Source organism: Ictalurus punctatus, chromosome 12 (genome assembly GCF_001660625.3).
Source record: "Ictalurus punctatus breed USDA103 chromosome 12, Coco_2.0, whole genome shotgun sequence".
Classification (NCBI taxonomy): domain Eukaryota; kingdom Metazoa; phylum Chordata; class Actinopteri; order Siluriformes; family Ictaluridae; genus Ictalurus; species Ictalurus punctatus.
Window position 1 is genome coordinate 32,334,328 of NC_030427.2, and position 66,883 is coordinate 32,401,210.

General features: G+C 39.0%; 4 protein-coding genes across 12 annotated transcripts in view; 2 read left to right on the forward strand and 2 right to left on the reverse strand.

Annotated features, from left to right (window-relative positions):
- Window positions 1-5,890: 5,890 nt before the first annotated feature.
- LOC124628718 (zinc finger protein interacting with ribonucleoprotein K) lies at window positions 5,891-15,710 on the reverse strand. Of its 3 annotated transcripts, none has more exons than XM_047158926.2 (3): window positions 15,395-15,704; window positions 15,210-15,304; window positions 5,891-9,805 (listed from the first exon to the last, which is right to left on the reverse strand). In XM_047158926.2, exons 2-3 carry the CDS (start codon window positions 15,276-15,278, stop codon window positions 9,119-9,121), a joined length of 756 nt encoding a protein of 251 aa, XP_047014882.1. In that variant the 5' UTR covers window positions 15,279-15,304; window positions 15,395-15,704; the 3' UTR covers window positions 5,891-9,118. The 3 variants fall into 3 exon arrangements, with proteins under 3 accessions (XP_047014882.1, XP_047014883.1, XP_053539951.1); XM_047158927.2 differs by lacking the exon at window positions 15,395-15,704 and adding an exon at window positions 11,340-11,389; XM_053683976.1 differs by lacking the exon at window positions 15,210-15,304 and having other exon boundaries at window positions 15,395-15,710.
- Window positions 15,711-31,060: 15,350 nt separating this feature from the next.
- Window positions 31,061-40,393, forward strand: LOC108273020 (zinc finger protein 135). The gene is made up of 3 exons (XM_053683961.1): window positions 31,061-31,169; window positions 31,296-31,354; window positions 38,138-40,393. The coding sequence occupies exon 3, from the start codon at window positions 38,138-38,140 to the stop codon at window positions 39,158-39,160; it is 1,023 nt and encodes a 340-aa protein (XP_053539936.1). The 5' UTR covers window positions 31,061-31,169; window positions 31,296-31,354; the 3' UTR covers window positions 39,161-40,393.
- A 7,697-nt stretch (window positions 40,394-48,090) lies between these two features.
- Window positions 48,091-66,883, reverse strand: part of LOC108273012 (zinc finger protein 135) — a 47,779-nt gene continuing 28,986 nt past the window's right edge. For 2 of the 7 annotated variants that reach the window (XM_053683951.1, XM_053683947.1), the window contains one exon: window positions 48,091-50,419. In XM_053683951.1, the coding sequence (XP_053539926.1) occupies window positions 49,293-50,419 (1,127 nt within the window). In that variant the 3' untranslated portion in view covers window positions 48,091-49,292. Of the gene's footprint in view, window positions 50,475-51,630; window positions 52,096-52,185; window positions 52,458-52,564; window positions 52,577-66,883 lie in introns of those variants that run through there. The other 5 variants (XM_053683952.1, XM_053683949.1, XM_017481968.3 and 2 more) reach the window with 5 other exon arrangements.
- On the forward strand, window positions 53,919-64,224 carry LOC108272476 (zinc finger protein 239). The gene is made up of 3 exons (XM_017480897.3): window positions 53,919-54,046; window positions 54,137-54,231; window positions 63,066-64,224. The coding sequence occupies exons 2-3, from the start codon at window positions 54,163-54,165 to the stop codon at window positions 64,167-64,169; spliced, it is 1,173 nt and encodes a 390-aa protein (XP_017336386.2). The 5' UTR covers window positions 53,919-54,046; window positions 54,137-54,162; the 3' UTR covers window positions 64,170-64,224.

Below are 66,883 nucleotides of genomic sequence, written 5' to 3' on the forward strand. Positions count from 1 at the left end.
GCAGTCACGGGCCATGTTTAGAGTTCGTTCACGCTGGATTATCCGCTCCCAGTTCCTCGTCATAGTTCATGTTTCTCGTTTAGTTTATCGACCCTGTTTTCCGTGACCACGACCTTGATTCATGTTTAACCCTGTGTATGCCTGTTTGCCGATCGCCTGACCTTCACCTGTTTTGGATTACGTTTTTGGATCACGTTTTGGATTTCTCTGCCTGTCTCTCTTTTAAAATAAACAACTGTTCATACTGCACTTGCATCCGTCCTATCTCCGCTCCGTCACGATACGTGACATAACAGCTGTAACACCCTGAATTTTAGGGATGCAGATGTAGCTGCTAAATTAATAATATACAGATCAACAAATATATAATACGCTACAAAAGTTAAGTATTTTAGTACATCTCAGTTTTAACTATTCATAATTATATTTAAAGTAACAGAACATTCTCAATACTTGTGTCTTCAAGACAGGAGTTTGTGCTTTCTGGTTTCTCATTATCATGATAAGCAGCATTATTATGTCTCATTCATTTCAAGAGGGAAAACAAGTGAGGATGGTCAGGGAACAGCTGTTATTTACAGCTGCTATAACGTAATTGATAACAGGAACTCACTCCAGTGTCAGGAAACTTAGTTTCTACCAAGCGTTAACACTCCTTCCATAAATTTTAAATAAATGTTATTAGGCTTAGATTATGTGGAGCTTTTGCCAGTTAAATCCCTGTAAATGAGCTGTTATAGGAATAATAACATAATAGAATGTCTGAAATATTCAGATCTGTGATGTTATAGGAACATATATATATATATATATATATATATATATATATACACACACACATACATACATACATACATACATATATATATATATATATATATATATATACACACACATACATACATACATATATATATATATATATATATATATATATATATATATATATATATATATATATATATATATATATAAACCTTATTTTTCTGGATCAAGTGAGAGAACTAGAGTGGGTGGCTCAACCTGTCAGCCATGTGTTTAAGTGCAAATGTCTGTTTCCATAGAAAAGAGATTTGTTAGGCTTTGAAATAAACATTTACTATGACATTTGTTCAGTGTTTCGGTAAGGACTCAAAAGTGTGGGACAGATGCATTCAGATGAAAAACAAAAAAATATATAAATGATCAGTAAACAAAAAAAAAAGAACTTTAAGATGGTGTACAGTAATATTTATATGAAACCATATTTATTTCATGAATACTATATAATTTCACATATCTCAACATTGAGCCCACAGTAGTGGGACATGGACAAAAATAGTGTTTGGACCTATAAATGTTTCATAATTTTTTTTATATTAAAATCACACTAATCAATATTATATTTATTCAATAATATTTTTATGCCAAGGTGTGTAATGACACTGTGTTTATATTTATCAAGCATTATATGACAAATTTGAACATAAACCACTGCTGAGACTTAAAAATGCCTGTAGGTGCAGAAACACCCATAAAAAATTCGTTCAAAATGAATGATCCATCACTAACAGCTATCCTAATATACCAACTCACCTGTCACCAACTGGCGTGTATCCGGAGAGGTATAATCTCTCTTTTATTTATTTAATAGTTATGGTTTACTAAATTACTGGTATGTGTTTATTCACACAGCGGTTAGCATAATGTTAGCTTCATTACTAGCAAAAATAGCTAATTTTATTATTTACCAAAAAAAAATCTTACCTTTTTTTCTGTGTTTAAAAACTAAAAGAGAAATCAGATACATGACTAAACTTTACCTTTATATACCTTCCCTTGTCCTGAACCATTTTTTTTTTAGACGAATTACATTCATAGTGAGGAGCTTTTCTTTAAGTTCAGATCTTTCTTTTTATATGCTTTACATTGAAGGGGCACTGGCACCCTGTCCAGGGTGTACCTCGCCATGTGCCCGATGCTTCCTGGGATAGGCTCGAGGTTCCCCGTGACCTTGAAAAGGAGTAAGCGGTAGAAGATGGATGGATGGATGTACATTGAAGAAGCACATGGTCCACTGTCTCTGCTCCTCTTGTCGTGTATTATAGACTATCCTCTCTGTATTAAATTGCTGTTGAATACTGTATAGTTGCCTTCCTTTGAGCACTCAGTCCCGTTTCTTTTGCTCTTCGTTTTAAATATATGCTTTTATATTTGCTTTTATTGTTTACCTTTGTTTTAGATGTAAAGTGTAAAAATGTGATACAGTAAATTATCCTTCTGTGTTACAAGAGTGGATAAATACAGTCATTGGACATGCGTTAAGGAATCTCACTACCCACAGTAAGTACAAAATTATTAAATTAGTTTATTAACCCCAAAAATGCAAATAGAAAGTCTATAAGAGAAGAATTAGATGAAAGGACAGTTCACTGTTTATGATGGTTTCACATGCATGTATATCCTAACGTCTTGACTATTGCAATGCTCTCCTTATTGGTTTACCTGCTAATTCCATTGCTAGGTTGCAATATATTCAAAATTCTAGACTTCTTACAAATACCAAGCGCTCAGCTCACATTACTCCAATCCTGTCTGAACTGCATTGGCTAATGATTTTGTTATCTTTACATGTTATCATAAATTTTGCCTTGCCATTGCTGTCTGTTCTTCACAAAAACCTTGTTTCTTTTAAACTTTGTAGATACTGTTTTTTTTAATAGACTGTACGCATGCTGGTCTGCTAACCCGTTTTTTATTTCATCATTAACTCTCTTATCAGTTCAAACTCCATACAACCCAGGGTCTGACGGCGCATAATATATATTCTTCATCAATCTTTCAGTCATTTTGGAGTGTTAAGACAAGAATAATCAAACTCAAGTATAGATTAAGATCTTTATCTCAGAACACATGATGTGAGCAAGGTTTATATTTTTATGTATTAGATTTTCAATCAGGCATACAAAGATTTTAGCGACATCAACATTTTCCTTTCTGAGCAATTTTTACATACACATATATGGCTACATAGGTTAACATGCATACTACAGGAGTAGTTTTGCTTTCAAAGGGTTCAGCAAACATGAAAGGCAAAGAATCCCAATTTTTAGTAAAATCTTGCATGTGGTTCATGAACATTTCTAGGCAATAAACATCTATATCAACAGGAAGATGATTAGTAAAAATACTTTGATCATTGACTCTCAGTTCAGCAACTTTTGGAGAGCAGAGGTAAACTCATCCATCCATCCATCCATCCATCCTCAACCGCTTATCCGTAGTCGGGTTGCGGGGGCAGCAGCTCCAGCAGGGGACCCCAAACTTCCCTTTCCCGAGCCACATTAACCAGCTCTGACTGGGGGATCCCGAGGCGTTCCCAGACCAGTGTGAAGATATAATCTCTCCACCTAGTCCTGAGTCTACCCCGAGGTCTCCTCCCAGATGGACATGCCTGGAACACCTCCCTAGGGGGGCGCCCCGGGGGCATCCTTACTAGGTGCTTGAACCACCTCTACTGGCACCTTTCAACGCAAAGGAGCAGCGGCTCTACTCTGAGTTCCTCTCGGATAGCCGAGCTTTTCACCCTATCTCTAAGGGAGAAGCCAGCCACCCTCCTGAGAAAACCCATTTCAGCTGCTTGTACCCTTGATCTAGTTCTTTCGGTCACTACCCAGCCTTAATGACCATAGGTGAGGGTAGGAACGAAAATTGCCCGGCTCAATCGAGAGCTTTGCCTTCCGGCTCAGCTCTCTTTTCATCACAACGGTGCGGTAAAGCGATTGCAATACCGCTCCCCCTGCTACGATTCTCTGGCCAATCTCCCGCTCCAATGTCCCGTCACTCGTGAACAAGTCCCCGAGGTACTTGAACTCCTTCAGTTGGGTTAAGTACTCATTCCCCACCCGGAGTAGGCACTCCATCGGTTTCCTGCTGAGAACCATGGCCTCAGATTTAGAGGTGCTAATCCTCATCCCAGCCACTTCACACTCAACTGCGAACCGATCCAGTGAGTGCTGAAGGTCGCAGACCGATGATGCCATCAGAACCACATCATCTGCAAAAAGCAGCGATGGGATCATCAGGCCACCAAACCGCAACCCCTCCCCACCATGACTACGCCTTTATATCCTGTCCATGAAAATCACAAACAGGATTGGTGACAAAGCGCAGCCCTGGCGGAGACCAACTCCCACCTGGAATGAGTCCGACTTTTTGCCGAGAATCCAGACACAGTTCTTGCTTAGGGTGTACAACTATTGGATAGCCCTAAGAAGGGAACCCCTCACTCCATACTCCCACAGTAAACTCCTGGGGACCCAGTCATACGCCTTCTCCAGATCCACAAAACACTTGTAGACCGGATGGACATACTCCCAGGCCCCCTCCAAGATCCTTGCGAGAGTAAAGAGCTGGTCCGTTGTTTGAGGTAAACTCAGTCTTCAGGCTTTTCTTGCAGTCAGAATAGACATTTCCCATGTATGTGGCTGGTCAGCGGGTTCCAGAGACGAGTGAAAGGTTCAGTAGTCCACAATGTCTTCATACACCTGGTCACTGCAAATTTCTTTTGTTTTGTCTTCGACGTCCTTCAGAACAATTTTGATGTGAGGCTCATCTCACCATTCGCACATGATGGCTTCAGAGATAACTTGAATTTTTTTCCAGGGATGGACTGTGTTTGATAGCACACAATTTCAGACCTCCAGCCAACTTGTATTTCAACCACGTGTGTTGGAGTTGACACGGTGATCAATTATTCAGCCGTGGCAGTTTCAGATCTTGATCAATAATTCTATCCAACAGTTCTCCCGACACTACACAGATGATGGCTAGCATGGAAATGGTTATGCACCTGTCAATTTCCTCATTTGTTGACAGTTAAATTTCTTTTTCCAAGTATTCAAATCCTGAACTGGTTACATCGTTATCTATAGTAGCAACTGAGCTGTAAAAATTGGGTCTGAATTTATGAGCCTAATGTTTGCTGATGCTCAGAAGGCTTTTAACTCCATATGTAGGCAAACTCTTTTTTTAATACATTATGTTGAAGGAGTCTATGGAGAAGGTGGGGTTTCTGTCTTGAAAGAATAATAACATGATCTCAGAAGAGATCTATTCTTACTTTTATATCTGCTGTTTCTTTATTTTTCTCCCTAATTGTTGGAATAATTTGTTTATTTGTTTAAAGTTGCCAGCTGTAACAGTCCTATCATTTAGGTATATATGTTTTTAACAAATACAGATTGTGGGAAAACTCCTATGACCATTAACATTTGACCTACACCTGCCAAGTAAGTGAGAAGCTTTTATTTCTTTTAAGTGTAATCAAGTTGCTTTCCTCCTGTTCATGTAAAGCACGAACTTTCAGTTGTGCAGTATCAAGCCACTTTTTGGGATATCCCCATGACTTGAAGCAAGATGAGGCCTTGCACACTTCTGCATCTAGTGGTGTAGGGCTAAAATATTAAGGGTTAATTGCTTAGCACACTGCTCTCCTATAACCAAAGACAGAAATAGGTTCAGCCGAAGGTTGAATGCTTGTTTTAATTTATTATTTAAATATCGGACTCCATTTAATTAATTATCTGACTCAAAAAAATAATCTAGTTAGTGCTGGAAGTATATCTGTGTCCTGATTATATTTAGTCTACAACAGTTTCATGCTAAGATTTCATTATAAAGAGACGTTCCTATGTCAGAGGTTTTTATATAGCCTATACTAAACAATTATTTTTGTTAGCTCAGAGGTTTATATCGATGTGCAAGCCTGGGCCTTCCCTATTTACTTGTCAGAGGTCGATTTTAACATGTCGAACATAACGTTAGCTTAACTTAGGAAACTATTTCTAATAACCGTATACATACAGTCATGCCGTTTTTCTTACGGAAGAACTACTAAATATTTAAAAGGTAGAAATAACAAATGAATTTATTACACAAAATCATAAGACAAATGCATAGAATAGAGACAAATGTAACTTACAGAAATGTTGATCTGCATCACGGACATAGGATACGTGATGTTAATAGTATTAATGGCACAAAAGGCAAGCCCCTTCCTTGATGTTACCAGCCACTCTCTATGTTACAAGCCCCTTTTTCTGTTATACCCCTGAGCCTCTTTGAAATGTATAGTGAAAAAGATACCAAATGGGAATGAACCAATGTTCAAAAGGACAAAAGTCCGCCATGCAAACCAGGGGTGTATGTGTGTGGAGACAGAGCACATATTACAACATATATTGTAAATGTTGTTTCCTAAACCTATATGATATTTATATCACCACATCGTTCACCATGACATATGGATAAAAATTATACCTAAATTAAACATGCCCTGAGGAATATTGTAATTAAACACAGTTCAGATGAACAGTTTTGTTTGTACTTGCAAGAGTACATATGTGATCTATATTATCATTTGTTCATTGTTATATATAAGCAAAACCACATTATGCACTGGAATCATTGAACATACATTTATTTATTTATTCATTTAGCAAATGCTTTTATCCAAAGCGACTTACAAATGAGGAAATACAAGCAAAGCGATATATCAAGCGGAGAACAGTACAAGTAGTGCTACCATACAAGATCTTTTAATTGAGTTCTAGAAAAGCAAAGTGTGCAGAGTAGAGGTGTAAGAGCCAGAGTAAGGTTTGTTTTTATTAAAAGGATAATGTGGGTTGGCATTTTAGGGGTTAGTTAAGTGACATTTTGTTGAGCCAAGGCATAGAAAGCCTGCAGGTTACCGCTGAACTATCATAGCACACAAGTGCATAGAATATACCAGTGCCATTAGAAGACAGGATGACATCTCCAATTTATTCTCAATTTAAGTTTGCCAAACACTCTTTGTCCGGCATGACGTTACTAGGCATTGAGAGGATTTTACCTCATAGAAGAGGCGGAGATAGAGATAAGAAAGTGTTGCAAAGGGAGGCCTTTTGGATCTTTGAACTTAGGTCTTTATTCCCTTATGGCATGAATGAAGAATTAGAACATTCATGCTTTTTGTAAAAAAAAACAACTTGTTTTAGTTGCATATCTATAATATTCTGTGCCACATGTATTAACTGTTATACTCTCTTGGATTTCTACTTTTGCTAAGTGAATCCAGCTGATTACCAATTTGTGACAATCTACTAAGAAAAGAGTCAGTTTGTTGCAATGTGAGCACTGAAGAAAGCAATGTGCTGAAACGTCTGCTCATGTTGGGCTGGCTTTTAATTCACATGCACATTGTGAACTATGCGATTTATAAAATAAAGAATTTTGCTCAACTTATTTAGTCTGGACTGAGTTCAGTGTTTGGTCAGCAATTTTTTTGCTTGTTTGTAATGATTCTCTTGGCTCTATGCACCTGAAGATAAAGTTGTTGCGTTTTTTTTTTTTTAGCCATTTGGAGCGCAAACAATTTTTTTCTAGTTCCCATACAGAATCTCTCCAGATGCTTCAAATTTCGAGGTCCATGCTGGTGGACTCTCCTCTTCAATCCACCCCACAGGTTTTCTATGGGGTTCAGGTCAGGGGTCTGGGATGGCCATGACAGGACCTTGATTTTGTGGTCAGTAAACCATTTTGGTGTTGATTTTGATGGATGTTTTGGATCATTGTCCTGCTGGAAGATCCAACCACAGCCTATTTATATATTTGATAGTCTAGGATGCCATGTACTCTAACAAAATGTCCAGGTCCTCTGGCAGAAAAACAGCCCCCAAAAGATTAAAGATCCACCACCATATTTAACCATCGACATGAGGTACTTTTTCCACATGGCTACCTCTATGTGTGCGCCAAAATCACCTCTTTTTTCACAGCCTTCTGTGCTCATATTTACCAAGGGTGCCTATATTAGTGGAGGGCACTGTAATTACATACACACACACACACACACACACACACACACACACACACACACACACACACACACACACACACACACACACACACTTGCCTATCAAAATAAGGTTTGATGGCTTATGCCCAGCATAACAATTAATTAAATAAATACAGACATGCACACACAATTATTTATGACAGGTTTATATCTAGGGCTGTCTCGGACTGTGTTATATATTTCATTTCTTGCCTTGTGTTTTTTCAAAGTCAGAGATAATAACATTCCCAAACTTAACCTTCCTTCTTATCCATTTCCTCTCCCGTCTCTTTTCTGTCCTCTCTACATAAGCAAGGCCTTTCCACTCTGTAGAATAGACTGGTGTAGACATGGATATTCCTCTTGGTGATCTAAAGACATTGAAAGTGCACAGTAAACAGATTATGTGAAGATCAATCCAGTAAAAAACATTAAAAACCTTTGGTCTGAATTAAACCTAAGAATGTGACAATGATGTGAGGAAGTGTGTCAGATTTATTCTGAGATATCTGAAATGTTGTCTGTTCTACTAGAATCTTTTTGGTGGACTTTTGCTCAGCATTCAGTATAATAGCATCATTACAGGTATATTAATGGATAAACTGATAGTAATGTAATTTGACTAATCAACTCAAAATATTCCACAGGTAAACTTTATTCAAGATGGAAAAACATGAAGGATGATGATATGATGAGCTTACCTGTGAGTGTCAAAGCAAAACATCTGAAGATTTATAAATATATCATCAGATTTTTTAAAAGAAATTACACAACTATGAGAAAACCTGTTTATGATTTGCATTATGGAGAATTTTTGGTGATTAATAAGAAAAGTATAAATCTGATACAATATTAAACAAGAAATTTACCAAAGTGAAGGGGTATCAAACCCAGACCTCTGGTAACTCAATGCTCAACTCACTGTATATCCACAATTGTGATCGTGATCCTGTGGTAAAAATTCTAAGACTTGCAGGACATACAAACATCATCTTACTTCTTAAAGGAACATATATACACAACAATAATCCATTCATTGATCTTACAGTGTAACCGTGTTCTCCTGGTCAGTGTTGCAGTAAATCTGAACACTTTATCAGGAACACTGGGCTCAAGGCATCATGGATTGGATGCCATTCCATCAGAGGATGTTCAAAAGAAATATACGGGAGTGGTGGTCAGGCATCCCCATACTTTTGGCCATACAGGGTATTTTGCTGTAGTTAAATGGATGCTGCAAAAACAGAGCATTTGACAAATTCACAGATCAAGATCTGATGACTTTACGTTAGAGCACTTGTGTGTCCTTAATGAACTTGAATGAGTATAGCTCCGTCCACATTGTCCGCAGAGGTACGGCTTCTGTCCCGTATGACTCTGCTGGTGGCTGTAGAGGGCACTCTGGTCACGAAAACCTTTTTCACACTGCGAACAGTGATATGGCTTTACTCCTGTGTGAATGCCCTGGTGTCGTTGGAGATGACTCTGACGAGTAAAACTCTTCTCACACTGTCCACAGTGATACGGCCTTACACCTGTGTGAATGTGTTTGTGTCGTAGGAGAGTACTCCGACAAGTAAAACTCTTCTCACACTGTCCACAGTGATACGGCCTTACACCTGTGTGAAGGCGCTCATGTTGTCGGAGATGACTCTGATAAGTAAAACTCTTCTCACACTGTCCACAGTGATAGGGCCTCTCTCCAGTGTGAATGCGCTGGTGTTGTCGGAGAGCACTCTGACGAGTAAAACTATTTCCACACTGGGAGCAGTAATATGGCTTCTCTCCTGTGTGGATGCGCTTGTGTCGCTGGAGATGACCCTGGCATGTAAAACTATTTCCACACTGTCCACAGTAATATGGCCTCTCTCCTGTGTGGATACGCTCGTGATATTTTAGATTATGACTTCCAGTGAAACTCTTCCCACAATCTGAGCAGTGGCACATCTGGAAAACAAAATTATTCAAGATACTTAATTAATTTTAGATTTTGTCCCCATGTGGTTATGGAATAATTGCTGGAAATTTTACTAAAACAAAAACCACTGAACATTTTTATGAGCAAAGATGATCAAGACAGTTGACCTAACTTACACATCATTTCTCATAGTGTAGTCAGGTATAAAATTTTTGGACAGTGGTGATTTTTTGTAATTTTGCCTCTGTACACCGCTGCAATGTATTAAAATGAAGCAATCAATAAGTGATTTAAGTGTAGAATTTCAGCATTAATTCAAAATGTTTAACAAAAATATTGTAACTCTTCAGGAATCACAGGAATCATAGTCCCTCAATTTTCACAGGCTCAAAATTGGAAAAACGAACAAATCATAAATAAGTATTATTTTTAATACTTGGCTGTAAATCCTTGCCTGAAATCTGGAACCCATGGACATCAAATGCTGAGTTTCCTCCCCTGAAAAGCTTTGCCAGGCCTTTACTGCAGCCACCTTCAGTTGATGGTTGTTTGTGGGTCTTTCTACCTTCAGTTTTGTCTTCAATAAGTCAAAGGATCGCTCAATTGGGTTGCTTTCGCAGTACGGGTCATTATCCACCTGTACTGTGAAGAGCTGTCATAGCTGTTTTGCTGCATTTGACTGAATCTGGGCAGAAAGTATAGCTCTATACACTTAGAATTCATCCTGCTACTTCCATCAGCAGTAACATCATTATACACCAGTGACTCAGTTCCACTGGCAGCCGTACATGCCCATGCCATAACATCAGGCTTGACAATTCTAATCTGGCCTTTCTGTTCTCGAATGTTACCAGTGGTTTGCATCTTGAGGTAAAACATCTGTATTTACATTCCTGAAGACGTTTCTTGATTGGAGACTTTGAAAATTATATGCCTACCTCCTCCAGATTGTTCTTGACTTGGCTAGATGTTGTGAAGATGTTTTTCTTCAACAAGGAATGAATTTTGTAACCATCCACTTTAGTTATCTTCTGTGACCTTCCAGGCCTTTCAGTGTTGCTGAGCTTGCCAGTGCATTCCTTCTTTTTAAGAATGCACCAAATTGTTGATTTGGCCACTCCTAAGGTTTCTGCTCTCTGTCTGATAAGTCTGATTTGTTTTTTCAGCCTCATGATGGCCTCAATCACTTGCATTAAAAACCTCTTTTGACCAGATATTAAGAGTTCCCATAAACAGCTACCAAAAGCAAATTCAACACTTAGAAACAGGCCACATCTGGCCATGAAACTGTTTCAGTCAATTGTCTAGTTACTTTTGAGCTTGTGAAATTCGGAAGAACTGTGTAAAAAATGGCTGTAATTCCCAAACGGTTAATGCAATATTTTTGTTAAACCCCTCGAATTAAACCTGAAAGTCCACATTTCAATCACATTTTGATTGCTTCATTTCAAATTGTAGTAGTGTACAGAGGCAAAAATCACAAAATCTGTATCACTGTCCAAATACTTTTGGACCTGACTGTACATGTTTATAAAATTCAGAAACTAGCCATACAAAGCTGACCTTGCTCTTGGCATCAACATTTTTCTAAGCTGAAGGTCTTTTGTTTTTGTCTGTGGAAGTATAACAGACTGGAATAAGTGTTACACATTTCCATCTAATGAAGTTTAGTTAGTTAGGTAACAGTTAGCACACTTGTCTTTTGATTTGTTAACCTGCTCAATGTTTCAGAATTTACAAAACAAAGATCAGTTCCTTTATGTATAATTGATCACAAATCAGTTCCTTTATTAATAATTTGAAGACCACATAAAGTGTGAGCCCTGACCTGAAGTGTTCTGCTTGTTGTATCCCTTGCAAAACAAACAAAAAATACCCCCCCAAACACCCTACACGAATCCTGCTGGATTTTAATTTTTCTGCATTATGTTTGCTGTAGGGATGCACCGAAATGAAAATTCTTGGCCGAAGCCAAATATAACGAAAAACTTGGCCGAAAGCGTTTTTTTTTTTGCGTTTTTCCCATTTATTTTGCCATTTTTTTCATCATTGCATAAATTAAATAGTCAAAATGTGCTTTTTACTATTTTGTCTTGCTTTTCAAAGAAAAAAATCTATTACAAAAACTACAATTTCAAAATATTTATTTAAACTGAACATTTTTTTTTTCATTCCAGCAGGCATAGGCTACCAACAAGGCACAATATAACTTTAAATAAATAAATGAGTAAAATAAAAATATTTTTATGTGGTCATCTTTGAGCCCCCCCTTGAATAGCCAATGTTAGGCCTATAACTGACTGCTGAAAGAATGTAACACTCTGTAGCCTACAACAAAAAAGTGCATTGACAAGAGTGCAGAAAATGGTTCTATTGGGTTCTATACGGCTAATTATATTGGGGATATATACCACTCGAGTCCCTGTACACCTCGTGGAGTATTATAGTAGATATAGTAGAGTTAGACACATTGTTAATGTTATGTTCCTTGATAGATTTAGGTAGTTTAAACTATAGATTAGTTCATTTAGTCCCCGCTGGTTTTCGGCTCCCAGACCATAGTACAAGTTCATGTTTCTTGTTTTGTGTTTTGACTCTGTTTTCTGTGACCGTGACTTTGATTCCTGCTTTCTCCATTTATGCCTGTTTGCCACTCACCCGAAACCTTTGCCTGTCTTGACTACGTTTTTTGGATTACGATTTGGATTTGTCTGCCTGCCCTTAAATAAATACGTCTTTACCTGCTTCCGTACTGTACTCCCTTACGTCTTGCGATGTGACAGAATACTCCAGAACAGAAACAAAAAAGTAAACATCCAAAGAGCACGTAGCTCGTGCATGCACGCGCCCCCTCATCGAGGTCGTGACATTCGCGCGTCTCACTCTGGTTGCTAGGCTATTTGGTCACGTCATCAAACACGCCATTGTTCTGTCAAATTTATTCCGCATTTTCACTTATTATAGCAAAAAAGCATTTTCGGTGTTCGGCCGAATAATTTCGGTTGCCGAACATTCAGTGCATCCCCTATTTGCTGGTATCCTGCAGGAATGCTAAAATCCAGCAGGACACACTGTTGCAGGAAATTCCTATAGGTTTTAAAGTGGAGCCTTCAGTTCAATAGAAACATGCAGGAATGTCCAACACACTTGCTGCACAACGGGAAAACACCCTGCAGAACTGCTGCACACCTCCTCATTTTACAGTTTACATAAGTTATTACATGACAATTTCAATAAATAAAATTCTTCATTTGTGAAAATACAATGTTTTTGTTGTGAAATTATTTAAAATGGTCCTGCAGGAAGAGAGAGTGTGTGTGTTTTAAATAGACCTTCAGGACATAATTCCTAGAGGGTATAATTCCTGCATATATATTATATTATATTATATTATATTATATTATATTATATTTTATTTATATATTATATATATATAAAATATATTTATATAAATATATATAAATATATATTATATATATATACACACATTATATGTTATATATATATATATATATATATATATATATATTATATATAATATATATATATATATATATATATATTATATATAATATATATATATATATATATATATATATATATATATATATATATATATATTATATATAATTAATACATGATAGTGTCATTTGGATGGGGGTTAGGGATGTAAGTGTGTGAGGGGCCACAGAGAATTGGCTTTTTTAATCTGCTGGCTCACACATTATTCTTTTGTTTTTGTCTATGGAAGTAAAATGGACGGGAATAAATGGCAACCATTAAGCAGCACTCTTTTCTGGCTCATCATTATGAAGAGAAAAGACCTGAAAATATGGATATTACCCAAAAAGTGGCAGAAAGTTTACAGCACTGTGGCTCTGGAGCTCTCAGAGAATAGACTACAAACTTCTGTTCATCACAGTGAAATGTTGTTGTATCACCTCACACTGTCATGGATTATTATTCAGAAACCTACATCTAACACACTAGAATTGTATTACAATAATTTTATAGATGTTTCTGAAACAACACTGGCACCAAACTTTTGAACAATATTGAGCATTACTCTGCTATGATTGCATACTTATTTAATTATTATTTTTTGACCCAGAAGACTGATGACGTCATGACGTCACGACGTGATTACGTTATTACGCCAGCATTACGATGATGATCCAAGCGTGAATGTGTATACTAGTAGAAGTGAACTAAAAATACCAAAGCGAAAAGCTAATCGTGTTCCAGCTAAAGTTACACCTACAGTGAACACAGGTACATCTAAAACAGTGAGAAAAAAAAAGAAAACATACACAGTTACACAGGCGAAAGCGAGGATTCTAGATAGTGACAGCAGTGAAAGTTCAGGCGATGTTGAAACCGAAACCGAAACTGATAGAGACGCAAACTCTCCTGATTCAGACCCTGATCCGTCTTCATCTTCAGCATCAGCCAGTGCGACTGACACTGCAGGGGTCTGGAGTCATAACGGAACCATTTCTGTGCATTCATGAAAACACCACCTGCTGCTCTGATTATCACCGGAAACTTGACTTTTGGCGCTAAAATACATTCTTTAATGTATTATTTACTTGAATTTATTCAAAAGCATTGACCACGCTCATGCCCCTATGGTACTTCTAAATGAGTAATTTTTTTTTCGTAATTTCTCTAGTTAAGAATTGTGCTCTAAGTTTAGTAAAAACACTGAACTGCTTCATTTTCAAAGTAATATTACACAAATACATTATTATAAGTTGTTTCACGGCCTAAACATGTTAAAATTAAAATGTTGATTTTGGCCCAGGAACTCAGGGTTGGCGCGCTGTTTCTCTGGGGAATATAGGGTTATGGGCCATAATACTGTGGGAACTTAGGGGTAAGAGGGTTAAAAACAATGTAAGGACGGAGGACCAAGCCTTAGAGTTAATGGTGGTGCACGGCCAAGGTCTTAGTAAATAACAAAAGAGGAAAAACCCCACCTGATGAGATGAGTGTTTTAGAATTGTATAAAAGCATGTATAGAGGATAAGTAATTGAGTTGATCTGCAGACCAGCGCGGTTATGTTGTTTGAATAATAAAGACTATCTTTTCACATCAAGACCCCGAGACTCTTAGAGCTTTTTGCTGAAGAAGATTCCACAACACTATCTAACAAATGTTACACATTTCCATCTAATGAATTTTATTTATCTAGAGAACAGTTAGCAGACTTGTCTTTTGGTTTGCTAATCTGCTAATTGTTTCAGAATTTACAAGAGAAACATGCAGTGAATTCAGTTCGTTTATTAATAATCTGAAGACCACATAAAGTGTGAGTCCTGACCTGAAGTCTTCTGCTTGTTTTATATAGTGTTGTAATGGTTACTTAATTATAAATAAGTTCTCAGAGTTTAAAAGCTAAAAGAGAAAGCAGACACATGACTAAACTTTACCTTTGAGCCAGTAGCAGCAGGAGTCCGTGGAGATTTTCCTAACGACCGGCGTCTGGACTCTGATTTCATTATAAGAGGTGTAAAGATTCAGGACCCTAACAGAAAAATACAGAGATTCAGGACTCCAGAATCTCCACTAACCTGTTAACCGAGCAGCTCAGGTGGTAAGTTTCAGATGAACTCACCTTTAGTGATGTTACGTAGAGTATCAGAGATCCGAAGCGCGTGCGGAGAAGGAAGCGCTCTTTCACATCAACTTCCGCAAACAAGCGTGCGTTAATTTCCTGTACTGACGTCATCGATGACGACTTAAGCGTTCGATTCAGCCTCTTCTATATTATGGTGCTTCTCAACCAGCTCCCTAGATCAGTAGTTCAGGACACTGATCAGGGAGTCGGCCATTTTAAGGTCTGTCTCAATCGCAATATTATCCCAGTGCACTGGAACATTCGCTCCCTAAAAAATCCCACAATACACCGCAAAAACCAGGGAGCATCGATGTTCACTATGTTCCCTTACAGGAAATGACGTCATGTTTTCTGAAGCATCACAGCTCGAAAAAAGAAAAAAAAAAACAGGGAGACGAGCTCTCAACCAACTTTCGGCTACAAATGTATTTTACGCGCTTTAAATAATAATAATAATATATATATATATATATATATATATATATATATATATATATATATATATATATATATTATTGTAATTCAAGAAAAACACTAAGTTAACAAATGTCTTTAGGAAACAGAGCACATGAACAGTATAACAAAAAATAAGTGATAAAAATTAAAAAGTAAACTTATTTATTTATTTACAGCATTTGTCAGACGACTTTATCCAGAGTGACACACAATAATCTCTGAGCAGTTGAAGGTTAAGGGCCTTGCTCAATGGTCCAGCAGTGGCAGCTTTGCGGTGCTGGGATTTGAACTCATGACCTTCCAATCAGAAGTCCAATGGTCTTAACCATTTCCCTCACTGAGTTACCACTTCCCTAAAAAATGATAATGAATCTTTTATTAGTCACATATACATTAGAGCCAGTGAAATTCTTCTTTCACATATCCCAGAATGTTAGGAAGCTGGTGTCAGAGCGCAGGGCCAGCCATGATACAGTGCGCTGGGAGGACAGAGGGTTAAGGGCATTGCTCAAGCGTCCAGCAGTGGCAGCTTGGCAGTGCTGGCCTGACCTTCCAGTCAGTAACCCAGAGCCTTAACCATCAAGCCAAGATGCTCAGTGCCTTGACTCTTAAAACAGCCTTTGGAGTGAAGTTATCTCCTGTTGACGCAGGCAAAAGAGAGAAATAGAAGAAAGTGATCTTTCATCAGTGATTACTGACTAATGATTATATGTTATGAACACGATAAACGACATATCTATAGGATGACTGCTAGATTGATCACTTACACAATCAGATGACAATCAACACTGAAATAATACAGAGGGGAGAATATATAGCCTACAATAACATGTACAAATGAATAAATATGAAATAAGAAGCCATAATAAAATAAGAATTTTCATTCTTGAAGTAATTCATTATAATTTTACCTGAATTAAAAAAAATTCCCTGGTGTATATACTGGCGTAAATGCTGTATATACGGTGGAGAGAGAGAGAGAGAGAGAGAGAGAGAGAGAGAGAGAGAAAGGGGGGGGGGGTGCGGAGGCGGAGCGCAAAGGGGCGGGGAGAGAGCGCGCGCGAGAGAGAGCCTTTGAGAAAATGCTCGACTTCAAATGACGTCACACACATTTAACGGTATTGATTTAACTGAGGAGTACAATAAACCATAACTGGCAGTAAAAAAGAAGGAAAACATTGTTGGTGTAAATACTAGATTGGGTAAATCTACTGGAAAAGGCAGTCAGTTATATGACAATTTAATGGGTTTAATATGAAAGCGGAAGTTTTTGAGGAAAACGAACACTTCCCTCAGATTGTCCTGTTAGCCATAGCCTATCATTCGATTTTATTAGTCACTTTCTTCATATATTTAGCTATATTTATGATATTGGTGACGGTTTATGTGTTAAAAGTAACTTATAAAAGAAATGTGTTAAAAATGTGTAAAGTAGAAAGTATTTACCTCAGGAAAACTCACAGCTGTGTGGAGATCCTCTCATCAGGGACGACTGTTATGCGCGCGCTGGACACAAACCTCAGTCTATATGTCCGCTGCCAGGCTGTAGCGCGAGCTGTGCACGCGAGCAACGATTTACATTTTGTGAGGTGTAAACAAAGTTTATATACTTTAATTAAAAAATCATTTAAAAATTACATTTATATAGGATTACATTTATACAGCGCTATGAGTAATACAAGTTGTGTACATAATGAACAGAAGTGCAGTCATCCAGTGAATTATAAGGCAATGATTACAACTTACTTGTGTATATAGTTGTTGGTATATAAACCCATCCATATACTGACTGCAGAGATGCAGTCCGCAGTAGCATATATACACTTCAAGAAATCTGTCTTCTTCATTTACACTAGCACTACTGCTTTTGCATAAACAGTAAAGTACTGCAAATTCACATATACAGTAAGTTACTGTAAACTACATAAAAATACCCATAATGCAGTGCATCTTACAGTAGTTAACCGTAACTAATATATATGGTATTTTACTGGGCTTTTTTGCAGTAAGTAACTCCAAAATTACAGCAAAGTCTAACAGTGCAGATGAGGATGGGTTCTCTTTTGAATCTGGTTCCTCTGAAGGTTTCTTCTTCATATCGTCTCAGGGCGTTTTAACTTGCCTCTGGCTGCTCATTAGGGATAAATTTATCAATTTAACATTTAGATCTGGAAGTATATATTTGCATAAAGCTGCTTTGTGAAAATGTCCATTGTTAAATAAATGGACTGAATTACATATAAAACTAAACTGAATTGAATTGCAGGATCCCCTGGATGCAAATGTAAGTAGCTTGTTATCTTTGTTGTAGCTCTCAAATAATTACTCACATTACCAATTTAAATTTTATTTTACCTTCTATATACTGTTTGTTTGAATCTAACAACTTGTAAGTGTTTAATGTTGTTTTTTTTGTTTAGTTTTTTTAATCAACTAGCTTATCTACAATCTTGCTGGACATACTATGTCAGAAATGCATTTGATTAAGCTAACAAATTTATATGGCATACAATCCAAGAAGAAAAGTTTCAAAAATGTATCTTTTCAGTTTCCTAGGGTTTCTGCAACTGTGGAGAACCTTAAAGGTTCCTTTTGGAAAAGGTTCTAATTGGAACCCTCTCTTAAATGTGCATTGACAACCCATTAGAGTTCCTTATTGAACCTGTTTTTCACTTCCTTACCATATTATTATGATTATTATTAACAACAACAATTACTCATTAATCCCATTTCACAACAAAGACACAACACCATGGTTGTCCATAAAATGTTCAATACATAAAAAAAGCACAATACACCAATGAACATATAGAGACTGACCTAAAACAAAGGAATATTGTCTTTCATGAAAAAACAATCAATTTCTTTAAACATGTAACAGAATGTAACTGAATATTTATAACATTTAGAAAATAAGAATGTTTAGAACAAGATAGCCCCTTCCACAAAAAAGTATTGGAATAGCAAGGCTAATTCTGTTGTTTTCACTATACAGTACAGAAATTTTGGTTTGACATGAAAAGATTTTCAGAATTTCAACTTTTATCTTCTCATATTTGCATCTATGATGTGTTAAACAGCTTAGAATATGGGACGTTTTAATTGAACCCACCAATTTTTCTCCAATTGATCAAAAATATTGGGACATATGACTGCTTGGTGTTTCTTGCTGCCCAGCTATACCCTGTAAAATTGAATGTTTAAAGAATTATTAGTCGCAAACCACTCATCAGCAGAAAGAATCAGAAGGCCAGACTGGAATTCACAAAGAAATACAGTGATGGGCCACAAAAGTTCTGGAACCAAAATTAACCATCGATCCATCCATCCATCATGATCACAACACTGTTTATTTTAGAAACACAAACAGATATTGTTCACTGCATTTGGAACATTTCAGTTGGTTTGGTTCTTTAAAAAATAAAAAACGGAACATTTTTATTTCATTTGGAACACTGTACCTGTTTGCCATCAAAAAATACACACAAAAATGAATGATTTTGTACTCTGAATTGTTCAATATAACAATGATTTTGTTAGCCAAGGAATTATTTTAGTGAAAATCGATGAGAAACAGACAATTATTAGCAAGTGAGTCATTGGAACATCAAGTGATTATCCTGAGAGCAGGTTGTGTGTGTATATTTATATACACTGACTGGGACTCTGACTGTTGTCTGTGCATATACACCGAACACCAGTTCAGAGTACTCGGCCTTCGTGGAGACCCTGCATGGAGTCCTATATGGGGCACCAGTAGGGGACTCCATAGTTCTGCTGGGAGACTTCAACGGGCACGTGGGCAATGATGGAGATACCTGGAGAGGCGTGATTGGGAGGAACGGCCTCCCTGATCTAAACCCGAGCGGGTGTTTGTTTTTGGACTTCTGTGCTAGTCATGGACTGTCTATAACGAATACCATGTTTGAACATAAGAAAGCTCATAAGTGTACGTGGTACCAGAGCACCCTATGCCGAAGGTCAATGATCGATTTTGTAATTGTATCATCTGATCTGAGGCCGCATATTCTGGACACTCGGGTGAAGAGAGGGGCAGAGCTGTCAACTGAACACCATCTGGTGGTGAGTTGCATCAAGGGGTGGGGAAAGACTCTAGACAGACTTGGAAAGCCCAAACGGGTAGTGCGGGTGTACTGGGAACGTATGGAGGAGGCACCTGTCCGCAAGATCTTCAACTCACACCTCCGGCGGAGTTTTTCTGGCACCTCTGTGGAGGCTGGGGGCATTGAACCTGAGTGGGCAATGTTCAAAGCCTCCATTGCTGAAGCTGCGGCAGAGAGCTATGGTCTCAAGGTCTTAGGTGCCTCAAGGGGCGGTAATCCTTGAACATCACGGTGGACACTGGTGGTCAGGGAAGCCGTCCGACTGTAGAAGGAGGCCTTCCAGGATGTGTTATAAGACTGGGTCCCCAGGGGTTTACTGTGGGAGGTGCTGAGGGAGTATGGGGTGAGGGATCGGTGGATAGTGGATCGGTTCGTAGCTGAGTGTGAAGTGGCTGGGATGAGGATTAGCACCTCTAAATCTGAGGCCATGGTTCTCAGCAGGAAACCGATGGAGTGCCTACTCCAGGTGGGGAATGAGTACTTAACCTAAGTGAAGGAGCTCAAGTACCTCGCGGTCTTGTTCACGAGTGAGGGGACATTGGAGCGGGAGATTGGCCGGAGAATCGGAGCAACGGAAGCGATATTGCAATCACTTTACCGCACCATTGTTACGAAAAGAGAGCTGAGCCGGAAGGCAAAGCTCTCGATCTACCGGACAATCTTCGTTCCTAACCTCACCTATGGTCATGAAGGCTGGGTAGTGACCGAAAGAACTAGATTGCGGGTACAAGTGGCCAAAATGGGTTTTCTCCGGCGGGTGGTTGGCCTCTCCCTTAGAGATAGGGTGAGAAGCTTGGTTATCCGAGAGGAACTCAGAGTAGAGCCGCTGCTCCTTTGCGTTGAAAGGAGCCAGTTGAGGTGGTTCGGGCACCTGGTAAGGATGCCCCCGGGCGCCTCCCTAGGGAGGTGTTCCAGGCATGTCCATCTGGGAGGAGACCTCGGGGAAGACCTAGAACCAGGTGGAGAGATTATATCTTCACACTGGCCTGGGAACGCCTCGGGATTCCCCATTCAGAGCTGGTTAATGTGGCTCGGGAAAGGGAAGTTTGGGGTCCCCTGCTGGAGCTGCTGCCCCCGCAACCTGATAACGGATAAGCGGTTGAGGATGGATGGATGGATGGATGGATGGATATATCTTGATAACATTCCAATCTTTAATTAGTTTAATTAAATAATCAGTAATGTGGTAGGCATAAGGTAGATTCCATCATGAAATACAATACAATGACAACTGATGTGTTTATTACCTTATATACCTGCTGTATGATATTTCATACACACATTTTCAACCTGATTTTACTATAAATAAGGCACAAAATGTTAAATAATTATACGTTGCTTCAATACTGTAAAAATTCATATTGAAATATTACTAACAATATAAATTCTTGCTGTAACTTTCATAATTAGCAAACAATCCCCTGCCAAAAACTTCTGAGTTGCTACATGAAAGCAGACATATGGCCTTCAAAAGCCTGCTACTTCCGGCAGTGCACGGATAATCCACCAGAAGGCAGAAGACGTGTCAGAATCCATACAACAGATGTTTTCAGCAAAGTACTGATCATGTTGACAACATAGAGGAGTGTGGAGAAAGAAAGGATCTGCTCATAATCCAAAACATAGAAGCTTAACAGTCAAGCATGGTGGAGGTAGTCTCAAGGCTTGAAGTTGCATGGCTGCTTCTGGAATGGGCTCACTAATCTTTATTGATGATGTAACTCATGATGAGAGCAGCAGAATGAATTCAGAAGTTTATAAAAACAATCTCATCCAATATAACTGGGACTTCATCATGCAGCAAGACAATGATCCAAAACACACTACCAACTCAACAAAGGACTTCATTAGGAGGGGAAAAAAATGGAAGATTTTAGAATGGCCAAATCAATCACCAGACCTTAAACCAGTTGAGGAGCATTTCGCCTCCTGACGATGGAAACTGAAGGGTGAAACCCCCAGAAAGATACAACAACTGAAAAAGGCTGCAGTAAAAGCCAAGAAAAGCATGATAAAAGAAGAATTCAACAGTTTGGTGATGTCAGTGGGTCACCAGCTTGATGCAGTGGGACATGCAAGGGACATTCAACCAAAGATTAAGTATTATTTACTTTAAGACCATCTGTACCTATACTTTTGCTCACCTAAATATTGGGTGGTTTACCACCAAAGTTGCCATATGTTAAGATGTTTAACACATCTAGATGTGAATTTCAGGAAATTAAATGCATACGTTTCAGTGGAAGTCAGGGTATTTCCCATCTTGGTGTATTCAATGCTTGGAAAACATAAAATCGTGAATTCTGCTAGGCCCAGAGAGTAAGCAATAACAGTCCCATTCAACAGAATACTACAGTCCATGACAAATGATATAATATTGTTTTATGCCAGAAAGTCTCTTTACCTCCCTTTAAAAAATGAAAATGAATAGCATGCATGTAAATTTGACAAATTCAAGTATCAAGAGCTGATGGCTTTATGTTAGAGCACTTGTGTCTCCTTAATGAACTTGAATGAGTATAGCCCCGTCCACAGTGTCCGCAGATGTACGGCTTCTGTCCTGTATGACTCTGCTGATGGCTGTAGAGAGCACTCTGGTAACAAAAACTTTTCTCACACTGTGAGCAGTGATACGGCCTCTGTCCTGTGTGAATGCGTTCGTGTTGTTTGAGATGACTCTCTTGACTAAAACTCTTCCCACACTGTGAGCAGTAATATGGCTTCACTCCTGTGTGAATGCACTTGTGTTTTTGGAGAGAACTCTGACAAGTAAAACTCTTCCCACACTGTGAGCAGTGATACGGCTTCTCTCCCGTGTGAATGCGCTCATGTTGTTGGAGAAAACTCTGGTAAGTAAAATTCTCCCCATAATCTGAGCAGTGGTACATCTGGAAAGCAAAATTGTTATGCTTAAATATGAAAGAGCGCTTCCTTCTTTGCATGCGCTTCGGATCTCTGATACTCTGCATAACATCACTAAAGGTGAGTTCATTTGAAACTTACCACCTGAGCTGCTCGGTTAACAGGTTAGTGGAGATTCTCGAGATTCTGGAGTCATGAATCTCTGTATTTTTCTTCCAGTGTCCTGATTCTTTACACCTCTTATAATGAAATCAGAGTGCAGACGCCGCTCTTTAGGAAAATCTCCACTGCTATTACTGGCTCAAAGGTAAAGTTTAGTCATGTGTCTGATTTCTCTTTTAGTTTTTTAAACTCTGAGAACTTATTTATAATTAAGTAACCTTTACAACACTATATACAACAAGCAGAAGACTTCAGGTCAGGACTCACACTTTATGTGGTCTTCAGATTATTAATAAAGGAACTGATTTCATTGCATGTTTCTGTTGTAAATTCTGAAACAATTAGCAGATTATCAAACCAAAAGACAAGCCTGCTAACTGTTAGCTAGATAAATAAAGTTCATTAGATGGAATGGATAGACTAAAGGACATTAGATGGACACTTTCTCCACTTATTAGATTGGGTTGTGGACTCTTCAGGTTTTATTCAGAAGACTTTGTTTTTTTGGGGGTGGAACAGAAGATTTATGCACATGTTCAAAACTATTTTATAGTTTTGTAGAAATTCACAAAAATATAAATTATCACTCAAAAGTTTGGTGTCAGTGTTTTGTTTCAGAAACATCAATATGGTATAAAACTATTCTAGTGTTATAGATGTAGGTTTCTGAATAATAATCCACGACAGTGTTAGCTTTCTGACACTTTTGGGTAATATCCATATTTTCAGGTCTTTTCTCTTCATAATGATGAGCCAGAAAAGAGTGCTGCTTAATTGGTGCCATTAATTCCAGTTCATTTTACTTCCACAGACAAGAACAAAAGAATAATGTGTGAGCCAGCAGATTAAAAAAGCCAATTCTCTGTGGCCCCTCACACACTTACAGCCCTTACCCCCAGCCAAATTACAATATCATGTAGGGATGATATCATTATAAAGTTCCTCCAATTTATTCAAATTTACACAATGTCAAGCAAACGCTAATATTAGAGGAGCTTGCAGTTGTTTAAAATTACAGCAGATTTGGCCAAGATCCATCATGTGACGTCATCACAACGTGCATTCAGTCAAACCCCTCTTCGATTCATGTGTGCCGAACATGAGTAAAGCTAAAAGGTTTCATTTACCAACAAACATCCCTGCGAAAGACCATGCTACACAATTTCACCAATTATCCAGTTATCCACAAAAGAAGCACAAAAAACTCTGCAGGTTGCAAATTTTGAAAAAAGCCTCAGCAAAATCAAGCATTTTTGGCTGCAACAGTTACAAAAAAACTATTACTGCTCACAGTGTGGGAAGAGTTATTCTCGTCAGCATTATCTTCAACAACATGAGCGCATTCATACAGGACTGATGCCGTACATCTGCGGACAATGTGGACGGAGCTATATTCATTTAAGTTCAGTAAGGGCACACAAGTGCTCTAACATAAAGCCATCAGATCTTGACATGTGAGTTTGTCAAATTAAGATGTTTTTCACTTTCATTTTTTAATGGGAGGTAAAGTGACATTCTGGCATAAAACTATATTATAATATTTATCATGGAATTTAATATTCTGTTGCATGTGACGTTCTTTCTGGGTTTTAGCAGAATTCATGATTTTATGTTTTTGTTTTCCTGTTTTCCCCCCAACACTACGATGCCAAATATGGAATACACAGTGGGAATGCCCACTTTAATCAACCAATCCAGACCTCTGAGTGAGACACATGATCCTGACATCTCCCTCTAACACAACCAAAAGACAGAGGCATTGTATTATGCATAAAGCAACACTTTTCATTTTAATTGATTTTTAAATGCAAGCTAGAATTTGTTTTCTAAAATGTCGTGTTGTGCATACTATCGAACTGGACACATTTTCAAGCCAACAGAAGGTGGTTGTGTTTACAGGCAGTTTGAAGAGAATTCTGGTGCAAGTTGCTTTGTTTTTGCAGCACCCGTTTAACTACAGCGAACTACACTATATGGCCAAAAGTATGGGGATGCCTGACCACCACACCCATATATGTCTTTTGAACATCCTCTGATGGAACTGCGTCCAATCCATGATGCCTTGAGCACAGTGTTCCTGGTATAGTTTTTCAGATTTACTGCAACCCTGACCAGGAGAACACAGTTACACTGTAAGATCAATGAATGGATTTTTGCTGAAAATATGTTCCTTTAAGAAGTAAGATGATGTTTGTATGACCTGCTAGTCTTAGAATTTTTTAATACAGGATCACTATCACAATCGTGGTTATACAGTGACTGGAGCATTGAGAGAGCACATTACCAAGGGTCTGGGTTTGATGACATCTTCACGTTGATAAATCTCATGTTTAATATTGCATCAGATTTATACTTTTCTTATTAATCAACAAATTCTCCATAATGCAAAAAAATAAACAGGTTTTCTCATAATTATGTAATTTCCTTAGAAAATCTGAAATTTTACTTTTATACATCTTCAGATGTTTTGCTTTGACACTCACAGGTAAGCTCATCATATTAATCATCCTTCATGTTTCTCCAATTTGAATAAAGTTTACCTGTGGAATATTTTGAGTTGATTAGTCAAATTACATTACTACCACTTTACCCATTAATAGATCTGTAATGATGCTATTATACTGAATGCTGGGCAAAAGTCCACCAAAAGGATTCTAGTAGAACAGACTAAACATTTCAGATATCTCAGAATAAATCTGACACACTTCCTCACAGCATTGTCACATTCTTAGGTTTAATACAGACCAAAGGTTTTTAATGTTTTTTACTGGACTGATGTTCACATAATCTGTTTACTGTGCACTTTCAGTGTCTTTAGATCACCAAGAGGAATATCCATGTCTACACTAGTCTATTCTACAGAGTGGAAAGGCCTTGCTTATGTAGAGAGGACAGAAAAGAGAAGGGAATGTTATCATCTCTGACCATGACATGTTTGGTCACAAAGACCCACTGTACAAAAAAACACAAGGAATAAAACATTCTACAGACCCACTGTACAAAAAAACACGCAGGGAATAAAACATTCAGCATACCCAAGAGTCCTGTTCAGAAACCACTCTAAATAAAAACTTATGAAGAATGTCATATATGTATATAATGGTGGGTCTAAGTCATCAAACCTTATTTTGACAGGTGTATGTTAGGAGTAGGAGTTTTCCCACACCCAATATAGGTAAATGATTGGACCCCCCCCCCCCCCCCCCACACACACACACACACATACATGCGTCTATATACCCCCCGTGATTCCTGCCAAAAATCTCCCCCATACCCCCCTCCCCCTCACAAAAAGAGAGAGACACACAGAAAATATACTCTTCAGAATCATCAACCTTAATTGTTTGTCAGGTGTAGGCCAAACTATATGTCAATTATAGGACCGTTCCCACACACAAGTACAGTGCCCTCCACTAAAATTTGCACCCTTGGTAGATATGAGCAAAGAAGGCTGTGAAAAAAAGAGGTGGTTTTGGCACACATAGAGGTAGCCATGTGGAAATGTACCTCATGCCGATGGTTAAATATGGTAGTGGCTCTTTAATGTTTTGGGGCTGTTTTTCTGCCAGAGGACCTGGACATTTTGTTAGGATAAATGGAAACATGGACTCTATCAAATATCAACAGCCGAGTTGATAAAACTGACAGGTGCATAACCATCACCGTGCTAGCCATCATCCGTGTAGTGTCGTGAGAACTGTTGCATAGAAGTATTGATCAAGATCTGAAATACAGCTGCCCCGGCTGCGTGATTGATCACAGAGTCAATTCCAACACACGTGGTTGAAATACACGTTGGTTAGAGATGTTCATGAACAACGTGTGAGATTTTACTGAAAACTGGGATACTTTGTTCGCAATTAATTTTTATCTTTCATGTTTGCTGAACCCTTTGAATGCAAACATTCTCCTGTATTATGCATCTTAACCTGTGTAACCGATTTGTGTGTTTTAAAATTGTTCAGAAAGGAAAATGTTGGTCGCTAAAATCTTTGAATACTTTATTGAAAATTTTATGCATGTAAATGTAAACCTTGCTCACGTCTTGTTCTGAGATAAAGTTCTTGATCTATAACTGACTTTGATCATTCTTGTCTTTGTAAGGCTGGTGACAAGATGTCTGAACCTAGAGAGACCTGCTCTCTGAGGAAAAAGGACTCTCACAGGAATTAACACTCAATCTTTCTCCCACAGAATTAACATCGTCACCTGAGAGAACACATCATGCTGAGTGGAGACTGGAAGATCCTCACTACATTGTTTCCTTCTTCCTCTCTTCAAACCCTTCTCTTTCTCTGTATTGAGATCACCTTAAACACACAAGGTCTATATGCATTACATAACATGTTTTAATGTGAAGTTGTTGACTATACAGGTTTTCTGTATTATACAAAAGGTCTCAGTGCGTCTGGAAAATATGTTGTCATTCCCTCAACAGCAGCTCAAATAAAAATAATACATGCCGTTAAAGGCATTCCCTCCTAGGGTCCCTCACTCAAATTACCTCCTGTATGTAAATAAGGTACATCCTTCCACAGACATCAAAGTATAATCACAAACAACACCATTTGGTGGACCACAGAGCATCTGGGTATTTAGAGGAGAGCTGGCCAAAGATTCGGGGAATCTGTAGACAGATCTCCCACACGATCACTGTGTGTAGTTTTCTATACTCGGTATGCAAGTTCTGACTTTCTTATGTTGTATTATTATGTTTTGAATTTGATTGTAATGTAAGGTTGAATGTAATTATTCTTATTCTTATTGATTCTTATTATTATTGATAGTAGTATTGGATTTGGATGTATTCATACCTAGTTAAATAAATTCTTAGACTTGATTATATTCTGTGTCACAATTTCCCCTTCTCCGTTGTTGACAGTAGTGACATTTGGACACGTGTGTTTGTTTATTTATGTTTCTGTCATGTCTCCTCCCTGTTCTGTCATTGGCTGGGATTTTCACTTGTGTCTGAATCGCCCTCAGCTGTGAGCATTTATGACACTGATCATGTCCACATACTGTATATACCACGCGCCTCCCAGCACACAACGCGGAATATTGAGTTAGATAGTAGATTAGATTAGAATGGATTGTATTGTAGTTCATAGTCATAGTCCTTGTCATAGTTTAGATCCATGTTAGAGTCCTTGTTAGAGTTAATCATTAGATTTAGTTCACGCTGGGTTATCCGCTCCCAGTTCCCTGTCATAGTTCATGTTTCTCGTTTGGTTTATCGACCCTGTATCCTGTGACCACGACCTTGATTGCCTGACCTTTTGCCTGTTTTTGGATTATGTTTTGGATTTGTCTGCCTGTCTCTTTCTTAAATAAAACTGTTATCCTGCGCTTGCATCCGTCTGAAATTCCTCACGTCACGAAATGTGACATTCTGACTGAAATTATTGTCTCTAGTAGATTACGTTAAGTCCTTGTTACTGCAAATCTGTGACCAGGTTAGTACAGACTAAAATCCAGGTTTAGGTGGAGCATTGGGGCATGCCAACTGAGATTTTAGAGTCCAGGCTAACAACTTGGCATTAAGTAGCGGGTACTTAGAGTGTACAGGCTCGATATGAAATTCCCATTTAGGACAACATCAAGTTGATGGACCAAGTCTAAATAGGGTGAAGTCTGAACCTCTGATTATTGTAATATTTCTCTAGTTAATGTGTACATAGGGAATTATGGCATGATTATATACAGCTAATTTTACTTGGATATTATTGGTCTATATCTCTAGATTTTAGTGGTCATGACCTCTGACTAGAAATAATGTTACTGGGTGGCACCTGCACCTGTAGAAACCGTCCACGCACTGCTGTTATCAATGTGTACAATGTGTATAAATACTTCTGTTTTGAATGAATAAACCAGAAGTCTCTGTGAACATTCATATGTGTCAGTGTGCGTGTTCATTCGGACTCTCCAGGCCTGAACTCTGCAGTAAACCACACTTTCTAGCTCATAGCAGCACAGAACTAAAAGTTAATAGAAGTAATGGTAGAACAGGCTGAAAGGGCTTACGGAGGTCTGGAAGACATAATCTGAGATTTGGAGATTCCTGAGATACATGGAAATCTAACAATAACTAAATGTTACTATCTAAGGGGACTAAATAGAGATTTATTTAGGAAAGGGCAAGCATGGGGCAGTCGTCTAAATAGTATTAGTCAATGAACTCTGGCTAATGACCAAGACTGGCGAGTTTGTGACCGTGAGATCCGCGTACATGGCCGGTGTGAGACTCTGAGCGACATGGAATCCGAATTAACGAGCACAACTTAAAGTATAGAATAAACTAGAATTAATCAAATGTAAAAGATCAAAAATTTCAAAATATAAATGAATAAGAAACAAATACAACATAGAGGTTTTTACAATTATAGTCAGATTTAATTTAAGAGAGAGTCAAACAGAATTGGAATAACAAATTTAATAATATAAATGTATTCACATCGTTCGAAAAGAGAGAAGCACGTGGGAATCCTTCTACCACATCATTGGATTCCGTTGTTGGACCAGGGAGTGGACCCTTACATCTTGACACTCCAAAATGACTGAACGATTGATAAAGAATATATATTATACGCTGTCAGACCCTGGGTTGTATGATGGCATTGAGAGTTTGCAAAGAGCTTTTGTGGAAAAAATAGGTAAGAGAGTTAATGATGCTGAAATTAAAAAACATAATAAAAATCTGGTTAGCAGAGGATGTGTACAGTATGTACAAAATATTATCTACAAAATTTAATAGTAACAAGATTTTTTGTAATGACAACACAAAATTTACTGTTATACTATCTATACACACTGATAATGTGTATAGATATTTTATACAAATATGCCTGGGTATGTGTGTTATGAAACAAGACCACAACTGAGGTAACTATAGCTTTTGATTCCATTGTAAAGGACGGTAGAGTCCAACAAAAAATACAAACTGAACAATGGAAGGAATTTTTTAAAAACATTATCAAACTTTAAAGAAAAGTAACATAACATTGTTCACTTGGCTACAATTACAGGACAAAAAGCATCTGTGTGTGACAGGTCAGACTGGGAAAAAATTATGCCAGAAGCTGTCGGAAAGAAAAAAAAAAGGTGTTCTCTGTTCATAAATGGGATGTGGGGTTGGCACAGGGAGTGGAACATCATATCAGGCTAAGTGACCTCAGACCCTTCAGGGAGCGATCTGCTGACATTGATGATGTAAGAAGGCATCTAAAAGATCTCTTGGCTCATTATTAAAGAATCACAAAGCCATTTATTTATTTATTTATTTAACTTTGTTTATGGACTTTAATGCTGTGAATTCTTTATATTTCTGGATTTCTTGAGTTAATACTGGTGTCTGGAGAAAATTTCATGTGAATAACCTCATTGGAAATATATTTACTGAGAAAAAGTATATAAAATGTGTGTGCAGATATATATATATATATATATATATATATATATATATATATGGTTGGGTGTCGAACATATGTACAGCTAAAAGGTCTCATTTACCAACAAATATCACTGCAGTTGCAATTTCTCCAACTGACTAGTTTTCCGCAAAAAAGCACAAAAACTCTGCAAATTGCTGATTTTGAAAAAAGACGCAGCTAATGCAAGCATTTCTGGCCACAACAATTCACAAAAAAACAACAGCATGAAATCCTGTATGGACTGATTATACCTCATCACAGAATAGGGCATTCGGGCGTAAATCATTCAGTATCTCTAACAGGAAAAAAAGAAATAGGACAATGTGTGTATTACAGCTGAGCAGAGTGCTTCTTCACTGTACAGCATATGGAAATTAAAGTTGTCCATCCATCCATGTTCTACCGCTTAATCCTTTTCAGGGTCACGGGGGAACCTGGACCCTATCACAGGAAGCACTGGGCACAAGGCAGGATACACCCTGGACAGGGTGCCAGTAGGATTTAAACTTGAAAATTAACATTTTTAACCTCCTTTTAGTCGCCACGCTCCTGTCCAGTAGGTGGCGGTAATTCACCAAAACTGGTTTACCAACTGCCAATAAATCTCTAAAGAAGAAGAAGAAGAAGTAGTAGAAGAAGAAGAACATACGCTTGGATGTAGATCTTCATGTGAAAGTGTGTTTCCTTCTCCACACGGGCTTTGGATCTCTGATACTCTGCGTAACATCACTAAAGGTGAGTTCATCTGAAACTTACCACCTGAACTGCTCGGTTAACAGGTTAGTGGAGATTTTGGAGTCATGAATCTCTGTATTATTCTTCCAGTGTCCTGATTCTTTACACCTCTTATAATGAAATCAGAGTCCAGACGCCGCTCTTTAGGAAAATCTCCACAGACTCCTGCTGCTACTGGCTCAAAGGTAAAGTTTAGTCATGTGTCTGATTTCTCTTTTAGCTTTTCAACTCTGAGAACTTATTTATAATTAAGTAACCATTACAACACTACATACAACAAGCAGAAGACTTCAGGTCAGGACTCACACTTTATGTGGTCTTCAGATTATTAATAAAGGAACTGATTTCATTGCATTTTTCTGTTGTAAATTCTGAAACAATTAGCAGATTACTAACACACTTACATCCCTAACCCCCACCCAAATGACAATATCATGTAGGGATGATTACATCATTATACAGTTCCTCCAATGAAAGCAAATTAACTCAGTCAAGTAAATTCTGTAATATTCAGAGGAGCTTGAAATTCTTTCAAATTACAGCAGATTTTCCACAGATTTGCCCAAGATCCATCATGTGACATCATCACAACGTGCATTCAGCCAAACCCCTCTTCGTTTCGTGTGTGCCGAACATGAGTACAGCTAAAAGGTCTCATTTACCAACAAAAATCCCTGCGAAAGACTAAATAATTGGGGGCTCATCCTGTGCTTTCCCTTGTTTCGTCCTATTTCTCGTTTTGCCCAGTATCTTGTTTCGTCCCGTTTCTCTTTTGGCGCGTTTGTCTGGCGGTTTTGTCTTTGTGGTGGGGTGTGTGTGTGTACAGGTTATAAGATATGGCTACTAAATTTAACCTGGATCAGTTTACCATTTGTCCCACGTTAGAGCAGTTTGAGCGATGCCGTAAGGATGATCTGTTGCTCCTTGCGGACTTTTACAGCGTATCGGTTACACGGAGCGCTACTAAGCAAGACCTCAAAAAGCTGCTGTATGAGGAGCTTGTAAAACAGCGAATCATGCTTGAGCCTACCGAGGCGGGTGATGCATCACCGGTCACTGCTTCCAAGGATCTGGCTGCAGCGGAGGCTGGGGCCAAGCCCGAGGAATCGACGCGCATAGATCCCGTGGTAGTAGACTCTCCATTAGAGGAACCCATGCTCGCGCTGCAACTAAAGAAACTTGACCTTAAGTCGTCAGCAGTACCAAGCTCAGCTACTACAGTTCCAAACACTGGAGCTGGAAACCAAGAAGGAGATAAAGTGGAAGGAGCTGGAGTTAGAGTTGGCGCTGCGAAATAGGCCAGCTCCCGGTTCACCTGCATCTCTTGCACCTGCGCTTCCTGTACCTGTTCATCAGTCATCGCCTGTGCTAGAGCTTGCGCATCGTGGCACCTCGTTTGTAAGTCCTGCTGGTTTTGATGTTAGTAAACACATTGTGTTAGTTCCTATGTTTAGGGAAAGCGAGGTGGACACCTATTTCCCTGTGTTTGAGTGCGTTGCTGCCACTTTGCAGTGGCCTAGAATTATTTGGTCTTTATTGCTACAATGCAAATTGTAGGAAAAGTTCAAGAAGTATGTTCTGCTCTACCGTTGGAACAAAGCTTGGAGTATGAGACAGTTAAATAGGCTGTGTTACGGGCTTATGAACTTGTCCCTTAATCTTATCGGCAGAAATATCGAAAGCATGCCAAAACCGCCAGCCAAACATATGTTGAGTTCGCGCGTGAAAAGTCTGTGTTATTTGATAAGTGGTGCGCCGCAAATAAGGTCGTTACTTTTGATCAGTTAAAAGAATTGATCCTGCTTGAAGAATTTAAGACTTGTATTTCTGAAAAAATTGTGGTTTATTTGAATGAGCAAAAAGTCTCTTCACTCGGTAATGCTGCTGTTTTGGCTGATGAGTTTGTGCTCACGCACAAAACTGTATTTTCCTCTCCTCGTCGGGATATTTCTGATTGCAGCTACAGCTCGAAAGCTCCTGTGAGCGCACCTAAAAGTGCTAGTGAGTCTCGTGAATGTTTTTACTGTCGCGAATCTGGTCACCTCTTTGTTGCTTGTCCCATTTTAATGCACAAAAACCGACAGAAAGCACAAAACAGTCCTAAGAGTGTGGGGTTAGTGCATGTACAAAGACAACACTGTGACAGTTTGCATTCACTTTCTTCAGTTGATACTGCATTTGAACCTTTTATTCTGGATGGCATAGTTTCACTCTCTGATACCGATTCGGACCGTAATTCTGAGAGATACCGGAGCCACCCAGTCCTTTATGTTGGAAGGTGTCTTTTCTTTGTCTGAACACTCTAGCTGTGGTGCAGATGTTCTAGTTCAGGGTATTGAGCTTGGTGTAGTGAAGGCCTAATTGCATGTGGTTTATCTTCGTTCTGAGGTTGTGTCTGGCTTCGTTAAGGTTGCAGTTCGACCTCAGTTGCCAGTTAAGGGAGTTTCGTTTATTTTGGGCAATGATTTAGCCGGTGGAAAAGTTTTCCATTTGCCTGTTGTAACAGATGCTCCCATGTTGCATGAGAGCGATGAGCTTCTACGTGAGTTTCCCTCTGTCTTCAGTTCCTGTGTCGTGGCATGCGCCCAAGCTCGTAGAATGAAAGGTGCTGTCAGTATTTCAGACTCTTTTGTCTTGTGATGATCCCTTGTTTTGTAAACCAAGATTTTTGCTGTAGTCCTGGAGTTCTTCCCGAATCTAAGGCTTCTTCAGTATTGGAAGAGGAATGTGGTAAATGGGGTGTTGGGCGAGAACAGCTGGTGGCTGTCCAGAAAACAGATATTTCACTCTCTCACTGTATGGCTGCTGCTGTAGATAAGGCACAGTTACCTCAATGTTCTACAGCATATTTCTTTGATGGGGATGTATTAATGTGTAAGTGGACACCCCCGAACTCTGAGCAGGATTGGAGGTCAGTTTTTCAAGTTGTGCTTCCAAAACCATACCGAAACCAGGTGTTGAGTATTGCCCATGACCATGATCTCGCTGGTCATCTTGGTGTGAGGAAGACATATGACCGTGTGTTAAGGCATTTTTTTTTTGGCCTGCTATGAGGTCAGAGTTTCCCAGGTAATGCCGCTTCTGTCATGGGTGTCAGGTTGCAGGGAAACCAAATTAGGTCGTTCCCCCTGCTCCACTTTGAACTATACCTGTTATGGGAGAGCCGTTTGAAAGCATTTTAATAGATTGCTTGGGTCCCCTTCCTCGAACCAAATCTGGTAATTCATACCTACTAACTTTGATGTGTGTTGCTATTAGGTACCCTGAAGCTGTACCCTTGCGTAGCATAAAGTGCCGTGCTGTCATCAGAGGTCTTGTCAAATTTTGTATCACTTTTGGTTTACCAAAATAACATCCAGCCAGACCAGGGTTAAAATTTTATGTATGCTCTGTTCAGGAAGGTTATGACACAACTGAACGTGCGTCATCAGGTTTCTAGTGCTTATCATCCAGAGTCCCAGGGTGCATTAGAACGCTTTCACCAGACATTGAAGTCTATGCTTAGGACCTACTGTTTAGGTTTAAGATTGGGATGAAGGGATTTCCCTGTTATTATTTGCTATCTGTGATGTTGTACAAGAGTTTCAGTCCTGCAGAGTTAGTATTTGGGCACTCTGTTCGTGGACCTTTTAAAGGTTTTATAGGAAGAGTTCCTGTCTCCAAGTCCGGTGAAACCCCCAACTAGGAATGCTAGGAACATCTGATTATGTATGTTCCTTTCCTGAGCGCCTACATACTGCTTTTGAGTTAGCCAAAAGTTCTCTGGCATCCTCTCAGGCCTGTATGAAGGCTAGTTTTGATAAAAAGGCTGTTGTGTGTACATTCCAAGGTTTTGGTTTTACTGCCATTACCTGGCTCTGCTCTCCAGGCTAGGTTCCCAGGTCCTTATGTTATTGAGTCTAAGTTGAGTGATACAAACTATGTTGTGAAAACCCCTGACCGGAAACGAAAGTCTCGTGTGTGCCATGTGAATATACTCAAGCCTTATATCTCCCGTGCTACCATGGATGTTGGCTCTTCAGTTCCTGTTGTCACGTCAGTAGCTGCTGCCTCTTTGAGCGTGCCGCTGTCTGATTATTCTCCAGAGGTGGATGGTCTCAGTTTAGGTCGGGCTTGTTTTCCCTGTGCTCAGTTACCAAACTCTGAATGGCTGGCAAATATCCAATCTAAACTTGCATGCTTGTCAGAGCCAGCCCAGGGTGATTTAATAAGTCTTTTAAAGAAATATCCATCACTTTTTTCTGATACCCCTTCTCGTACTACTGTCCTCCGACATGACATTGATGTTAATAATAATGCTCCAGTTAAACAAAATGCTCATAGGGTTAATCCCACTAAACGTGCCATTATGATAGAAGAAACAAACTACTTGCTTGAGAATGGTCTTGCTGTGCCTAGCTGTAGTCCCTGGTGCTCACCCTGCCTACTAGTTCCAAAGCCTGACAAAAGCTATAGGTTCTACACAGATTATAGAAAAGTCAATGCTTTAGTTAAAGCAGACTCATTTCCCCTCCCAAGAATGGAAGATTGTGTTGACCGAATTGGAAATGCAAAGTTTTCACAAAACTGGACCTTCTGGGTTACTGGCAGGTTCCACTCACCCCACGTGCATCTGAGATTTCTGCTTTCGCTACACCAGACAGGTTTCTCCAATATACGGTCATGGCTTTTGGTCTGAAAAATGCTTCAGCTACATTTCAGCGGCTAATGGCACAGGTGTTGGGAGATGTAGAGAACTGTGAAGCCGACCTCAATGATGTGGTCTTTTTTACACACACCTGGGATAGTCATATTTGTGTGTTAGTCCGTGTGTTTGGTCGTCTCCAGACAGCTTCTTTTACTCTGAACCTCACAAAATGTGGTCATGCCACCGTAACCTACCTCAGTAAACAGGTTGGACATGGTACTGTTCGCCAACTGGATGCTAAAGTTAAGTCCATTGCCACTTTTCCTGCGCCTACGACAAAAAGAGAACTTCAACGCTTTCTTGGGATGGCTGGGAACTATAGGGGTTTTTGTACGAATTTTTCAGATGTTGTGTTGCCTCTCACAAATCTCCTCCGTAACTCAGTTTCTTTTGTGTGGTCTTCTAGCTGTAAGGCTGCTTTTGAGGCTGTTAAGATGTTATGTAGTGCACCTGTTCTTTCTGCTCCGTCTTTTGTGAAGCCCTTCAAACTTGAAGTAGATGCCAGTGGTATGGGTGCCGTTGCTGTCTTGATTCAGGAAGATGCTCAGGGCATAGATCACCCGGTTAGCTTCTTTTCTCACAAGTTTAACAGTCATAAGTTGAACTACAGCACTATTGAGATGGAGGCCCTTGCCCTTTTACTTGTGCTCCAACATTTTGAAGTTTATATTGGTTCTCGCTCTGACCCTGTTACTGTTTTTACAGACCACAACCCCCTAGTGTTTTTACATCGTATGTCAAACAGCAACCAGCGGCTCATGCGGTGGTCCTTGATTGTGCAAGGTTTTAACATAAACATTCAGCATAAGAAAGGGTCTGAAAATGTTGTGGCTGACTCACTATCTTGGTGTTATTTTAATTACAGTTGTGAACCTGACGTTCACTCTTAAGGGAGGAGGTGTTACGTTATCCAATGTATTTCTGTTTGCTCTATGTACTATTTGTGTGTCTATGTCGGTGGTGGCATGGGTTTCTTTTGTCTCCGCCACCTTCTCTAGGCCCCACCTACTGCATGTGACACGTTTCGGCTTGCTAGTGGATGATCACGTCTTGTCCATGCCTGCTCTGGCCTTGTGCGACAGGATTGGTTGCCTGCACGTTTCCGGAAGTGTACTTAAGCCTCATCAGTCTCCACCCCAGGGCAGATCATTGCCATTTGCTTTGTGTATAGAGAGAAGTGCTTCTTGCCTGTGTATGACTATTTCACCTGTGTATGACCTTATGCCTGATTTGACTTAGTTTATGCTCTGCCCCGTTACGATTCGTGTGATACACTTGTGTGTGTATATGTATATATTATTTTGTTAATTAACACACTAATAGTCACCTCTGTAAATAGTGCTCCGATAAGAGTGGTTTGTAGGAAGTCACTGCCATTTGTGTTGATTCTTCTTTTCTCCTGGTTTTGGGTTAGCTAGGGAGTGAGAGAAGATGGTGTATTTCTCTCTTCTTTTCTTGTAGTTTAGTTAGTCTTCTTATGGTAAGGTTAGAGGGTATTTTTGTTTATTATTTTGGCCTAGCCGGCTTCTGAAGAGTGAAACCACTGTGTATATAAGACGTGCTCCGTCTGGAGAATAAAACCAAAGCAGATGCAATATTGGTCTCGCGAACCCTTTTCTTTTTCTATTTTATTGTATATTGCGGCCCGACCTAGACCGGGTCGTAACACCGCAAAAGAAGCACAAAAAACTCTGCAGGTTGCAAATTTTGAAAAAAGCCTCAGCAAAATCAAGCATTTTTGGCTGCAACAGTTACAAAAAAACTCAGAGAAATCCTGTAGACTGATTTATATTTCAGAAGCCTAGTGAGCACCATACAAGTCCCCAAAGATGCAGCTTTACTGAAATTTTAAGAAACATGCATGTGGCATGAGCTATAACTTCACACCTGAATGACAGTAAGATTTTTTTTTTAACAGGGAATGTGTGTTGATGACAATAACACTGTAATCCATTGTATTTGGAAAGACAGAAAATTCCATAGTCCATAGTTGATTTTCACATAGAAAGATCTACATGAACTATTTCTGTCTTGTTCATCTTGGCTCTCAAAATCGATCAGTCACAATGGTTTTGGCATGAGTAAAATTGTGCTGCAATCAATGGAATTACATTACAAATCTAAAATTACAAAGCTGTTACAGTCGTTAAAGGTGGGTGATTGGGTGGTGAAGCCGTATTACAGTATTGTAGGAGACGTTTCCAAAAACAATTCCATAAACACATGGGGACAAAATCTAAAATTATTTAAGCATCTTGAATAATTTTATTGTGTTTTCCAGATGTACCACTGCTCAGATTGTGGGAAGAGTTTTACTAAAAGTCATCATCTCAAGGATCACAAGCGGATCCACACAGGAGAGAAGCCATATCACTGCTCACAATGTGGGAAGAGTTTTACCCGTCAGATAACTCTCCAACAGCATCAGCGCATTCACACAGGAGAGAGGCCATATCACTGCTCGCAGTGTGAGAAAAGTTTTACTTTCCAAAGTGCTCTCCGACAACATGAGCGCATTCACACAGAAGAGAAGCCATATCACTGCTCCTATTGTGGGAAGAGTTTTACTTGCAGGAGTCACCTTCAGCGACATGAGCGCATCCACACAGGACAGAAGCCGTATCACTGTGAACAGTGTGCAAAGAGTTTTACACGTCAGTGTACTCTCCAACAACATGAGCGCATCCACACAGGACAGAAGCCATATCACTGTGGACAGTGCGGGAAGAATTTTACTCATCAAAGTACTCTCCAACAACACGAGCGCATTCACACAGGAGAGAAGCCGTATCACTGCTCACAGTGTGGGAAGAGTTTTACTTACCAGAGTGCTCTCCGACAACACAACCGTATTCACACGGGAGAGAAGCCGTATCATTGTGGACAGTGTGAGAAGAGTTTTACTCATCAGAGTACTCGCCAAAAACACGAGTGCCTTCACACGGGAGAAAAAACCTATCACTGCTCACAGTGTGGAAAGAGTTTTACTCGTCAGAGTATTCTCAGACAACATAACCGCATTCACACAGGAGATAAGACGTATCACTGCTCGCAGTGTGGGAAGAGTTTTACTTGCCAGAGTTCTCTCCAACGACACGAGCGCATTCACACAGGAGAGAAGCCGTATTACTGCTTGCAGTGTGGAAAAGGTTTTCGTGACCAGAGTGCCCTGTACAGTCACCAGCAGTGTCATACAGGACAGAAGCCGTACCTCTGCGAACAATGTGGACGGAGCTATACTCATTCAAGGTCATTAAGGACACACAAGTGCTCTAACATAAAGCCATCAACTCTTGACATGTGAATTTGTCAAATTAAGATGCATGTTTTTCACTTTCATTTTTACAGGAGGATAAAGTGACATCCTGGCATAAAACTATATTATAATATTTATCACGGAATTTAATATTCTGTTGCATGGGACTTTCTCTCTGGGTTTTAGCAGAATTCATGATTTTATGTTGTTTTCCTGTTTCCCCCCAAACATTATGATACCAAGCATTGAATACACACCTTTAACCAGTGGGAATGCCCACTTTAATCAACCAATCCAGACCTCTGAGTGAGACACATGACTCTGACATCTCCCTCTAAAAAAAAAAAGCAAGCACAACCAAAACACAGAGGCACTGTATTATACCTATAGCAACACTTTTTATTTTAATTGATTTTTAAATGCAAGCTAATTTGTTTGTCTAAAATGTCATGTTGTGCATACTATCGAACTGGACACATTTTCAAGCCAACAGAAAATGGTTGTGTTTACAGGCAGTTTGAATAAGTAATTCTGGTCCAAGTTTCTCCGTCTTTGCAGTGTCCATTAAGTACAGCTAACTACACTATATGGCCAAAGGTATGGGGATGCCTGACCACCACACCCATATATGCCTTTTGAGCATCCTCTGATGGAACTGTGTCCAATCCATGGTCCTTTGAGCCCAGTGTTCCTGATGATATAGTTTTCAGATTTACTGCAACCCTGACCAGGATAACACAGTTATGCAGTAAGATCAATGAATGGATTTTTGTTCCTTTAAGAAGTAAGATGATGTTTGTATGACCTGCAAGTCTTAGAATTATATGCAGGATCACTATCACAATCGTGGATATACAGTGAATGGAGCATTGAGAGAGCACAATATCAGCGGTTTGGGTTTGATGACCCCTTCACTTTGGTAAATCACATGTTTAATGCACCAAGTTTATACTTTCCTTATTAATAACAAAAAATTCTCTGTAAACAGGTTTTCTCAACAGGTTTTAAAAACATGAAATATTACATGTATAAATCCTCAGATGTTTTATTTTGACACTCACAGGTAAGCTCATGCATATTAATCATCCTTCATGTTTCTCCAATTTGAATAAAGTTTACCTGTGGGATATTTTATGAGTTTATTACTCAAATTACATTACTAACCCTATTCCTCAATAGCTCTGTAATGATGCTATTAGATGGTGGGCAAAAGTCCACCAAAGGTACTCGTGTTACAGGGTAATATTTCAGATATCTCAGAATAAATCTGACACCTCCTCATAGCATTGTCATGTTCTTGGGTGTAATTCAGACCAAAGGATTCTAAAAGTATTATGGAGTATATGGAGACAGAGGTAAACCACTGCAAAACACTGATTCTGTGTTAAAGAATGTTAAAAATAATACGTACAAATGGTCTGAATCTAACTGTACTATCATCAAGCTAGCAGGTGGTGCGTGAGGCACATTTCACCTACACAGAGAAATAAGGGCGTTGTTTCTATAGCCAAAGGTATATTTGCCATGAAAGTACCCTATAAGGTACAGTAAATGGTCCTTAAGGTGATAACTGTGGACCGGTATTTAATTTTAAAGGTATAAAATCATTTCTGATAGCAAGGGGTATTAATAATTTTTTTAGCTTAAATCTTTGCATATATAAATGCATACATTGTGGCTTAAAATCATCAAAGACAAACATATGAAAAATGTATATTATATAATTATTTAACAAGCTTAAGGTACAGGTAAATGATTCAGCAAATAGCAAGAGGCTGTCACTCTCATGTCATTAGTTTGAAAGACCAGCAGGTGTCTGTGTTCCCGGACATGAAATGATCAACACCCGACAGGGAAACAGCGAAAATGTCGGTTATTTGTCCTTTGTCGAGTTTGTCCACGGATGACTTAATTAAGAAAATAATGAAGGTGGAATACAGATTAACGAAGAAGAGGCAAAGAAATTCAGGGGTAAGTAACCGTATGTTGATGTTTATGTTCGTGCTATAACTAACGTTTACAAGCATAACTCAAATTACTGTAAGTTAGCTTTCTAAATTAAGCGTGGTATGACTTGTTGTTAGTTAAGTTACACACAATTAAGTAAATGTTACTGCAGCAGAGTGAAATGCTTCCATTTTATTTTATTTGAAATATTATTCATTCTTTGCATTCCTCCACTGCGACTTTCAGTAGATATTTACAGTATTTTATGCATTGGCGCTCAATTCTGGAGCCCTTGCAAATTTAGGCAGTGCAACCCGTGTATTTTCCCCCGCACATTTCTGCTGTAGTATGCCCTAGTGGTAAGTCCTCTTGAAGGTGGCACTGTTGATGTAACTTATTTAAAATGTTTAAAACTTGATTTAGTCAGTTGCAACATTCACGTTTCTTTAAAAGTTGGCCATGTGTGATGTAACAGGTTTGTGTTTTATAATCTCATTCTCTGATGATAACATTAAATGAATGTCTATCCCGGGTTTGTTCTCAATGTTGCCATAGTTGCTCGCTATCAATTCTGTAGCACAAGTTTTTGCTTTTTATGTATCGCAGATTTGTCTAGCTAACTATTTTGGTGTTTTAGCTTCAGATTCCAGATGAGACACCTGCGCTCATAGAGTTACGCTAAACTCTGCCATCTTCAGGCCATTCTCCTCTACTCGTCCATACATTTGTCTAATAGTGCGTGCATGTGTGTTTTACAGTTATTGGTCTATGACTGTGTTGTAATTTTGCATGTGCTGAATCTCAGGAAATGACGTAGATAGAGAACGGTGGACTGTTTCTAACTATTTTCCTCATAACATTCGTTCCCAAAATGTGGATAAGCTTGTCCCCCTCAAAAAAATAAAAAAATAAAAATCCTCCAAGAATGCTGTTACACATTTTGTCCTGAAGATGGCAGCAAAGGCTCTGTAAATGCCGTCGGAGTTAGCTATTGTATTATTTAAATTTCTAGCTACTCTCTTTATGAGTTAATAAACTGTAACAGTGTCAGTAAACTAACGGGTCATTTTAAATGTTGCAGGTGAAATTCACATTTTGTCATCATTACATAATTTTTTTTATGTTTTTATCCTTCTCACTGTAGGTCTGTGATACTATACTGGGACACACAATGGAACGGTTCTCCTTCACAAACCACCTTGTTAGTTCCCCCATACTGCAAAGGAACAGGTTTGAACAGTAATGGATGGTGTATCCTGAAGATGCACTTAGCAACACTTTGAATATAAAAATTTATTTTATAGCATTTATGCATTATTTTTATGGATGCACAAAAAAAGCACCCAATTAAACTACAGTCCTACATTAATAATAATAATAACTCCCTTTCACTGCACCTTGTGGTTTCTGTTACTTGCTGCCTTTAGGAATATTGTTTTACTTGTGTTTATTTTTGATCATAATGTTTTAATTAGACATTACAGATCTTACTCACGCTTGCACTCTATCAGCACATCTACACCGCGCGTGATCAGCAACGTGACCTCGTTACTAACACAACACTTCCGTTATAATAAACAAAAGAATTTACACTGCAAGCACACAAATACAACATATAATGACAATTAAATTAACTAAACCTTTTAAGCAGCTTGCACCAGTTTCCCCTGCCCCTTACACACAGTGGAGTATTTTGGAACATAAGTTTGTCCTCATGAGTTTGATTTCAACGGTGTTTAAAATGCTTCCCTTAGAGGACTTGGAGGTTACACACTTTCTTCCTCAGTCACGTGACGATTTCTCCTCCGTCTGATGGAGACTGAGGTCATGTTGGGAATAAAAGGTAACGCTGGCAGAAAGTAAACTGAAGAAAGTCATTATCGGTGACTCTGGGAGTTTGCTAATGCTAGCGTGCGTATGACGTCATGTGCCGTCGTGGCATATACTGACGGTTAGAAAAAAAAAAACGCTAGTGTTGTATTTGAGATGATATTACCTTTCTAAAATCCACACACTAGACGGTAGAGTACATAATGCATAGTGTAAGTGTGCAGTACTTCATTTGGGACACAACTTTAGTATTTACTCTCCAAACTGTGTTTTCTGAAGAGAAGTAACGCAATGAGTAAACGTGCCCCGTGCAGCGTGCAGACCAACTAATCAATAATGAGATTCGTTGACAACGATTTTCATAATCGATTATTATCGATTTTATCGATTAGTTGTTGCAGCTCTAGATTGAATACATTGGCCATGCTGTCAATGGAAAAGAATGACTGAGATAATGGACTTTAACCAGAAAGATGTGTTACTGGCCATTGTTTAGGCAACATTCCAGTGTTTTTTTGAGTGATTACTGTAATTACTTTATTACTGATAATAAACCCACTTTAAACTCAAATTCACTGATTTGTGGTAACTTATTACATTTTTTAACAGCCAAATTTTCCATTTTTAGCTAAGCAGTGATGATATTTTGTTATATAACATGATAAATAGCTGTTTAACAACTACATTCAGTCCTGCATTACTAACAGTGTGAATTTCAGTCTGTTAGCGCCCCTCCCGGGCCCCCAAAATTGTTTATCCAAATTTTCAAAGATTAATTCAAAGATAAATCCTGGCTCAGTAGAAGTGATGATGGTTGTGTAACAGGTATGGAAAGTATTCCATACATTTAATGTGTAGAATTACACAAAAGGAAACGTATACCTGATGTAGCTGTCTACTTATGTTAGTACTTTCTATTTTAATTGTCATGTAGTCATTGGTCTGTGTAATTTCCTGTTTTGGCTCCTCCTCTTCCCTTTCGCATTATAGTTGAATGGGGGAGGTAGGTTTCATTTTGACTTCTCAGTAATCTTGTTTCATCTTTATTTAAATCAATATTTATATACATATACTCATTTTAATTTGTGTGAATAATGTTATTTTACTTGCCTGTGTGATTATTTTTGTTGTTTGTGTTGTGGTTGAATGGGAGAGGTAGGTTTAATTTTGAGTTCTCAGTAATCTTGTTTGATCATCTTTATTTAAATCATCATTTATATACACAGCAAATTGAGCAGAGTTCAATTTCTGGTGTTGATGAACAGAGGGTCAATCTATCTCTACTTGGAGTTGATCTAACTCTGTATGTTGTCTAAACTGTTAGATTTCACACTGTACCACGAAAGAGTTGGTGTCAAAATGGAGTGTTATAACTGTTTTCTAGAAATCAACTCTGATAGTGTCACCACTATGGTGGAATGAACCATTAGGAGTGACTGACCTAGATCAGTCTGATTGCTGATTCGTCCGTCCTTTTGGTGGGAGTTAGGTTAATAGGCCCCTCCCTTAACTCTAGTGGAATGCACAGCAGGTGGAAGGAAGGATATTTTGTGGAAGGAGACTTTTCGCATTGTGTCTGTAAGTAACAGTTTATTAGATGATCCAATGTGTGCTATTGTTATATACAGATGAATATACGTATTTATACCTTGGTATGATGTTTATAGTCACTGCAAGGAAGAGCAACAGTAAAGCTAAAGCTGACAAACTAACGTTACCTAATATTAACGTTATCATTAGCTCCTAATTAAGTGTCTGGCAAGCTAACGTTAGCTAGCGTGCGTTTGTTCTACTTTCATACGGTTCATTACTGATCTGATTACTGATTACTGGTCTATAAGTGAACTAAATGGAAATCTCGTTGAGTTTGCCCATGTCAATTATGTGACGTTACATCAGTTATGTTAACAGTCTTTTGAAGAAGAGAACAGCTAAAATTAGCTAGCTAATTAGCTAAAGTTAGACAAGAACCTGCCCCCACACAGCAAAATCCCCAGGGTTGATTTAACACACAGAGTGTTGAATTTACACCCTAGAGTGTTTATATAAGTCCATTGGACACAAATTAGCACTCTGGGTGTTAATTCAACACTAGGGATTTTACTGTGCATGTGTTAGCTGCATGGAAGCAAAGATCCTGATATGAGGACTGGCCATATCAAACTTAAATTCAGATTATCAGACATGTGGGTAGTTAATTTGAAGTTAGGAACGTAAATTTGAAGCACTCATTCACAAAGAGGTTTTTATGCATACTAAAGGCAAGATCTTCAACTCACACCTCCGGCAGAGTTTTTCTGGAACCCTGTGGAGGTTGGGGGCATTGAACCTGAGTGGGCAATGTTCAAAGCCTCCATTGCTGAAGCTGCGGCAGAGAGCTGTGGTCTCAAGGTCTTAGGTGCCTCAAGGGGCGGTAATCCTCGAGCATCATGGTGGACACCGGGGGTCAGGGAAGCCGTCCGACTGAAGAAGAAGGAAAGAACTGCGCTTTGTCACCAGTCCTGTTTGTGATATTCATGGACAGGATATCGAGGCGTAGTCATGGTGGGGAGGGGGTGCGGTTTGGTGACCTGATGATCTCATCGCTGCTTTTTGCAGATGATGTGGTCCTGATGGCATCATCGGTCTGCGACCTCCAGCACTCACTGGATCGGTTCGCAGCTGAGTGTGAAGCGGCTGGGATGAGGATTAGCACCTCTAAATCTGAGGCCATGGTTCTCAGCAGGAAACTGATGGAGTGCCTACTCGGGGTGGGGAATGAGTACTTAACCCAAGTGAAGGAGTTCAAGTACCTCGGGGACTTGTTCACGAGTGAGGGGACATTGGACTGGGAGATTGGCCAGAGAATCGGAGCAGCGGAAGCGGTACTGCAATCACTTTGGGACGACAGATGCAGTGTGCGGCGTATGGTCTGAGCACTGACAGTCTTACCCCCCACCCCTTCAACCTCTGCAGCAATGCTGGCAGCACTCATACATCTATTTCCAAAACACAACCTCTGGATATGACGCTGAGCACGTGCACTCAACTTCTTTGGTCAACCATGGCGAGGCCTGTTCTGAGTGGAACCTGTCCTGTTAAACCGCTGTATGGTCTTGGCCACCTTGCTGCAGCTCGGTGTCAGGGTCTTGGCAATCTTCTTATAGCCTAGGCCATCTTTATATAGAGCAACAATTCTTTTTTTCAGATCCTCAGAGAGTTCTTTGCCATGAGGTGCCATGTTGAACTTCCAGTGACCAGTATGAGGGAGTGTGAGAGCGATGACACCAAATTTAACACACCTGCTCCCCATGACACCTGAGACCTTGTAAAACTAACAAGTCACATGACACCGGGGAGGTAAAATGACTAATTGGGCCCAATTTGGACATTTTCACTTAGGGGTGTACTCACTTTTGTTGCCAGCGGTTTAGACATTATTGGCTGTGTGTTGAGTTATTTTGAGGGGACAGCAAATTTACACTGTTACACAAGCTGTACACTCACTACTTTACATTGTAGCAAAGTGTCATTTCTTCAGTGTTGTCACATGAATAGATATAATCAAATATTTACAAAAACATGAGGGGTGTACTTACTTTTGTGAGATACTGTACATTACCAATTTAAATTTTATTTTACATTCTATATACGGTTTGTTTGAGTCTAACAACTTGTAAGTGTTTAATGTTTTTTTGTTTTGTTTTTTTAATCCAATAGCTTGCCTATGATCTTGCTGGACATACTATGGCAGAAATGCATTTGATTAAGCTAACAAATTTATAGGGCATACACTCCAAGAAAAAAGTTTCAAAAATGTATCTTTTGAGTTTCCTAGGGTTTCTGCAACTGTGGAGGAACCTTAAAGGTTCCTTTTGGAAAAGGTTCTAATTGGAACCTTCTCTTAAATGTGCATTGACGACCCATTAGAGTTCCTTACTGAACCTGTTATTAGACGTCCTTACCCTATTATTATTATTATACAACAGTTCCTCATTAATCCCATTTCACAACAAATACACAACACCATGGTTGTCCTTAAAATGTTTAATACATAAAAAACTTGAGCACAATACACCAATGAACAAATAGAGACTTACTTAAAACAAAGGAATAGTGTCTTTCATGAAAAAACAATCAATTTCTTTCAACATGTAACAGAATGTAACCGAATATTTATAATATTTAGAAAATAAGAATGTTTAGAACAAGATAGCTCCTTCCACAAAAAAAGTATTGGAACAGCAACGCCAATTCTGTTGTTTTCACTATACACCACAGACATTTGGGTTTGAATTTCAACTTTTATCTCCTCATATTTAAATCTGTGTGTTAAACAGCTTAGAATATGGCACCTTTTAATTGAACTCACCTATTTTTCCCCCAAGTGATCAAAAATACTGGAACACGTGACTGCTAGGTGTATCTTGCTGCCAAGCTATACCCTGTAAAATTGAATGTTTAAAGAATTTAGTCGCAAACCACTCATCAGCAGAAAGAATTAGAAGGCCAGACTGGAACTCGCAAAGAGATGGGCCACAAAAAATTTTGGAAGCAAAATTAACCATATATATATAAATTTATTTTTATATATATATATATATATATATATATATATATATATATATATATATATATATATATATATATATATATATATATATAAATTTATTTTTTTTATTGAAGTGTTTATTGCACCCTTTGACAAAACACACACACAAAAAACACTTTTGAAAAATTATTTACATATGATTTTTTTTGTATAATTTTTGATTAATCGGGAATTTATGGTAAGTAAATGATCGCAACACTGTTTATTTTAGAAACACAAACATATTGTTCACTGCATTTGGAACATTTCAGTTGGTTTGGTTCTTTAAAATAAAACGGAACATTTTTATTTCATTTGGAACACTGTACCTCTTTGCCATCTAAAAATACACACAAAAATGAATGATTTTGTACTCTGAATTGTTCAATATAATGATTTTGATAGTCAAGGAATTATTTTAGTGAAAATTGATGAGAAACAGACAATCCAAGTGATTATCCAAGAGGAAACTGGAGTACCTGGACGAAACCCCTGCAGCATGGGGAGAACATTCAAACTCCGCACGGACATGGCCCCGGCTGAACTCGAACCCCGGACCCTGGAGGTGTGAGGCGAATGTGCTAACCACTAAGTAGGCATAAGGTAGATTGCATCATGAAATAGAATACAATGACAATTGAGGGGTTTATTACCATATGTACCTGCTGTATGATATTTCATACACACATTTTCAACAGGATTTTACTATTAAAATAAGGCACAAAATGTTAAATAATTATATGTTGCTTCAATACTGTAAAAATTCATATTGAAATATTACTAACAATATAAATTCTTGCTGTAACTTTCATAATTAGCAAACAATCCCCTGCCAAAACCTTGAGTCGCTACATGAAACAGACATATGGCTTTAAAAGCCTGCTACTTCCGGCAGTGCACGGATAATCCACCAGAAGGCAGAAGACATGTCAGAAGCCATACAACAGGTGTTTTCAGCAAACTACTGATCATGTTGACAATATAGAGGTCTGAGAACTCATGTAGCAAATATGATACAATTGGTGCTACAGGAAAGTGATGGAAAGGACAAAGTGTGGAGAAAGAAAGGATCTGCTCATAATCCAAAACATAGAAGCTCATCAGTCAAGCATGGTGGAGGTAGTCTCATGGCTAGTTGCATGGCTGCTTCTGGAATGGGCTCACTAATCTTTATTGATGTAACTCTTGATGATAGCAGCAGAATGAATTCAGAAGTTTACAAAAACAATCTGATCCAATATAATTGGGACTTCATCATGCAGCAAGACAATGATTCAAAACACACTACCAACTCAACAAAGGACTTCAGGAGGGAAAAAATGGAAGATTTTAGAATGGGAAAATCAATCACCAGACCTTAAACCAGTCGAGGAGTATTTCACCTCCTGACGAGGGAAACTGAAGGGCGAAACCCCCAGAAACATACAACAACTGAAAAAGGCTGTAGTAAAAGCCAAGAATAGCATGACAAGGAAGAATTCACCAGTTTGGTGATGTTAGTGGGTCACCAACTTGATGCAGTTATTGCAAACAAGGAACATGCAACCAATGATAATTATTTACTTTAAGACCATCTGTACCTATACTTTTGTTCACCTAAATATTGGGTGGTTTGCCACCAAAGTTGTTTAACACATCTAGATGTGAATTTCAGGAAATTAAATGCATATGCATTCAGTTAAAGAATAACAAGTAAGTAATAACAGTCCCATTCAACAGAATACTACAGTCCATGACAAATGATATAATATTGTTTTATGCCAGAAAGTCTCTTTACCTGACTTTAAAAAATGAAAATGGACAGCATGTATGTAAATTTGACAAATTCACATATCAAGAGCTGATGGCTTTGTTAGAGCACTTGTGTGTCCTTAATGAACTTGAATGAGCATAGCCCCGTCCACATTGTCCGCAGACGTACAGTTTCTGTCCTGTATGACACAGCTGGTGGCTGTAGAGGGCACTCTGGTCACGAAAACTTTTCCCACACTGTGAGCAGTGAAAGGGCTTCTCTCCCGTGTGAATGCGCTTGTGTTGTTTGAGATTACTCTCTTGACTAAAACTCTTCCCACACTGTGAGCAGTGATACGGCTTCTCTCCCGTGTGAATGCGCTCATGTTGTTTGAGATTACTCTCTTGACTAAAACTCTTCCCACACTGTGAGCAGTGATACGGCTTCTCTCCTGTGTGAATGCGCTCGTGTTGTTTGAGATAACTCTGACGAGTAAAACTCTTCCCACACTGTGAGCAGTGATACGGCTTCTCTCCAGTGTGAATGCGCTTGTGTACTTGGAGATTTCTCTGACAATTAAAACTCTTCCCACACTGTGAGCAGTGATACGGTTTTTCTCCTGTGTGAATGCGCTTGTGTTGTTGGAGAGTATGCTGACGAGTAAAACTCTTCCCACACTGTGAGCAGTGATACGGCTTCTCTCCCGTATGAATGCGCTCATGTATTTGGAGATGACGCTTACAAGTTAAACTCTTCCCACACTGTGAGCAGCAATATGGCTTCTCTCCCGTGTGAATGCGCTCGTGTATTTGGAGAGCACTCTGGTAAGTAAAACTCTTCCCACACTGTGAGCAGTGATACGGTTTCTCTCCTGTGTGAATGCGCTTGTGTTGTTGGAGATGACTCTGATAAGTAAAACTCTTCCCACACTGTGAGCAGTGATACGGTTTCTCTCCTGTGTGAATGCGCTTGTGTTGTTTGAGACTACTCTCTTGAGTAAAACTCTTCCCACACTGTGAGCAGTGATGCGGCTTTTCTCCTGTGTGAATGCGCCTGTGTTGTTTGAGATTACTCTCTTGACTAAAACTCTTCCCACACTGTGAGCAGTGATACGGCTTCTCTCCCGTGTGAATGCGCTCGTGTATTTGGAGATTACTCTGACGAGTGAAACTCTTCCCACACTGCGAGCACACATATGGCTTCTCTCCTGTGTGCATCCGCTTGTGATCTTTCAGATGATGACTTGTAGTTAAACTCTCCCCACAATCTGAGCAGTGGTACATCTGGAAAACAAAATTATTGTGCTTTAATAATTTCAGATTTTGTCCCCGTGTGTTTCTCGAATTGTAATTGGAACCGTCTCCTACAATGCTGTAATATGGCTTCACAACCAAATCACTCACCTTTAATGGCTGTAACAACTTTGTAATTTTAGATTTGTAATGTAATGCCATTGATTGCAGCCCCATTTTACTCATACCAAAACCACTGACTGATCATTTTTGAGAGCCAAGATGAATGAGAGTTGACCAAACTTGCACAACATTTCTCAGCACTAATCTGAGTTTTGATTAGTTAAAAATGCTTGATCTTACAGAGGCATTTTTTTTTTTCAAAATTTCCAATGCAACCTGGATAATTGGTGAAATTGTTTAGCGTGGTCTTTTGCAAGAATGTTTGTTGGTACATGAGACCTTTTAGCTGTATTCATCTTCGGCACACATGAATCGAAGAGGGGTTTGGCTGAATGCACGTTGTGATGACGTCACATGATGGATCTTGGCCAAATCTGCTGTAATTTTAAACAATTACAAGCCCCCCTGAATATTGCAGAGTTTGCTTGATTTTGCGTTAATCTGCATTAATTGGAGGAACTGTACCTGAACAAGTCCTGAACAAATGGATATCACTCAAAAGTGGCAGCAGTGTGGCTCTGGAGCTCTCAGAGAACAGACTACAAACTTCTGTTCATCACAGTGAAATGTTGTCATATCACCTCACAGTGTCGTGGATTATTAATCAGAAACCTACATCTATAACACTAGAATCATATTACAATATTAAAACAGCTGTGGATCATCAGTTGGTTTATTTATTTCATTAATAGGACATCTATTTATTTATTTTTTTTTAAAGAAAATCATTCAATCCAGTACGGGTCATTTTGACCCCCTTTATGCATTCGTGAAGGTTTTTTTGGTTCATGCTTTGTAGGGTTAAATATCAAAAATCTAAAAGGTGTGCATCATATGACACCTGGTCGAACACTTTACAGTTGGTTGTGTGACTTAAGTCATTCCCTTCAAATGCTATTGAGCTTTAAATTATGGTATATTTGTTGTATGGGCCCATTCTGTAGTGAAATACATGTCAATTTTTATATGATATAATAGTTTATTTTGTTAAATATAAAAAATATATAAAAGGTGTGCACCATACCTGACATTTAGATGAACACTTTCCAGTTGGTCATAGGACTGTAAGTCACTCCTTTCAAATGCTATTGAAGTTAGAAACGTGTTTAACAATATGTTATGTAACTTTAGAGACTGTCCCTTAATTTCCGCATATCTGTGAAGATCGAACGTCCAACTTCACACCGACTTTATTCCGGTTGTAGACCTGGGGAGCGGGGGACGCTTGAGAGGTAACACAGGAAGTCAAAGGGATGTGCATTGTTTCATGTGGGTTTACGTTGCTGTTATTTAAAAGCACACGGCTGAAATGAAATGATCTCTTTATTATTCCACATTATCAGAAACGCGATGTAACGCGATGTATCGAGGAGAAGTAAGGGAGTTGATCTGCAGACCAGCTCGGCTTTGTTGTGTTAATAAAGTCTATCTCCTAAAGAGCGGTGTCTGGATCCTGATTTCATTATAAAAGGTGTAAAGAATCAGGACACTGGAAGAAAAATACAGAGATTCATGACTCCAGAATCTCCACTACCCTGTTAACCAAGCAACTCCGGTGGTAAGTTTCAGATGAACTCACCTTTAGTGATGTTACGTAGAGTATTAGAGATCTGAAGCGCGTGTGGAAAAAGAAGCTCCGTTTCATGTGAAGATCTGAGTACAAGCTTGTGTTCTTCTTCTTCTTCTTGTGTTGTTTAATGGCGGTTGACAAGCCAAGTCATGCTGTATTACCGCCACCAACTGGACTGGAGTGTTAAGCATTAATAAGAAGGGAAATACATTTGTTCTTTTAAATGTCCAATAAAATGTCCAGTCCTGTTTTCCTGAGATAATTAAGTATTTCTCTTAGTATTTTTGACTGTCCTGGGGAACAATTCACTAGGTTTGATAAGGTGATATTGATTGAATCTATATTTCTCCTCTCTTTCCCTTGTAAACATTACACAATGTAATAATACATGTTAAACAGTCTCTGTTTCACCACATCAAGCATAATCCTGTTTGATGTTTCCATATTTTGAAATATGGATTATTTAATCCAGAATGTCCTATTCGAAGCCGAGTGATAATTGCATCACTCCTTGTTTTTGGACCACACACACAAACAGGAGTTCGTCCGTCGATTTTGACGAAGACCGAAGTTTACATTTCTGCCTCCATTATGGAGAACACAAACTGGGACTCGACTTGCACATGAATTGGATTAAAGTGAGTAAGCGTAGCTTCGGCCTCACTCTCACTTCCTGGTGACCGCCATGATCCAGAGTCAAGACGACTGAAGATGTTTTTGGATATTGTATAGATGTTGTGAGGGAAGTTACTCATTTTTACTTTGAAATAGTTTTGTTCTTGTTCTGTTTCATTCTCATCAGATGATAACATCTAAGAAGGCCATGTCATGTCACTGAGATCAGTACAGAATGTTTATCTGCTTATAGAGACACAAACATGTTCTTCTATTCAAGGTTCATCTAAACAACCTTCAAGATCCTAAAACAAAGCCTGTTCAAAAATGCTTCTTATTGGTACACAGAAGTGTGTCATGCTCTGCTTTTCATATATATAGTAGTGGTTCAGCTCAAGCGCTTCAGAGCGCTCTCATTATTCTATCCTGCTTTATTCTATCCTGTATTAACCATCTTTCTGTAATAAACCTTTTTACCTTCAGAGGATGAGTCTGCGAGTGTTGTCCAATTTCCACAACAATGTCTACCCGTTTTTTATCCCTTTTCACACATTTCTAGCCACTTTATATTCATAAGTTCTCTAATTTTTCCTTTTACCTCTTCTTTACTGAGTGGTATATGAACTTCATATACCACTTCAAATATCCATATGATCCATTACCTGTTTAGCCAGTCTGTCCACTATTTCATTTCCTTGTACTTCCACATGTTCTGGTACCCAACGATATCTCATGACCATCCCCAGTTTCTGAATTCTAAGTAGATGCGCAAGTATCTCATATACTAAATCTTGTCTTGATTCAGAATGCCCATTTAATAAGCTATTTACAGTTGATTGAGATTCTGAACAAATAACAGCCCCCACTGGCTGAACTTCCTCCACTCATTGCATAGCCAATAAAATCGTTATTAACTAATAGTAATTAACTATTAGTAAGTAACTAATTTAGTCTTCTAAAAATAAAATGGTCCAGGACACGGAAAGGTATATACTACATTATTAAATTATTAAGGGTGATTTAAACTTCAAATATAAAATTTTTAACCTCCTTTCGGTGCTCCACTCTCCTGTCCAGTAGGTGGCGGTAATTCACCAAAACTGGTTTACCAACTGCCAATAAACCTCTAAAGAAGAAGAAGAAGCAGAAGCAGAAGCAGAATACACACACTTGGATATAGATCTTTACATGAAAGAAGCTTTTCTTTCTCCGCACGCGCTTCGGATCTCTGATACTCTGCGTAACATCACTAAAGGTGAGTTCATCTGAAACTTACCACCTGAGCTGCTCGGTTAACAGGTTAGTGAAGATTCTGGAGTCACGAATCTATGTATTTTTCTTCCAGTGTCCTGATTCTTTACACCTCTTATAATGAAATCAGAGTCCAGACGCCGCTCTTTAGGAAAATCTCCACAGACTCCTGCTGCTACTGGCTCAAAGGTAAAGTTTAGTCATGTGTCTGATTTCTCTTTTAGTTTTTAAACTCTGAGAGCTTATTTATGATTTAAAACATTGTTAGGAATGTGAGATGACAGATATTCCACTCCGTGGCTGCACTGTTAAAACACGTGTTTAAAATAAATTCATGATGTGTTCATTGTGAACACACCTGCGTGTCTAGTTAAGGACGACACATTTTGTGTTGCTTTCAGCACAACCAGTGTATTAGTACATTTAACACACACTGTGTGTTCAACATCACACAGAGATATTAAAAAAATATGGATGTGTTGTTTATACTTTTTCACCTACAATTATCCTAAAATGCAATTTGTTTGTATGCTAAAATGCTACTAAAATGCTCACAAAATAAATGAACAATTGCATGAAATTCAGGTGACTTAGTTAAAATCATTTAAACATTTGACAGATGTAAGAATGGGAGTTGATGAATCATCTTACAAATCTCCCTCCATCTGGGAAGACAGGAGTCCCACTTGCTTCCATGTTAAAAGCTGTAAAACAACAAAAAGAGTGTTGTTTAGATGTTCGCTACAAAATATGGACAAATTCCCTTTGGGTTTAACTGAGAAACTGCGTTACAGAATCCCAGATTGTGTAATTTTGGAAATGTAACCTCCACTCTCCTGATGAACAAAATGGTGCTGTAGACTCACCTGGAGAATCTATCTGACTTGTGAATATTTATTTTCCTGCCTTTAGCAGGAATATAGAGAATACATGAAGAAACATGGCCCTAACCAATCTTCATAACGATCATTACTACAGCTTCCCTTGTCCAAAACACTTGCTAACTGTAAGTAATGTTAACCCACTCTCTGTATTACATCATGGTGAACAGCTGTAATGCTGTCGTTAACTCTCAAAAAGGGAATGGGAATGTCTAACATCACTGCAAGATGTATGCCTGAAGTTATGTTCTTACCTCAAGTGAGGGTCTAGATTAGCATCACTCATTCCTACTGTGATTGGTGACAGCATCCAGGTAGCTAACCCTAACTCAGAGCCTCAGACAAGATGCAGTGCCAGAGAATTATATAATAACCTCAGTCCATATTTCACAGCCGACATAAACACATGACACTAGTAGTGTAACACCAACACTGAGGAAGCAGTACATAATGTTCACTGTAGCAATAGGTAAAGTTAATGATCACTCGCTGATTTACTGTTTTCCTATGAATACATTTTCCAGAGCTCCTTGCCTAAATATCACAAACTCGGCCAGGCGTTTTCAGCAGCTTTAACGCTAAATAGTGATGAACGCTAACTTACGGGTGGTTATTTGTTTTCCTCGCCTCAGGATACCGTCTCCACCGTCACGATCAAAAGCTCAAAGCAACAAACATTCGCTTTGAGGCGAGTTTAGATTTGGATGATGTCAGCAGCGTGTTGTGTTGGTCACTCGATTGGAGTTTTTTTTTCTTTCTTTCTTTTTTTATTAAACAAGTTTAAGAACAGCAGGGAATTTATACATATACAAATGAGTGAGAAACTGATGGAGAATAGGTTCAAACTAGATCAGCGTGTTGGGACGTGGAGTGAGGAATGTGTGCCCAGTGGTTTTCTGCTCTAAAGTTGCATCAGTTTATCCTTTCAGTAACCATTACCACACTTCAATTAAAAAAAAACTTTGGGAATATTAGCTAATATCAGCTAATTTTCCTGTAGAGATGTGTGCAGAAATTTTAACAGTAAAAATTATATGCAGGAATTATACCCTTTAGGAATTATGTCCTGAAGGTCTATTTAAAACACACACGCACTCTCTTCCTGCAGGACCATTTTAAATAACGTCACAACAAAAACATTGTATTTTCACAAATGAAGTATTTTATTTATTGAAATTGTCATGTAATAACTCATGTAAACTGTAAAATGAGGTGTGCAGCAGTTCTGCAGGATGTTTTTCCTGTTGTGCAGCAAGTGTGTTGGACATTCCTGCATGTTTCTATTGAACTGAAGGCTCTACTTTATAATCTATAGGAATTTCCTGCACAGTCTGCCAGTGTGTCCTGCTGGATTTTAGCATTCCTGCAGGATACCAGCAAACATTATGCAGAAAAATTCTAATCCAGCAGGTTTCGTGTAGGGTTTTTTTTTTTTTGCAAGGGATACACAAGCAGAACACTTAAGGTCAGGACTCTCACTTTATGTGGCCTTCAAATTATTAATAAAGCAACTGATTTGTGATCAATTATACATAAAGGAACTGATCTTTGTGTGGTAAATTCTGAAACACTGAGCAGGTTAACAAACCAGAAGACAAGTCTGCTAACTGTTACCTAACTAACTAAACTTCATTAGAAGGAAATGTGTAACACTTATTCCAGTCTGTTATACTTCCACAGACAAAAAAAGACCTTCAGCTTAGAAAAATGTTGATGCCAAGAGCAAGGTCAGCTTTGTATGGCTAGTCTCTGAATTTGATAAACATATAGTCATGTCCAAAAGTATTTGGACAGTGATACAGTTTTTTTTGTAATTTTGCCTCTGTACGCTACTACAATGGATTTGAAATGAAGCAATCAAGATGTGATTGAAGTGTGGACTTTCAGGTTTAATTCAAGGGGTTTAACAAAAATATTGTATTAACCGTTTAGGAATTACAGCCATTTTTTACACAGTTCTTCCATTTTCACAAGCTCAAAAGTAACTAGACAATTGACTGATGACCAGTTTCATGGCCAGGTGTGGCCTGTTTCTAAGTGTTGAATTTGCTTTTGGTAGCTGTTCATGGGAACTCTCAATATCTGGTCAAAAGAGGTGTTGATGCAAGTGAAGGAGGCCATCATGAGGCTGAAAAACAAATCGGACTTATCAGACAGAGAGCAGAAACTGGAGTGGCCAGATCAACAATTTGGTACATTCTTAAAATGAAGGAATGCACTGGTGAGCTCAGCAACACTGAAAGGCCTGGAATGTCACAGAAGAACTAAAGTGGATGATTACAAAATTCATTCCTTGTTGAAGAAAAACACCTTCACAACATCTAGACAAGTCAAGAACACTCTGGAGGAGGTAGGCATATCATTTTCAAAGTCTACAATCAAGAGACGTCTTCGTGAATGTAAATACAGAAGTTTTACCTCAAGATGCAAACCACTGGTAACACTCGAACAGAAAGGCCAGATTAAACTTGTCAAGCCTGATGTTATGGCATGGGCATGTACGGCTGCTGTCACTGGTGTATATTGATGTTACTGCTGATAGAAGTAGCAGGATGAATTCTAAGTGTATAGAGCTATACTTTCTGCTCAGATTGACACATGGACATTGGAGCAACTGGTGTTTGTCTGCCATTGCCAGACACTGATCAAATACAGAAATCATGCAACAACCAACCTGCATGATGATCTGTTGGTGACGCTGCTCAATCTTGCTGCAGGGCCTAGGCCTCCAGTCCTCTGTGTCGCCTGATGCCAGTGGCCAGGGGAGGGGACATCATAAGCAGTGTGCAAGGAAGTGAAAGCACTGCAAAAGGGTGGGGATCCATGCTAGACGAAAAGCAAATTCTAGGCAACCAGCTCTCATGTCCATTTTGCTCTCCAAGGTCTGTTCCCTGGACAGTAAGCTGGACTACATCCAACTCCAGCAAACTAGAGTGAGTTTAGAGAGTTTAGAGACTGCTGCGTATTTGTTTTCATGGACACATGGCTCATCATAAGAGTTCCGGATGCAGCCATTCAACTAAATGGTTTGCCTCATTCCGTGCCAACAGAAATGTAGCTCTTTGCGGTAAGGCTCATGGTGCTGGCTTGTGTGTTTACATCAACATGGAATGGTGCAAGAACTCTGCATTTGTTTATAGTTACTGCTCATCACTGGTGGAGTTTGTGACTGTTAGATGCAGACCCTTTTATTTACCATGAAAATTCACAACTGTCTTTATAATCAGTGTGTACGTACACCCGACCCACCCCAGCACTAATGTTAAAGAGGCACTCTGTGAACTGTATGTGGCTATTGGTGAACTGCAGAATGCACACCCCAATGGACTGTATCATCGCCAGAGATTTTAGCCATGTGAATCTCAAGTCAGTGCTCCTTAAATTCCACAAACATGTGGACTTTGCAACGAGAGGGGTGAACACGCTGGATCTTGTTTACACAAACGTCCCCAGTGCATACCGGCCGGAGCCTTGCCCCCACCTCAGCTACTCAGACCACATCTCTAATCCCAGCATACAGACCACTCATCAAACGCTCCAAACTGGCTTTGAAGCAGGTGAAAACCTGGCCAACGGGAGCCATCTCTGATCTTCAGGACTGTTTTGAGCACACTGACTGGGACATGTTCAGGGAGACTGCAACTGATGGCGGCACCACCAATTTGGAGGAATACACAGCATCAGTGACCAGCCACATCAGCAAGTGCATTGATGACATCACTGTCTCCAAAACAATCACTGCATGCTCTATCCAGAAGCCTTGCATGACTGGAGAGGTGTGTACACTGCTGAGGACCCAAGATGCTTTCAGGGAAGGTGACAAGTCGGCCCTAAGAACAGCGAGGGCCAAGCTGTCCCAGGCCATTAGAGATGCAAAGCATGCACACGCTCATTAAATCCATGACCACTTCATGGACAGCAGTGACCTGCACCGCATGCAGCAGGGTATTCAGGACATCAGCAACTTCAGGACATCACCCGCCTGTGACAATGATGTCTCCCTTCCAGATATGCTGAACAACTTCTATGCTCGTTTTGAGGTGCAGAATGATGTGGTCCACCCCTCCTACCAATGACCAGGTGCTGTCTAACCAGGGATGATGTAAGGAAAACGCTACACAATCAACCCATGGAAAGCTCCTGGACCAGACAACATTCCTGGCAGAGTGCGCAGAGGATGTGCAGACCAGCTTGTGTATGTTCACAATGACATGTTCAACATCTCCTTGAGCAACACCCATTATTCCAACATGCTTCAAGTCCACCACCATTGGCCCTGTGCAAAAGAAGTCTTAAGTGTCATGCCCCAATGACTACCCTCCCACTGCACTCATCCATCATCATGAAGTGCTTCGAGAGGCTCATAATGAGACACTGAATAAACATGCCACTTAATACATACTTTACGTATGGTAATATTCTATTAATCTAGTCATTAGATTTTTTACATGTTGCTTGTTGCCAATTTCCAAATGGGCATTTATTGAAGTGTGAGGGGAAATTACAAATTTTTACTTTGTTATAAGTTTATTCTTGTTCATGTTCATCTGAGTAACACCTAAGAAGGCCATGTGATGTCACTGAGATCAGTACAGAATGTTTATGTGCTTACAGAGACACAAACATGTTCTTCTGTTCAAGGTTCATCTGTCCAAGATCCTAAAACAAAGCCTGTTTGAACTGCCTCAAACTGCTTCTTATCGGTACACAGAATTGTCATGCTCTGCGTTTCATACATGTAGTAGTGGTTTAGGTACAAGGGCTTCAGAGCACTCTCATTATTCTATCCTGCTTTATTCTATCCTGTATTAACCATCTTTCTGTAAAAAACCTTTTTACCTTCAGAGGACCAGTCTGCGAGTGTTGTCTAATTTCCACGACAGTAGTCACTCCTCTCATGACTGAATCTAACTTCGTCATATAGAGCACTATGTAGGTTCTAGAATGCCATTATTTTGCATCCTTAATAGGGTCCATGTTCAGTTAACAGGAAAGGCATTTGTAATACAGCCTGACTGTGTATTTGTACAGGGCTTCAATAATGCATTATTCCTAGAATTCCTCACAACAGCACAAATGTGCAAAACAGGTATTGTCTCAAGCATACATAATGAAGCTAATTAAGGGCTTCATTAGTTGCACCAGGTGTGCCTGAGCGGGAACACATGAAATACCTGAACTAGATAGGGTAGAAAATATATGAAATACCTACCTGGGGCAGAAAAGGATCAATGGCTGCAACCAGATTTCTGAGAAGACAAGTTGTGGAAAAACTCTTGAGTGACTGCAAAAGACCTGCAGCATGACTTGGTGGCAACAGGCACTGAGGTTTCAGTGAGAACAGTAAGGAGCGTACTAAATGCTGAAGTGTTCCATGCCAGAACTCCAGAACGTTCGCCACTACTGACCCAAAAGCACAAGAAAAGTTGCTCAAAATCATATAAATAAGCCACAGAAGTTTTGGGATTCTGTTCTGTGGAGCAATGAAACAAACCTGAAACTTTTCGTCACAGTTGATCGGCGGTATATCTGGAGGAAAAAGAATGAAGGAAGAACACTCTTTCAACACTGAAGCATGGTGGTGGCTCGGTGATGCTTTTCATCCTCTGGCACTGGAATCCTGTAGCATGTGGAAGGCAAGATGGATTCATTGAAGTATCAGGAAATCCTAGGAGAAACATCATGCTGTCTGTGAGGAAGCTGAAGCTGGGGTGTCATTGGACCTTCCAACAGGACAGTGATCCCAAGCATACCTCAAATTCCACCAAGGTTTGGTTACAGAGGTAGTCTTGGAAGATTCTACAGGCCCATCACAGTCACCTGACTTGAACCCCATATAAAATCATTGGTGGGATTTGAAGAAGGCGGTTGCAACACACAAAACCAAGAACATTACTGTATTGGAGGCCATTGCTCATGAGGAATGGGATAACGTTCCTCAGGAACACTACCAGAAGCTATGCATCTCATTCGTAGCAGGTCAACAGCAAAAGGGTGCTCTACTAAGTACTAAAGATGCTTGACATGAAGGGGTTGAATAATTTTGAGACTGGAGAAATCATTATAAGTTGCATTTTCATTTGAATTTGGGGAAACCACTTGAAGCATTCGTTGTCTTGAACTTTTGTTTTTGTTTGATTTGTTCATTGCAAACATCTGAAAATCTGTAAATTTTGACAATGAACCTGATTTGCAATGGGGGTTGAGTAATTTTGACTGCAACTGTATGTCTTCTCATATGGTTTAGTGTGTTGTTTCATGTAGCACCATGGTCTTGGAGGAACGTTTTATTTCACTGTGTACTGCACCAGCTGTATATGGTTGAAATGACAGTCATTGACTTGAATTGAGATTCGGTCAAATGCTGCAAAACCGATATGACAGCACTTCACAGTACAGATGGATAATGACCCGTACCGTGAAAGCAACCCAATTGAGCATTCTGTTGACCTAGCAGCAACTGAAGGAGGCTGCAGTAAAGGCCTGGCAAAGCATCTCAAGGGAGGAAACTCAGCATTTGATGCCTGATGTGTGGAACCCATAGACAAGTATTTGCATCCAAGTATTTTAAAAAAATAATCCTAATATATATTGTTGTTAGTTTGTCCAACTTTGACACGTAACAACATTACATAATCAGGATACAAAAAACTGGTAACTGTTGGTTACGCCAAAAAAAAAGTAATCACATTACAGGTACATTTTGTAAAAAGAAAATGGGATTACTATCAGGATTACAATTGTTTTCAATTAAAACCCAAGAAATTAAATGTTTTGATAAAAAAATTTGCATGTAATGTCTTTTAAATTGCGTGTCCTGTGAGGAGTGGCCTATCACATCATTTGTTCTGTTGACGTAATAAAATGAGACGGTGTTCATGAATACGCACAGGGAAAGCAAGGATCAGCTTTCCATGTCAGAAAGACGTGTCAAAACTAAAAATATCCGATTTTTCCAAACAATCCTTATCTCTGTTGAGCACCGATGCTGATGGCACACTTGCTAATGGGGGAAAAAAAAAAAAAAAGGCAGGCTCCAGTAGTGCCGGCATGAGAGAGAAAACAATGGAGACACTGAGGATCATAATCAGAAAGTCATTTTAAGACTTCTTGGATTCAAGAGTTTGCATGGCTCAGGTATGATCATCACACGCAGATAATGTTTTGTGACTTTTGTTCCGAAATGGCGGGGGACACGGATTTCATTATCGGAAAGAACCATTTCAAGAAAGAGACTGGGGGGGGCTATAGTCAAAATATTAAAAAAATGCCAAAGTGTTTGAGCGGGTTGTCCACTAATTGTAGGGTTGGTGGTTCGATTCCCGGCCCACATGACTCCACATACTGAAGTGTCCTTGGTAAAGACACTGAACCAAGTTGCTCCCGATGGCAAGTTAGCACCTTAGAGTGCTAACTTGCAGAGTGTGGTACAAAAAATATTGTTAACACAAGCAGTGTCTCGTTCATGTGAATTTCATGATGTTTAGTTCCCACTTTAAGTGAATTTGAATGAAAATGCTGTACACGCATGATGGGATGACTGGTGTTCATTCATGTGGAACTTAAAAAAATCATCTAGTGCCTGTTTTTTTTTTTTTTTTTTAATAATATATATATATATATATATATATATATATATATATATATATATATATATATATATATATATATATATATATATATATATATATTATATATTTGCCATTTCTATTGAGTGTGGATTTTGTCTCTGTTTTGTCAAGGGTGTTTAGGGAAACTAATGGTCTTTTGTTTGCTTTTCTTTTTAGTTAAGTTAGTTTCCTTAAAACAGGTGTTTTTTGTTTGTTGCTTTGGCCTTGTCCACCCTGAAGTTTTCCCGGTTTACTTGTATAAAGTATGTATATATTCAAAAAATGTGAGTCACTCACTCCACCTTATATTACACCTTGCTTTTATTTATGCTGTGCGTTTTGTTGTTAGTAATTTAGCAGCTCCATCTGCATACCTAAATTTCTGGGTGCTGTAGCCATTAACGGTAGGTGATTTGATGAGGAAACTGTATTACAGTATTGTAGGAGACGTTTCCAGTAACATTTCTATAACCTCATGGGGAAAAAATCAAAAAATTTTAAGCATCTTGAATAATTTTATTGTGTTTTCCAGATGTACCACTGCTCAGATTGTGGGGAGAGTTTTACTAAAACTCCTCTTAAAAATCACAAGTGCATTCACACAGAAGACAAGCCGCATCATTGTGGACAGTGTGGGAAGAGTTTTACATGTCAGAGTCATCTCAAACAACACCAGCGCATTCACACAGGAGAGAAGCCGTATCACTGCTCACAGTGTGGAAATAGTTTTACATGTCAGAGTCATCTCAAACAACACCAGCGCATTCACACAGGAGTGAAGCCGTATCACTGTGGACAGCGTGGGAAGAGTTTTTATCAAGAGGGTAATCTTCGGACACACAAGCGCATTCACACAGGAGAGAAGCCGTATCACTGTGGACAGTGTGGGAAGAGTTTTAGTTTCCAGAGTAATCTCCAAGTACACAAGCGCATTCACACGGGAGAGAAGCCATATTACTGCTCCCACTGTGGAAATAGTTTTACTCGTCAGAGTAATCTCCAACAACATGAGCTCATTCACACAGGAGAGAAGCCGTATCACTGCTCACAGTGTGGGAAGAGTTTTACTTGTCAGAGTCATCTCCAACAACACCAGCGCATTCACACAGGAGAGAAGCCGTATCACTGCTCACAGTGTGGGAAGAGTTTTACTTCCCAGAGTAATCTCCAAGTACACGAGCGCATTCACACGGGAGAGAAGCCGTATTACTGCTTCCAGTGTGGAAATAGTTTTACTCGTCAGAGTCATCTCCAACGACATGAGCACATTCACACGGGAGAGAAGCCGTATCACTGCTCACAGTGTTGGAAGAGTTTTACACGAGAAAGTCATTTCCAACAACACCAGCGCATTCACACAGGAGAGAAGCCGTATCTCTGTGGACAGTGTGGGAAGAGTTTTAATCAAGAAGGTAATCTTCGGACACACCAGCGCATACACACAGGAGAGAAGCCTTATCACTGCTCAGAGTGTGGGAAAAGTTTTCGTTACCATAGTGCCCTCTACAGCCACCAGCAGTGTCATACAGGACAGAAGCCGTACCTCTGTGGACACTGTGGACGGAGCTATGCTCATGCAAGATCATTAAGGATACACAAGTGCTCTAACATAAAGCCATCAGCTCTTGACAAGTGAATTTGTCAATTTATGATACATGTCTTTTATTTATATATATATATATATATATATATATATATATATATATATATATATATATATATATATATATATATATATATATATATATATATATATATATATATATATATATATATATATACATACACACACACACATACATTACTTGTCATGGAATGTAGTATTCTATTGCACAGGACTGTATTGCTTACGGTGTACATTTTAGCAGAATTCATGATTGTCATTTTCCTGGTTTCCCCCTACTGTAATCAACCAATCCAAACCTCTGAGTGAGGCACATGACTCTGACATCTCCCTTTGACATAAGCGCAAACAACCCCAAACAGGGGTATTATATTATACATATAGTGACATGTTTAATTTTAACTGATTTTTAAATGCGAGCTAGAATTTCTTTTCTAAAATGTCACATTGTGCATACTATCGAACTGGACACATTTCCAAGCTAGCAGAAGATGATTGTGTTTACAGGCAATTTGAAGAGATAATTCTGGTCCAAGTTACTCCGTCTTTGCAGCTCAATTAATTACAGATAACTACACTATATGGCCAAAAGTATGGGGATGCCTGACCACCACACCCATATATACCTTTTGAACATCCTCTGATGGAATGGCGTCCAATCTATGGTCCCTTGAACCCAGTGTTCCGGATGTGGTTTTTGGCTTTGCTGCAACACTGATCAGAATAATAGTTATACTGTAAGATCAATGAATGGATTTTTGTTGTGTATATATGTTCCTTTTAAGAAGTAAGATGATGTTTGTATGACCTGCAAGTCTTTTATGCAGGATCACTATCACAATCGTGGATATACAGTGAATGGAGCATTGAGAGAGTACATGATCAGGGGTCTGTATTTGATGACCCCTTCACTTTGTTAAATCTCATGTTTAATATTGCACCAAGTTTATACTTTCCTTAATAATGATTAAAAAAAAAATCTCCATAATGGAAATCATAAACAGGTTTTCTCCTAGTTGTGTAATTTCTTTTTAAAATTGTGAAATGTTATATTTATAAATATTCAGATGCTTTGCTTTGACACTCACAGGTAAGCTCATCATATTAATCGTCCTTCATGTTTGTCCAACGTTATTCAAGTTTACCTGTGGGATATTTTGAATTTATTTGTCAAATTACATTGTGCAGGCAGGGAATTGTTTTTTCCAAGCATCATTTCATTTCAAACATCAAGGGGGCTCATCAGGTAGGCACGACAGGGGTATCTTTTGTCACCTACTGTTACGTTATCCAATGTATTTCTGTTTGCTCCCTGTGCCATTTGTTTGTCTATGTTGGTGGTGGGATGGGTTTCTTTTGTCTCCTCCCCCCTTCTCTAGGCCCTGCCTACTGCATGCGTACGTTCCGGCTTGCTACTGGACGATCTCGTCTTGTCCACGCCTGCTCCCCTTGTGCGACAGGATTGGTTGGTTGCACATTTTCGGAAGTGTACTTAAGCCTTGTCAGTCTCTATCCCGGGGCAGATCATTGCCATTGCTTTGTGTGTAGAGAGAAGTGCTTTTCGCCTGTGTACGACCTTATACTATACAAAATATACTATATTTTGACTTTGTTTATGCTCTGCCCCGTTACGATTCATGTGATACCCCTTGTGTATATATGGTATCTCACAAAAGTGAGTACACCCCTCATGTTTTTGTAAATATTTGATTATATTATTTCATGTGACAACACTGAAGAAATGACACTTTGCTACAATGTAAAGTAGTGAGTGTACAGCTTGTGTAACAGTGTAAATTTGCTGTCCCCTCAAAATAACTCAACACACAGCCATTAATGTCTAAACTGCTGGCAACAAAAGTGAGTACACCCCTAAGTGAAAATGTCCAAATTATTTTTTATTATTATGTTAATTAACCCACTAATAGTCACCTCTGTAAATGGTGCACGGTTAAGAGTGGTTTGTAGGAAGTCAGCGCCATTTATGTTTATTCTTCTTTTCTCCTGTTTTTGGGTTAGCTAGGAAGTGAGGGAAGGTGGTGTGTTCTTGTTTTCTTTTCTTTTCTTGTAGGTTAGTTAGTTTTCTTTGGTGAAGTTAGAGGGAATTTTTGTTTATTATTTTGGCCTGGCCGGTTTCTGAAGATTTAAACCGTTGCTCTGTTTGGAGAATAAACTAAACAAATGCAATCTTGGTCTCACCAACCCTTTTTAAAAATTTATTTATTTATTTATTTTATTTATTTATTTATTTATTTATTTTATTTATTTTTTATTTTATTGCATATTGCGGCCCGACCTAGACCAGGTTGTAACAGAATTAGGGGCTCAGCCTGTGCTTTCCCTCGTTTCGTCCCGTTTCTCTTTTGGTGTGTTTGTCTGGCGGTTTTGTCTTTTGTGGTGGGGTGTGTGTGTGTATAGCTTATAAGATATGGCTACTAAATTTAACCTGGATCAGTTTACCATTTGTCCCACGTTAGAGCAGTTGGAACGATGCCATAAGGATGATCTGTTGCTCCTTGCAGACTTTTACAGCGTATCGGTTACACAACGCCACTAAGCGAGACATCAAAAAGCTGCTGTATGAGGAACTTGTAAAACAGCGAGTCATGCTTGAGCCTATCATCGGTCAGTGGTTCCCAGGATCTGGCTGCAGCGAAGTGTCTCTTGCACCTTGTTACAGGCCAGTCTAGGTTGGGCCACACCGAGGAACCAGCTCAGGATTCAAA

What these genes read in the sequence shown, in the direction of transcription:
- LOC124628718 (XM_053683976.1), bottom strand. Translation starts at nt 15,508, where the DNA reads ATGACGTCAGTACAGGAAATTAACGCACGCTTGTTTGCGGAAGTTGAT. An exon ending in TCTACGTAACATCACTAAAG is followed by an intron (nt 9,806 to 15,394) that starts GTGAGTTCATCT and finishes TTTGTTTTCCAG; the next exon opens with ATGTGCCACTGCTCAGATTG.
- LOC108272476 (XM_017480897.3), top strand. Translation starts at nt 54,163, where the DNA reads ATGAAATCAGAGTCCAGACGCCGCTCTTTAGGAAAATCTCCACAGACT. An exon ending in CTGCTGCTACTGGCTCAAAG is followed by an intron (nt 54,232 to 63,065) that starts GTAAAGTTTAGT and finishes TGTGTTTTCCAG; the next exon opens with ATGTACCACTGCTCAGATTG.
- LOC108273020 (XM_053683961.1), top strand. Translation starts at nt 38,138, where the DNA reads ATGTACCACTGCTCAGATTGTGGGAAGAGTTTTACTAAAAGTCATCAT.